Source organism: Magnolia sinica, chromosome 1 (genome assembly GCF_029962835.1).
Source record: "Magnolia sinica isolate HGM2019 chromosome 1, MsV1, whole genome shotgun sequence".
NCBI lineage: Eukaryota > Viridiplantae > Streptophyta > Magnoliopsida > Magnoliales > Magnoliaceae > Magnolia > Magnolia sinica.
Window position 1 is genome coordinate 2,444,363 of NC_080573.1, and position 72,089 is coordinate 2,516,451.

General features: G+C 42.1%; 5 protein-coding genes and 1 long non-coding RNA gene across 7 annotated transcripts; all 6 read left to right on the forward strand.

Moving 5' to 3' along the window:
- The first annotated feature begins 5,671 nt into the window (after positions 1-5,671).
- LOC131236512 (probable LRR receptor-like serine/threonine-protein kinase At3g47570) lies at positions 5,672-10,873 on the forward strand. The gene is made up of 2 exons (XM_058233757.1): positions 5,672-8,491; positions 9,927-10,873. The coding sequence occupies exons 1-2, from the start codon at positions 5,812-5,814 to the stop codon at positions 10,319-10,321; spliced, it is 3,075 nt and encodes a 1,024-aa protein (XP_058089740.1). The 5' UTR covers positions 5,672-5,811; the 3' UTR covers positions 10,322-10,873.
- Positions 10,874-35,866: 24,993 nt separating this feature from the next.
- On the forward strand, positions 35,867-37,388 carry LOC131255556 (F-box/LRR-repeat protein 25-like). Its single transcript, XM_058256332.1, has 2 exons — positions 35,867-37,111; positions 37,295-37,388. The coding sequence occupies exons 1-2, from the start codon at positions 36,174-36,176 to the stop codon at positions 37,386-37,388; spliced, it is 1,032 nt and encodes a 343-aa protein (XP_058112315.1). The 5' UTR covers positions 35,867-36,173.
- A 3,951-nt stretch (positions 37,389-41,339) lies between these two features.
- LOC131256097 (uncharacterized) lies at positions 41,340-43,652 on the forward strand. Its single transcript, XM_058257179.1, has 3 exons — positions 41,340-41,345; positions 42,627-42,800; positions 42,924-43,652. The coding sequence occupies exons 1-3, from the start codon at positions 41,340-41,342 to the stop codon at positions 43,308-43,310; spliced, it is 567 nt and encodes a 188-aa protein (XP_058113162.1). The 3' UTR covers positions 43,311-43,652.
- Positions 43,653-52,490: 8,838 nt separating this feature from the next.
- LOC131256759 (F-box/LRR-repeat protein 25-like) lies at positions 52,491-53,318 on the forward strand. Its single transcript, XM_058257827.1, has one exon. The coding sequence runs from the start codon at positions 52,515-52,517 to the stop codon at positions 53,316-53,318; it is 804 nt and encodes a 267-aa protein (XP_058113810.1). The 5' UTR covers positions 52,491-52,514.
- A 138-nt stretch (positions 53,319-53,456) lies between these two features.
- LOC131236563 (uncharacterized) lies at positions 53,457-57,785 on the forward strand. Of its 2 annotated transcripts, XR_009166791.1 has the most exons (3): positions 53,457-53,543; positions 54,189-54,362; positions 57,750-57,785. It is a non-coding gene; the product is annotated as an uncharacterized LOC131236563 (long non-coding RNA). The 2 variants fall into 2 exon arrangements; XR_009166790.1 differs by lacking the exon at positions 57,750-57,785 and having other exon boundaries at positions 54,189-54,414.
- Positions 57,786-63,194: 5,409 nt separating this feature from the next.
- On the forward strand, positions 63,195-67,774 carry LOC131236544 (probable LRR receptor-like serine/threonine-protein kinase At3g47570). Its single transcript, XM_058233798.1, has 2 exons — positions 63,195-65,874; positions 67,238-67,774. Exons 1-2 carry the CDS (start codon positions 63,195-63,197, stop codon positions 67,675-67,677), a joined length of 3,120 nt encoding a protein of 1,039 aa, XP_058089781.1. The 3' UTR covers positions 67,678-67,774.
- The last annotated feature ends 4,315 nt before the right edge of the window (positions 67,775-72,089 follow it).

Consider the following 72,089-nt stretch of genomic DNA (forward strand, 5'->3'; position numbering starts at 1 on the left):
GAGGCGAAGAATAAACGTTTCTGATTCCGAGGTTGTCGCACATCCCGCGAAAGCTTCTGTTATCAAATTGCCTTCCATTGTCTGTAACAATGGTACGGGGTACCCCGAATCGGCAGATAATGTTTTTCCATACAAATTCGGTGATCTTCTGCTCGGTTATTTTAGCTAATGGTTCTGCCTCGGCCCACTTCGTGAAATAGTCAACCGCCACCACAGCAAACTTGGTCTGACCTTTTCCCATAGGGAGCGGTCCTATGATGTCGATGCCCCACTGTGCGAAAGGCCAGGGACCGGTCATCGGCGTTAGTGCTTCGGGCGCTTGCCTCGGAATTGCCGCGAACCGTTGGCATCTGTCGCATTTTTGAACGAGCTCGCGAGCGTCGTGTTGGATAGTGGGCCAGTAGTATCCCTGTCGTAGGACCTTGTAGGCGAGGGATCGCCCTCCAGAGTGGTTTCCGTAGATTCCTTCATGAATTTCCCGTAACACATAGTTTGCCTCGCTGGGTTTGAGGCACCGCAGCAACGGGGCGTAGTAACCTTTCTTGTAGAGGGTTCCGTTGAATATGGTATAACGGGAGACTCGAATCTTAATTCGTCGAGCCTCGGCCCGATCCTTCGCAACTTTCCTTCGTTAAGGTATTGGCGGATTGGATCAATCCAGAAGGTTCCAGTCGATTGTATTGATGGCCTCGCTAATTGGTTCGTCTTATGCTTGGCTTGTCAACGTATTCGACAGGGACGGACCAGATCTCATCTTCATCGGCTGAGGCGAGCTTTACTAACAAATCGGCTTTGCTGTTTTCCGCACGAGATCCGAATGACACGACAGAATTGAAATCCGTTGATAAGTTCCTTTGCTTTCTGCATGTATGCCCTTAACTGGTCTTTTTGTGTCTGGTATACACCGGAACTTGGTTAACAACCAACTGAGAGTCGCTGAAAACACTTAGGTGCGTGACCTCCATGCTAGCGGCGAGTCGGAGGCCGAGTAACAACGCTTCATATTCCGCCGTATTGTTCGACGCTTGGAACCCAAGTCGTAAGGCATATTGTATATAGGTATGATCGGGGTCTCCAGCACACCCAGCCCCACCTGCCTTCGAGTTGGAAGAACCGTCGACATACAGGATTCCACGGAATAGGGCAAGGGGGAGCGGTTGAGGTCGGAGCTGCCGTCCTTCGGTGTATCATTTACCGAAAGTTCGGTTGAAGACGTTCCTCGGCGATAAAATCAGCTACGGCTTGCCCTTTGATTCTTGCCTTTGGTCGGTATTGAATATCAAACTCACTCACTCGATAGCCCATTTGGTGAGTCGCAGGAAGCTTCTGGTTTCTGCAGTACCTGGCGAAGCGGAAGGTCGGTCATTACTATGATGGTGTGGGCATGGAAATACGGCCTAATTCGCCGAGAGGAAGTTATTAAAGCCAAGGCCACTTTTTCCAAGCTTGGGTATCTCGTTTCTGCTGGCAATAACGCTTTGCTGACGTAGTAAACCGGCAGTTGCTTCCCTTCGGATTCTCGTATCAAAGCCGAGCTCACCGCTGCCTCGGATACCGCTAGGTAGAGGAGCAACGACTCCCCCGGTTCGGGTTTTGATAAGAGAGGTGCAGAACCGAGATATGATTTTAATTGCTGGAATGCTGCTTCACACTCTTCCGTCCAACCCATCGCTTGTCTTCCTTTCAATTGTTTGAAGAAAGGGAGACACTTATCCGTTGCTCTGGACAGGAACCGATTAAGTGCTGCGACTCGTCCAGCCAACCTTTGGACGTCTTTAATGGTTTTGGGGGATTCCATATCAATCAGAGCCTTTATCTTCTCAGGGTTTGCCTCTATTCCTCGCTGACTGACCAAGAAACCGAGGAATTTACCGGAGCCTACTCCAAAAGCACATTTACTTGGATTTAGCTTCATCCGGAACTTCCGTAGGATTAGAAACATTTCTTCCAAATTATTCACATGATCAGCCGCGTGTATGCTTTTAACGAGCATGTCGTCGATGTATACTTCCATGGTTCGGCCTATAAGCCGAGCAAAGATTTTGTTAACTAACCTTTGATAAGTTGCGCCGGCATTCTTCAGACCAAATGGCATCACTCGGTAACAATAAAGGCCTTTGTCGGTGACAAAGGTCGTTTTTGATTTATCTGTTTGATGCATTACAATTTGATTATATCCTGAATATGCATCCATGAAACTAAGGAGCTCATGTCCGGCTGTACTGTCTACTAGCTGATCTATCCTCGGAAGCGGAAAGCTATCCTTGGGGCAGGCTTTATTTAAGTCGGTATAGTCAATACAGACTCGCCACTTCCCGTTGAATTTCTTTACAAGCACGACATTCGCGACCCACTCCGGATAGTGTATTTCTTCTATGAAATTAGCCTGGAGGAGTTTGTTGACTTCTTCTTCGATGATAGCGTATCGTTCAGGGCCAAGCGGTCACCGCTTCTGTCGGATCGGTCGATACGATGGATCGATGTTGAGTCGGTGGGTCACCACAGAGGGGTCGATCCCGGGCATATCTTCATGACCCCAGGCAAAGACGTCGGCGTACCTACGGAGCAGGGCTATCAGCTTTTCTTTCAAAGGGGACTGCAGAGACGAGCCAATTCGTACCGTCTTGGATCCATCTGTCTCGACCAAGGGGACCGAGACAAGATCTTCGAGCCGTCCTCGTTCATAATTCTCGCCCCGAGGATCCAACGATTCGATCGTTAATATGTTGGTCGGACTTTTGTCGGCGGCTCCTTTTACGGCTATCATGTAACATCGCCTCGCATCCTGCTGGTCTCCTTTGACAATCCCGACTCCCGACTCGGTCGGAAATTTCATTGAAAGATGGTACGTAGATACCACGGCCTGGAGGAGACTCAATGAAGGTCGGCCGAGTATTGCGTTGTATATTGAGGGTTGATCGACGACTAGGAAGTCAACCATCATCGTCGTCTGACATGGGGCGCTGGCAGCAGTGAGTGGTAACGAGACAATCCCTTCAGGCAGGACCTGTCCTCCTGAAAAACCGATCAACGGGGTCCGAACTGGGCGCAGTGTGGATCGTTCGATCCCCATTTTGTCGAACGCCTGGGTAAATAACACGTCTGCAGATGACCCCGTATCGACGAGTATCCGAAACACTTTTCGGTTAGCGATCGCCAAGGAGACGATCAACGCATCATCGTGGGGGTGATGGATACCTCGGGCGTCTTCCTCAGTGAACGATATGCAATATCTTTCTCTTTTCTTTTCCTTTGATGGTCGATATATAATCATGAGCTCGGACTGAGGCTGACTAAGTTTTCGTGCGTGATTCCTTCGCGCGTTGTTTGAGTCGCCCCCACATTGTGGACCGCCGATAATCGTCCGGATTTCTTCCATAGGCTGACTCTCGGTCGGGCGCGCCTCAGATGCCCCAGCTTTGACCATATGTTCTCTGAGTCGGCCGTCTTTTATGAGTCGTTCGATCTCTTCTTTTAAGTGACGGCAATCACTTGTGTTATGCCCGTGATCGCGGTGATAATGGCAGTACCTATCCTTGTCCCGCCGATTAGGATTACTCCTGAGCTTTTGGGCCAGCTAACAAAGCCTTCATTTTTTATTTCATCAACACCTCTTCCCGAGTCTTATTCGGGGAGTATATGTGGAAAATTTTCGATCCGGCCGTTTTCGACCTTCGCTCGTCACGCGCTTGATCCTCTTTGCGTTTCCTTCCTCGGCCGAGTCGGCTTCTTTTGGCCGACTCTTTGGCCGAGGTTTTAGTTTCACGCAAGATTCGCGCTTCCTCGGCATTGGCATATTTATCGGATCGTGCCATAAACTCTGCCCGAGTATCGGGCGGAGTCTTGTCTAGAGATGCCAGAATGGCTTATCCCTAACTCCTTGCATGAGTGCATTGAGGGCCGTTTCTTCCGAATGTTTTCGAACTTGAAGGGATTCGAAATTAAAACGCTTGATGTAATCTTTTAGTAGCTCTCCCTGCTTCTGAACTACGTTATTCAGATGTGCAGGGGGCTTTAATTTCTTCTTTCCGCCGATGAAGTTGGTGAGGAAGGCGTCGCTCAGCTCAACGAATGAACTGATGGACTTTGGTTTCAACTGTTTGAACCACAGTCGAGCTACATCAGTCAATGTAAGAGAAAAGGCCCGACACATTACTGCATCCGAGGCATCGTGGAGTTCCATATAGGTTCTGAAGCACTCAATATGCTCGGTCGGGTCGGTTTTGCCGGTGAAAGGAGTGATTTGAGGTAATCGAAACCTCTCGGGCAACCGGGCCTTCAGTACCGAGTCTACAAAGGGGGACACTTTCGCTTCGGACCCGGTTGAGTATATATTCCGGCCGTGCTTTATGTCCGCCATCTCTTTTGCCATCTCTTCCCGCACTTCTTTTTTGAAATTTTGAATGTCGGCTTTCCATGGTTCGCTGCTTTCTGCCGTGCCTTCCATGGAAGGGCGATTGCGCCTTCTTCGCTCTATTTCGTGCCGAAGATCAGTCGGGGGGAGGGAGGCGTTGGCTGACTGCGCTGGAGATGGTTCTGATCCGCCTTGGGGTTGGCTCGGCCGGAAAGACTGCGGCGCGGAAGGTTGAGGATCAACCGCCGCCGTCGGTACATGCGCTGTCTCCCCTTGAGGATGCGGGAGTGGCTGCATTTGCTGCTGATACATTCGTTCCAGCATCTGCTTCATCATATTCATATCGGAGCGGATTTCTTGAACCTCCTTGTCCAACCGCCCATCGTCGCGACCCCGCTGATTGTTGCTTGTTCCAGTCGCCCCTCGTCGGCGGTTGTTAGGTGGGTTCTGGGCTGGGGGAACGGCGATTGGACCCGGTGGCCCTGTAATCGCGTTCTCATTCAAATCTTCTTCTGGGACCGTCCTTCTAGTCATCACCATTGGACTCAGTATAGAGATACGAGATGGCTTTTTGCACGTTCCCACAGACGGCGCCAAACTGTTGATGCAAATGTCTGGTTCGTCCTCCTTTGACCCTTGTATGCCTGCACAGAAAGAGGACAAAGGAGACCCTGGCTCGATCAGGGGACCCTCCGATGCCAAAGTCAGGCCTGGACTCGGGGTCTCAAAGTATTGAAAGGTTTTTTAGAGGGAATTTGTTTCGTACCTCTCAAGGTGACAGGGGTCCTCCTTTTATAGCTGCTGGGGTCCTCCTGATATTGAGCGCGGGATCTTCTCCTGGTATCACGGAGATAGGATCGTGCCCATCTTGAGCCGTCATCCGATCCCGTGAGCTTCGGGGTCGGAGATCTTATCCCAAGATATTCGGGATGAGATCTGACCTAGCGACGGTCGGTCTTGTAAGGTGGTCCGCCCGACACATGCCCGGAACGCTGATAAGTCGTCCGAACCGACTCAACCGTTGTCTCGGTTTAGCGAACCATGCCTCGGATTTGACACATCCTTCGGTGACCCGAGGTATTAAGTCCGAGTTCCGAGGCATTAAGTCCGAGTCTTCGGACTTGTATTTTTGTCCCCAACATATCCTTAAAGTAAACGGTTGTTTGACATGGTAACGAAGCTACGAATTCCTCCCAAATGGAGGTGCCAAAGAAAAATCCCTCCCAAAGAAAAAAAAAAGTAGAAAATAGGAGCCGTAGGTCTGTCAACGTGCTGGGCCTCGGGTAGGTCTCTATACGGATTTTGAAATCATTCGGTCCGGGCCTTCGGGCCGACCCATTCAAAATTCCATTGACACCCCTAGTTGGCTGGGCAAGTCATCAATGAGGCCTGGTCTGTAGATAAAAGGACAATCGATCCACTCTCTATTTGTCATTCCTACATTCACGAACTCGATCATGGAGCTACCGCCAATGAGCGTAAGAGCGTTTTGGTCTTTCCTTTTCCACACGATCCTTCTCTCTTCCGTGGAAGTACCATGGTTGTTGGGATCTGCTGCTAACTTCTCCAACGAAACCGATCGGCTTGCGTTGCTCGACTTCAAACATCTGATAACCGACGACCCTCACCGTTCCATGAGATCTTGGAACCATACTCTCCACTTCTGTCAGTGGCAAGGAGTCACATGCGGTCGCCAGCATCCTCAAAGGGTCACTGCCTTGAACCTAACTGGCCAGAACTTGGTGGGCACCATATCTCCTTTCATAGCAAACCTCACCTTCCTCAGGGGAATCCTTCTTAGCAACAACAACTTTCATGGCGCGATTCCTCAGGAGATAGGTCAGTTGTTCCGCTTGCGGTATATTAATCTGGTCAATAACTCATTCACTGGGGAAATTCCAGCAAATCTGACCCACTGTACACAACTCCAAGTCCTTCATCTTTCCGAAAATCGACTCACAGGGAAGATTCCAACTGAGCTTGGCTCTCTATTGAAGCTCATGGACTTAAGACTTCGTAAGAATAATATTATAGGAAGCATCCCACCTTCACTTGGAAACCTTTCGTCTCTCTTTGTTTTTTATCTCTCAGAAAATAGTCTGGAGGGCAGTATACCAGATGAACTTCATCGATTGGTTAACTTAAACATTCTTTTCATAAGTCAAAATGAACTGTCAGGTACGATTCCACCAAGCCTATACAATCTCTCATCTCTTTATGGTTTGGACGTGGGAGTGAACAGATTGCATGGAAACCTCCCACCTAACTTAGGCCTCACTCTTCCTAATCTCCAAAACCTTTATGCCGGAGTAAACCATTTCACAGGACCCATACCAGTGTCATTACCCAATGCTTCTGGACTCGTAGTTATCGACCTTGGTGGCAATAGTTTTAGCGGATCTGTGCCTCTTAATTTTGGAAGCCTCAAGGGTCTCTCCTTCTTAACTTTGTGGGGAAGTGAGCTTGGAATTGGGAAAGCACGTGACTTGGGTTTTCTCGATTCTTTGACCAATTGCAGTAGCTTAGGACTGCTGGATATAAGCAAAAATCATCTCAGTGGTGAGTTGCCAGACTCCATTGCTAATCTTTCAACTCAACTGACGATACTATCTTTTGGAAGAAACAGGATATTTGGAAGCATCCCATCTGGAATTCAGAATCTTGTCAACTTAACAGTGTTGGCTATGGAAGATAACTTGTTAACAGGTACGATTCCTGTTGGTGTTGTGAAGCTTAAAAAGGTGGGAGTACTTTTCTTTAGTAGAAATGAATTATCAGGGCAAATTCCGTCTTCCTTAGATAACATCACCAGATTATACTTACTCAGTTTATCTGGAAACAATCTATCGGGGAGCATACCTTCAACTCTTGGTAATTGCAAAAACTTGCAATTCATGTACCTCGGCAATAATAACTTTAACGGTAGCTTACCCAAACAAGTTTTCAGCATTATATCTCTGATTGAAGTCGAAGCTCAAAACAATTTTTTAACTGATATGCCATATGAAGCCGGTGACTTGAAAGCTCTTGGAAGATTGGATGTTTCTAATAATAAATTTTCGGGAAAAATTCCAAGCTGGCTAGGCAATTGTCTCAGCCTAGAGTATCTCCGGTTGGATGAGAACTTCTTTCAAGGATCAATTCCTCCAGCTTTTAGTACTCTAAAAGGCCTTCAATCCCTGGATCTTTCACGCAACAACTTGTCTGGAAAGATTCCACAGTACCTGGAGAACCTTTCAGCTTTGAATTATCTAAATCTATCTTTCAATAATTTTGAGGGTGAATTACCAAAACAAGGGGTCTTCAGAAATGCCAGTGAAGTTTCAGTGCTCGGAAATAGTAAGCTTTGTGGGGGCGTTCCAGAATTACAATTGCCTCCATGCCCTAGCCAAGCTTTCAAGAAACGTGGGATGTCACTTGCTTCAAAAGTGAAAATCTCAATAATTGTCGCTGTCCTGTGTCTTATTTCATTATCATGTTTCCTTACCAGTCTTTATTGGGTAAGAAAGTCGAGAAGAAAATCTTCTGCTGTGCCTTCTGTGGAGGATCCTTTCATGAACGTGTCTTATGCAGAGCTCTTTAAAGCAACAGATGGGTTCTCTTCTTCAAATCTGATTGGCATGGGAAGTTTTGGTTCTGTGTATAAAGGAATGCTAGATTGTGATGGAACTCTTATCGCCGTCAAAGTCCTCAACCTTCTGCAACAAGGAGCTCTGGGGAGCTTCATGGCTGAATGCGAAGCCTTGAGAAACATTAAGCATCGGAATCTTATTAAAGTCTTGACTTGTTGCTCAAGCACTGATTTTAAGGGAAACGACTTCAAGGCTTTGGTTTTTGAGTACATGGTCAATGGAAGTCTAGAGAAGTGGTTGCACAAAGATGAGCACGACCAATTGAGAAGGAATTTAAATTTTATTGAAAGGCTAAATATAGCTATTGATGTAGCTTTTGTATTGGATTATCTACATCACCATTGCCAAACACCAATCGTTCATCATGATTTAAAACCGAGTAACATTCTTCTCGATAATGACATGATTGCTCATGTGAGTGACTTCGGGTTAGCGAGGTTCATATCTGAAGATGCTCAATCCAGCTCGGTTGGCATAAAGGGATCTATTGGCTACATCGCTCCAGGTAAGAATTTCATCTATTTCCTTTTATTATTATTTCACAAAGAAAGTGGAGATCAAAAAAATCAAGTGGATCTAATTAATTACTAAGTGGATCATGCCATAGAAAACAATGATATATGTGTGTGTGTGTGTGTGTGTGTATATATATATATATATATATATATATATATATATATATATATATATATATATCGACATTTATGTGAGGTGCACTTAATGGTTGGATCAACCTAATTTTCGGAGTTCCCTTTTTTTTTTGGGGTGGATGGCCATGCTAGACAGGGGAGCTGTCATGTTAAAGCTTTTGAGGATGGGAAGTTGTCAACCATTTCCAAATGGTTTTCTAGCCCCACACATGCTTACTTTGGCATGTGGAACAGGTAGCTCTTAGCATGAACCATATGCAAAAGTAGGCCCATCAAATCATTAGAGCAGTTTTAAGAGGCATGCTAGATATACTCATTCAAATGACATATTTGGCCTCCCAGATGAGTGGACTGCCTGCACATCTTATACCTGGGGAGCATCCCACATTCACATCTCCCACAAAGTTACCTTGTTAGCACTATTTTGCCTGTGGGGTAAACTTCTTATTTCTAATATATAGTTATAAGGCTTCAACTAGAATGGATATCAATTAACATAGTGAATATATATTTATTTAGATAAGCAATGTTCACATAGGATGTTGCATGTCAACTTTCACATGCCATGCTTTCTTTTCTATTTAAAAAGTTTCATGCATTCTCATACCTGTATCATTTGTGTGGAAAGAGCCATGATCCTCTGTTCCTGTGAAACAGAAATTTCTAATTCCCTGCATTTTGATTGGACCAAGTCATCGCTAATGAAATCATCACTGCTACATTAAAGAGCCGTGAGCCCATATCAAAATGAAGGTCCAATGACCTGATGCCTAACTGAACCCAATTTATCCAAATCCAGGTCATAAAAAAAGTCCTTAAAGGACCCACACCCAGCAAGATTCAAAACTTGATGGCATCAAAATCTCATTGATTTTAAAGATCTAGATATACAAAGTGGTACTCACTGGCACCCCACATGAATAACACCATAATAAGGTATAGGAATGAAGAATTCTTTTCTGATAATGCCTTTAGTTAAGATGTGAAATCATAACAATAACTTGTGTGTGTGTGTGTGTGTGTGTGTGTGTGTATATGTAAAACTGGGGTATTGAGTTCTTTCATTTGAGTAGTAGAGCCTTGTTCAATGTAGAACATCTTTGCAAGGACTTACAAGTTCACAAAATAGCAATTGATTTTAGCAACTTAGATATTAAAAAAAAATGCCAATTACTTGGTTGAATAGTATATTTCTTATCACTCTCATTTGTCTCTCTCAAAATTCAACCTTTGATATTATTCATATATGAATGATCACTTACATTCCAATATGAGATGTATGAATTACAGAGTATGCGATGGGCGGTAAAGCATCTACACAAGGAGATGTTTACAGCTATGGAATCCTTATATTGGAGATGATCACTGGGAAGGGACCAACTGATGATATGTTTACGGACAATCTAAGCCTTCATCATTTTGCTAAGTTGGCTTTGCCTGAACAGCTACTGGAGATTGTAGATCCATTTCTCTTAGAAGAAACCAAAGTTACTCAAGACAGCAGAAATGATATCAATACAAAAGATAAAATGCAGGACTGCTTGATTTCAATGGCCAAAATCGGTGTGTTGTGTTCTGCAGAATCTCCAAGAGAACGAATGGGGATGAAAGATGTTGTCAATAAAATGCACGCAATCAAGGACTCATATCTCGGGGGCCAAGATTCACCGAGACATACAAGTTAGGTCGGGGTTGTCAGGTGAAGGTCCTTCTTATCTCAGTCATTACTGAGATGTTATTGGTAGTTATATTAAGAAAAACTTCAAAATAAAAAGTGTTCGTTTGATACTTTTTTTAACAAGCTCGAGATCTTTCTTTTTCTTTTTTTTAGACTCTTGGCCTAGGAGTGCGCTTGTATTGATGGTGAATATATGACTATGCTTTTCTTTTTCTTTGTTTTATTTCTTGTTCAGCTAACATGAATGTACCAAGTCAAAGACATCATCTTATTACAATAAAAATACTATTGGGTCATTGAGATGTTTAATAGCTAAAGCATTTTATTCAACCCTTCGCAAAATGCCATCACATTCCAATGGAAGTGCTTCAGCAATTGGAGTAGCAACTGGAGAGTAACCTGAAGAAGTATTCATGAGTCCCATTAAAAAATTATGTTGTTTTGCCTGATGAATTGAAACATTGCTCTACTTCAAATATCCATATATAGATAGACCACCAACAAGATGGTTTGAATCTGTTTTTGGAGTGTAGCAGTGTTGCCTAGCTTCTTTGGTGTGGTGCAATAGACAGTCTAGTCCTGGTTTTTTAAAAAAAGGAGCTAGTGTGCTGTGGTTTGTTTGGATGGGTGCATTTTGGTTTGTTGAACGGCAAGCTAGAGCTGGTGATATGTTCCAATGAGGCTGCAGAAGCTTTGCATTTGCTGAGAATGTATAAGCTTCGGTTGCGGTTTCTTGGCAGCCATCTCAGGCCATCCATTTTGGGTTTTTCTGCTATGTAGCTCTCAGGGTGTTCTGAGGGTAACTCAGTACGGTCTTATCGTACCGAGTAAAGTCAGTTGGGCCCACCTTGAATGTATGTGGTCTATTCACGCAATCCATCTGTTTTTCCATCTAAATTAAGGGGTTGATTTCAAAATTGAAGCATATTCAAAGATCAAGTGGATCATACCACTGTAAACAGTGGGGATAATGATTTCCACCGTGGAAAGCTTTCTAGGCCCCACAGTGATGTTTATTTGTCATCAAACCTGTTCATAAGATCATACATACATGGATGAAGGGAAAACACAAATATAAGCTTGATCCAAAACTTCTGTAGCCCCCAAGAATTTTTCAACGGTATACGTTGAATTGAATTGTTTCCTGTGGTGTGGTCCATTTGAAAATTAGATATTTCTCATTTTTTAGCTCGAGACCTAATTTTATCTGTTAAAATGGATGGACGGAGTGGATAAATTACATAAATATGGTGTACCTCACAGAGTTTACTCAGTTGGCTAACCATGGTGAGTTACTCGCTACGGAATCCGCTTCCCATCACACCAGTCTCCGCGGACACGGATCTACTGTGAAGGCCGTACGTAGTAAGTTCCTGCCAAAGGATTTTGGGTGGGGTCACCGAGATGTTTGTGAGAAATCCACCTATCCATCCATTTTTTTGAGCTCAGTTTAGAACATACAATGAAAATCAAGTTGTATCCAATACTCAAATGGACCAGACGAGAGGAAATAGTGGAAATTTAGTGAGCACAATTGAAGCATTCTTGTGGCCATAAAAGTTTTGTATCATTCTATCTTTTCAGTGTTTTCACTCAATCCCATTGGGAATGACCTTATAAAGGGTTTGGATATCATATAAGCATAAAGGTGGAGCTCAGGAGGGTTTCAACAGTAAGAATTTCTTTCCCTGGTGTGTGTGCGTGTGTTGCGACTTGGGTTTTGGCGGTGGACGTGGGATCGAGTGAAGGGACGAGGTGAAGGTGGAATGGATTTAGGTGTCTTCTTTGGCCGACCAATGGTGAGATCATAGGGCTTCTAGGATTGTCACGCCCCAAACTCGGAAACCGGGCTCACAAAATTCCCGATCGCCGAATCCGGCGCCGACAGCCTCCGTAGAACCCCATTCTCGGCTCCCAGCGCCCATTCGCCAGGTTTCGATCCTGGGATGCTACAAGGAGGATTTTCAACATCAGTTTGATTCGTAATAAGCATAACCAAAGGCATAACCCACAAACAACAACCAAAAACTCCATCACATTTTCACTATAATCAAAACTTTACAAGTACAATGAGCATTAAGGAAATACAATGATGATAGACCAAAAGCTCCAAAAGAAGATCAGCTACACGCCCAAGCCTCAGCGCTGCTGCGATCCAACGTCACCTGCACGCAACGGTCGTGCATAAGCTTATAGAAAGCTTAGAGGGTGGTGAAAGTGTATGCTCAAGGTGGTAATGTAGCTATGCAGTATCAGAGTAATGCGGAACATGCTGATGAATGCCAAGAATACCATTAGCCGTACCAAGGCCATGCGGTGCAAAGAATGATGTCGGTCATACCAAGGCCATGCAATGCGAAATGCAACTCAAGCATACAAATCCTCATCTAAGTCCACATATCAATACGGCTCAAATCTGACACTCCAAGCCAGATTGCCGCCCCATCGCGCGCAATAAGGTGAGTGAAAAAGACCTCACTATCTGCCTGCCAATATCGGGCTCAGCTCGTCAATAGCGGACCCATTCCTCGAGCTGGTCAGACTCAGCCTAGCATTGCCCCCTACTCTCGGGCGGGTAAGGCCGCACCCCCTTCCAACCGACCACGACACAGTGGAAAGCACAACCGTCTGGTAATCGGCACTCAGCGCTCATGCATCCACTCGGTCTAGACGTTGGAGCAACCTCCTGGTACCATAAGGGTTTAGGGACTTTCACCCAGGGATATCTATCGCACCCCATGTAGAACAGTATTTCTGGTATCCAATCCTGCCAACCACGATACGTCTGTGGAGGCTACGGCCCTGATGTCGCTAGGGCGTATAGTAACCATATCACACAATGCGAATGCATGAATCACACTATCCAGTCATACAGCAATCCTGCGCGTATCATGCGCTCATGTAGGGCAACACCCCCTGTACGGGAGCCCCTAAACAATCTGCCCAAAGGCATATGCTATGATCAGTCATTTCTCATATCAAGCATACGTATGATGCATATGATCATGAATCATGGAATTAAACATGCTATATAGGATGGATGACGTGCATAACGAAGGTGGGCCTAGACGACCTACACATAACACGCATGGGCCCAACAATGGGCCCTAGGGAAAGGCATAATGCGGACATTTAACCAACATTATACTTGCAATGTGGACGTCAAACCAACATTGCTCCCAAGGCACGACCGTCATAAATCATGTTGGGATTGCACATTGCAATGGACCTTTGGTATATCCCATTGGGCCTTCAATGCATCAAATGGGCCGTATCATATGGGCCTATATTCATTAAGTGGGCCACATCAATGGGCCGCACCAATGGGCCTTATGTACATTGCAATGGGCTATAACCCGTGGGCCTAAGAGTGCATCAAATGGGCCTAATCTTATGGGCCTTATGTGTATCAAATGGGCCACACCAATGGGGCCCCAAATGCACATCAAATGGGCCTCAACCCATAGGCCCCAATACGTCTTAATGGGCCTTAAACCATGGGCCCTTAATACCTCAAATGGGCCTCGACCCATTGGCCTTACATATCAAAGTGGGCCTCAACCATCAATAATTTATATATAATATAATATATATATATATAATATAATATATAGATAATATATATATATATATATACAATACATACAATATTAAATAATATTATATATATGTACATATATATATATAAATATATATATATATATACACACGCACGCATCACACACGCGCTGGAGCGCAGGCAGCGCTGCTGCCTTTCTGACACAGCAGCAGCAGCTGCTGTGTTGCAATTTTTTTTTTAAATTTATTTCTGTTTTCTTATGGTTTTCAGCGGTGGGGTCCATATTTGGACAATCCACTCCATCCAATGTTCTTCCATGGCTCACCACGAGCAAAACAAGTCCAATATTGGACATATTTTGGAGTATAGGAAATCAGGGGAGGTTTCAATGGTGAAAACCACCATTTGGTATGGTATGGCCCGCCCAAAGGTCTGATTGATCCCATCTTTCAAGTCAGCGCCTAAAAAGGGCTTGAGATAGGAATGGATGGTGTGGATTTAATACATACATCAAGGTGGGGCCTACACAGGTGGACCACCCCAAAGCTTTGGAAAAAAGCTGATATTTGTGTCTTTCCAGCAACGTCCAGCGTCCCTGGACGCTGGACTTTCTATATTGGTTGGAGGTGGGCCCTGCTTAGGTGGGCCACCAAGTGATGGATGGTGTGGGTGCTACACATATAAGGTGGGCCCCACTTATAAATGGGCCGGATAGAATACCTACTTCATGGTGGGGTCCATTCAAGTGGGCCACATAACCTCATTATCATCACAAGAAAATAAAATAAAATAAAATAAAAGAGAGAGGGATAGAGAGTGAGACCCGCGTGATGGAGGGACCCCGACACTATGGGCCCTCCCTTGCACTAAATCATACATCAAGTGGGTCCCATTACATGTGGGTCCATGGAATTGAAATCCAACGGTGGAGATCCCTTCTCCACTAAAATAGACGGTCTAGATGACCCTAAGCATGCAAGGAAATAAACATCATGATGGGGTCCATGGAGAATGGCCCCCATCATGGAATGATCATGATGATCCAAGTGGGCCATCGGCCACATCTTAGGGTCCAAAGTGAGATCCAAACCATTGATCAGTTACCCTATCAAAGCACCCACCACTTGATCTTCTTACTCCCTTGGCTTCCTTAGCTCCTGAGCTTCGATTCCAACGGAGGAGATGAGGTTTGGATGGTTGAGATGGGAGATCTAAGGATGGAAAGGTGGGCCACACATGTAGCTTGGGAGGAATGGGAGAGGCTCATACGTATGGCATTTTTGTTGCTTTGAAAAGTTGAAAATGAGAGAGAGACTTGTAAGGGAGAGAGAGAGAGGGAGTGATGGGTGATGGAGTGATGGATGGGAGAGAGGGATGGGGGTGTAAGAGACTTTATGACTTTTTTGGCTAAAGGTGTAAGAAAAGCATGGGTTGTGTAAGAGCTTTTTGACTTTGGAGGTTGCTTGGGAAAGGGTGAAAGTTGATGTGTACTTGACATGATGGGATTGATTGATTGATGTGACACCTCGTAGAGATTTTCTCAGGATTCGCATGCGCGGCGTTTTCTCGCACCGAACGCTGGCCCATAACTCCCGACTAGAGCATCGCATCGGGGCGCGAGTCGCGGCATCGGAACGCAGCGGCGACCCATGCATTAAGATGCCCTGTGTTGCGACCTGTGTTTTGGCGGTGGACGTGGGATCGAGTGAAGGGATGAGGTGAAGGTGGAATGGATTTAGGTGTCTTCTTTGGTCGACCAATGGTGAGAGAAAAAAGACTATAGGATTGTTAAAGGGATCCAATCCCTGCTGCAGACAGCTGTTTGGAGATAAACTTCATGTCCTTCCTCCATTCATTTTCCATTTTTGTAGACTTTATTTACAACTTTTCCCACTACACACCCAACTTTTCCCACTACACGGATGTGGGGATGTCTTCCCTAAAACTAGGACTAAAACAAGGAAACTACCTAAGACTCATGCATGAAATAAAGAACTAATACAACCAACTACTGACCTCACTTGCAAACATGCCTAAAACCATGCCTAAATACATGCAAACAGAATGACACGTACAACTGACCACTTCCAATTACTGGTTTGTAACATCCCCTCCTCCTTAAAAAGAGCCCTTGCCCTCAAGGGCTATCTTTGGAAACCTCATCTTCAATTCTTCAAGATTTTCCCACGTGGCATCTGCAGGAGATAGACCCACCCAATGCACCAATGCTTCAGCTTTCCCTCTTTTTATGCGCTTGTCTAGTATTGCTTGAGGATTTGGAACCATTCGAGACTCTTCATCTACTTCGGGAAGTTGTTCGATCACTCGCTTAGCATCCCCAATCTTGGGTTTGAGCAATGAAACATGAAACACCGGATGTATCCTTGAATCTTTTGGCAAGTCAAGCTTGTAAGCAACACAACCAATCTTCTCTATTATCTTGAATGACCCGTAATACTTGGGAGCGAGTTTCATATTTCGCCTGAGAGCAAGGGAAGCTTGCCTGTAGGGTTGGAGTCTAAGATAGACCCAATCTCCTACAGAGTAATCTTTTTCTCTGTGGGACCCATCATAAACCTGTTTCATACGAGACTGAGCTTTCTTCAAGGTCTCACGCAACTCCTTCAGTACCTTGTCCCTATGAAGCAGCTCATCTTCCACAGCTTGTACCTTTGCAGTGCCGGAAATATAAGATAATAAAGTTGGAGGGGTGCGGCCATACACTGCCTCGAATGGAGTCTTCTTGATCGCTGAATGCCAACTTGTATTATAGCAATACTCCGCCCATGTCAGCCATTGCATCCATTCTTTTGGTCTGGTTCCACTGAAACAACGGAGATACATCTCCATGGTGCGATTGGTTATCTCTGTCTGCCCGTCGGTTTGTGGGTGGTACGAGGAGCTAAAATTGAATTGGGTCCCATGCAGTTGGAAAAGCTCCTTCCAAAACACACTTGTGAAAGTTGGGTCTCGGTCACAAACTATGGATTCAGGCATACCATGAAGCTTAAATATTTGATCAAAGAAAACACGAGCAACCCCTACAGCCGTATATGGATGCTTCAATGGAACAAAATGACTGTATTTAGATAGGCGATCTATTACCACAAAAATTGTTGACTTGCCTTGAGAGGGTGGAAGTCCCTCCACGAAGTCCATGCTAATGTGCGACCAAATTTGTGTAGGGATTGGAAGAGGTTGGAGAAGTCCAGCCGGTTGTCTGTGCTCAGCCTTGTTCCGCTGACAGACATCACACTTCTTGATAAATTCTTTGAGTTGTTGCTTAAGCCCGGTCCAGTAAAACACCGCCTTCAAGCGCTGGAGTGTTTTGACTAATCCTTCATGTGTGCTATTATGGAACTGAGATAGTATATCCTGCAAGAGCGGGGAGTCATCTGCAAGGTAAATGCGATCTTTAAAAAAAAGCACACCTTCATGAAACCTCCATGGGCCAATGGCATTATCTGCCAAGCATAGCTGGACTAGTCGTTGGAGCTTGGGGTTAGATGCAACTTCTTCTCTGATGGCTGAGATCCACCGTGGAACGGGAGAAGAAACAGTTGCAACCTCTCCTTCGTAGTTGCTTCGGGATAGCGCATCCGCCACTACATTTTCTCCCCCTTGTTTGTACTCTATGGTGAAGTCGAACCCCATCAGTTTGTAGAGCCATTTTTGTTGTGCAAGGGTGGTGATCTTTTGCTCCCACAAGTACTTAAGGCTTCGCTGATCCGAGCGGACAATAAAAGTTCTTCCAAGCAAGTATGGCCTCCATTTTTGGACCGCAGAGACTAGTGCAAGCATCTCCTTGTCATAGGTTGACATGAGGAGATTCTTCCCACTAAGAGATCGGCTGAAGAATGCTATCGGTCTCTTGTCCTGCAGTAAGACAGCGCCAATTCCCGACCCAGATGCGTCACATTCTACCACAAAGTTTTTAGAAAAATCAGGCAAGGCTAGAACCGGCGCCCTTGTCATTGCTTGTTTCAGGTTTTTGAAAGCTTCCTCAGCAGCTTGGGACCAGGCGAACCCATCTTTTTTTAGCATTTTTGTAAGAGGCCCAGCTATTTTTCCGTAGTCCTGAATGAACTTACGGTAATAACCAGTGAGGCCAAGGAAACCTCGAAGCGCTTTGGGTGTAATCGGCTTGGGCCAATTAGTCATAGCCGCAACCTTCTCAGGATCTACCGCCACTCCTTGGCGAGTAATGATGTGGCCCAAATAGGCTACCTGTGTGTCACCAAAATGACACTTTTGCTTTTTCACAAATAGCTTGTTAGTTCGTAAGATATCAAAGATCACCTTCAAATGTTGTAAATGGTCATCCCATGTCTTGCTATAGATCAGTATATCGTCAAAGAAAACAAGGACGAACTTACGGAGATGATCGCGGAAGATGTCATTCATGAGGGCTTGAAAAGAGGAGGGCGCATTTGTCAGGCCAAATGGCATGACTAGAAATTCATAATGCCCACTATGTGTTCGAAAGGCTGTTTTGTGGATGTCTTGGGGGTGGACTCGAATTTGATAATAGCCAGAGCGTAAGTCTAGCTTGGAGAAGAAGAGAGCACCATGTAATTCATCCAGCAGCTCGTCGATCACAGGAATTGGAAACTTGTCTTTTATGGTGACCTTGTTGAGAGCCCTATAGTCGATGCACATCCTCCATGACCCGTCATGTTTCTTGACCAGTAACACAGGCGAAGAATAAGGACTCGTGCTAGGCCGTATGACTCCTGATTTCAGCAGATCGCTCACTAATTTTTCAATCTCTGTCTTCTGAAAATGAGGGTACCGATACGGGCGTACGTTGACAGGTTCGGCCCCAGCAAGGAGTGGGATGTGATGATCATGCTGGCGTGGTGGTGGGAGACCGACTGGTTCAGAGAAGACATCTGCATAATCATCCAATATTGCAAGGAGGGTGCTGTCGATTGCCTTGGCTTGTGGAGTAGCTATTGCATTAAGCAGTAAGACCACTCCTGGGCGCCCCTGCTTTAATACTCGTTCCAGGCAAAAGTTTTCTACGAGCTTGTCTTGTGGAGATGCTAAACCCTGCAATGAGATTTCTTTTCCCAAAACTGTGAAACGCATTTGAAGGTTGGCAAAATCCCAGATTATGGGACCCAAAGTCCTGAGCCATTGGGTACCCAAGACAATCTCATATCCATCCAAGGGTAACAAGTAGAAGTCTAATAAAAGTGGGGTACCTTGGATATGGAGTGGGACCTGGTTGCACCGGCCTGGGCTGATCAACCGTTCCCCACTTGCTACGGCCACCTCAAATGGCCTCCCTTCCAACGCTTGGAGCCCAACTTTAGCAGCTAGAGTGCTACTAATAAAATTGTGTGTGCTCCCTGAATCCACCAAAATCTTCACTGGTGTTGAAAACAATGTACCTTTCAATCTCATAGTTTGGGGAGTATGAGCTCCAGAAATTGCATTGAAAGAGATCTCGGGCGTGCTCTCACTGGCTCCTTCGACCTCTTGTGACCCTTCTCCTCCATCGTCTTCATCCTCCTCGGGCCAGCAAGCTTCAATGACGAATAAGCGTTTGCATTGATGGCCAGGGGAGTATTTTTCATTGCAGCGGAAGCAAAGGCCCTTATCTCTCCTTTCTTTGACTTCTTCCGGTGTCATGCGCTTAACTGGAGAAGCCTGTGGGGTGCGTGTTGGAGCTAGGGCCTGTTTGAATTTGGAGTTTTTCAGCACCGGTGGTCGGCGAATGGCTTGGTTTCGGGCTTCAAACAAGCGAGCAAGGCCAATCGTTGCTTCCAGTGTGGCGGGATTTTCCGCCCTCACATCGGCTTGCAAGTTGTCACGGAGCCCACTGATGAAGCAACTAACCTGCTGTATTGGGGTGACTTGACCCGCCCGTGAGAGGAGGCGTTCAAACTGTGTCTGGTACTCTTTGACACTCCCAAACTGCTTCAATTTAATCAAGTCAGCAAAGAAATCTTGAAATTTTGTAGGACCGTACCTTGCATGTACTCCTTGTTTGAACTCCTCCCAATTCATGGCCCCATGAGTCTGCTTGTGAAGTTGCAGCCACATTTGTGCATCCCCTTCCATGTGGAAGGAAGCAAGTGCCACCTTCTCTTCCTCTAAGGTGCGCTGGAATTCAAAAAACTGCTCCACCTGACAGAGCCAACTTGTGGGATCTTCACTGCCGTTGAATCGCGGGAAGTCGAGCTTGACTAGCTTCGGAGCACCAGAATTAATGGAGGTTCTCGTACTGGTTGAGCTATTGTAGGCCCCCCCATTGTTGCGAGGTTGAGAAGCTTCTCCCCATTCTCGCGGATTGGCTTGGGGTTCCCACCTCGACGACCAAGTTGCGAAGAGCTCGAGTTCTTTTCTATGCTATTGCCTATTGGGAAGTAAGGTAGGCCGCTGGCGAGTTCTGGTTCCATGCATTAAGATGCCCTGTGTTGCGACCTGGGTTTTGGCGGTGGACGTGGGATCGAGTGAAGGGACGAGGTGAAGGTGGAATGGATTTAGGTGTCTTCTTTGGGCGACCAATGGTGAGAGAAAAAAAGGACTATAGGATTGTTAAAGGGATCCAATCCCTGCTGCAGACAGCTGTTTGGAGATAAACTTTATGTCCTTCCCCATTCCTTTCCCGTTTTTGTAGACTTTATTTACAACTTTTCCCACTACACACCCAACTTTTCCCACTACACGGATGTGGGGATGTCTTCCCTAAAACTAGGACTAAAACAAGGAAACTACCTAAGACTCATGCATGAAATAAGGAACTAATACAACCAACTACTATACCTGACCTCACGTACAAACATACCTAAAACCATGCCTAGATACATGCAAACAGGATGACACGTACAACTGACCACTTCTGATGACTAGTTTGTAACAAATAGTAATTTTGTAATTTCTACTCATGGTGCATATTGCTTGCTTTGTGACGTGGTTTTTTTGTTTTTGTTTTTTTCACAAAGATTTTTCTATATAAAAATTGGATTGTAGTTGTTTAGGTTTAGTTGTATGATTGTGAGTATTTTGCTTGATTCAACTCTGTGTTCAAGGAGTCTGAAAATGATATGGAGTTAGTGGAATTTTTGCTCAAGAATACTATGCACATGGAGAAAATGACTATTTCTGCTGTTGAGTGGAGAAGGGGGTGGGTGGGGTGGGGGGGTCTATTGGATCTTTGTCAGAAAATGCTAGCTTTAATTCCCAAGAGCTTGCGCACAGATATTATTCACGTTTGAATTGGTCAAGTAGAGATGTGTTGAGGCCATTTGGAAGTGGAGATTGAAGAGTTGATTCACATGTTCCAATGTGACATGAGCCACATCTGAAGTTGGTCTGCCATGATCATGAGATTGACATGGCCCAAGTACAACATCTAAACTTGTTATTGTAACTTGTATGAAATTAGTTTTGGTTGTGTTTGGATGCACTATTATATCGGATTGTAAAATTGACGCAGGGATGAACGTGATAAGGTCGATCACCATCTTCCTCAAGGATAACTACTTTGAATCTACAGAGCTTCTCTGGACTCCTCACAGAGACTTCTCAAATCTAGAAGAAAAAGAAATAGAAATAATTTTAAAATATATGAAAGAAACTTGTTGATTGACTAATAGATTGAAATAAATGAGTTCACAATCCTTTAAATAGGAATACCAAGCAATAATAGAGAAATCAGAAGCAAACTATAAATAAAACTCCTAAAATTCGCAACTGACTATAAATAGTAAATTTACTTTTTATAGTAAGTTTCGTATGTGGCTTAACGACGTTATTCTCCTAATTATTTTAAGCACTTTTCATGTTGGACACAACTCCAAAAGCCCAACAGATGAAGAGTTATAATAAAACTAAAACTTACTATTTATAGTAAAAACGAAATTAAACATAGAATTTGATCGTCGATCTGATGGAATCTTACAAATTCAGTATGGGCAACCCGGCATATGGCTAAATTAGCTCGTCCTACCCTAAAATCATACATAGTACGTCGAGTAACTCATTCCGGTTTGCGAGATATGCCTATTTTAGGATTCTAACAATCTTAATGATTTTTGTCGTCAACTGGGCCTTTTCTAATCCATCTTAGCCATGAAAATGTCCACGACTCGCTCTATATCAGTCTCCTCCACTTCAAAAGAACTCATCCTCGAGTTCTCGTGCTTCTTCAGTTCTTGATACTCGATCTAATGCGCCATAACAATACCCGGATCAAAAGTTATGATCAATTTACGGTCCACCTTCTTTTAGTTCAACTATGCTAGGAATGTATTTGTGACACGTTATACATCAGACCTCTCCACTTGAAAAATAAAATATAAAAAAATTTGTCCTCGAGTTACTCAAGGTACTTAGATCATGATTCTGAGATAACTTCTGATGTTGATGTTTATTAGTCATTTTCTTCTACTTGGCGTTAAGCCCTTGAGCTGACACAATACATTTACACATATCTTCCTTGACTTGACTAATATCTATTAGCTCCTTCACTTCTATCTTCAAGATCTCACATTCTTTCTAATAATGTGGGCAATTAGGCAGACTTATCACTGTGACAAGATCAATGTGATTTTGTATATCTCGTATGAGGGGCAATTTATTGAGGAGTTTACCGAGCACAATTGCCTTGAACTCCTGCAACATTGGTTTCAAATCCCCTGAAATGTTCACAGGCTCCATATATTCTTTCTTTTCAACTAATGGATATATATCTCTTGTTTCCTCGGATTGTTTAATAAAAGTCTGTTCAGTTGTGAGAGATTGTCCTTCCACTTTAGAAATCTTGGGTTTGTTCTCCCTTCCCATAGGGAGAAGGCCAATCTTTCTACTGTCTTTAGTAAATATAAATACATTATCCTGACCTCTATGTGTAATGCCCTGGAAATTGGGGGTCATACATAGGCTCGACTCCCGAGTTCCAGGACATCACTTATATCCGATTTTTATTAATTTGCGTTTAATTGGATTTAATTGCGTAGCTTGGAATTTCCTGGAACATGAAGCACAACTACACAAGTTTACTGAAATGAAAGAGATCTAGTATATATAAAGGTCTAAAAATATAAATGGGTCGTACAAAGCGTTGCCCAACAAAACTCACAAAAAGAATGATATATCCAAAAAGAATAGAGTTGAGCCCACTGCTCGGCGATCCAAGTCCTGCCTATCAAGCCGATGGAGAGCCTCCCATCAGCTGGAAGTAAGATAACTCATTCTCCTCGTCGAGGCTCGCGCCGTCGAGCTCCTCGCAATCTATATCATCTACATTTACGAGCAAGTCTGGTTGGTGTTTTAAAACACCATCCCAGAGTGGGAGTGAGTGATCAACTCAGTGGGTGCTATTAATCTTAAGTTGTAACAAGCATCAGTTATATTATGAATTTAATGAAAAATAATCATTCATAAACACCTAACTAATCTTATTAATGCGCATGCATAATGGATGATATGATGCATGCCCTCGCCACAACACTCCATCGAGCGACTCCATCTAACGATCGCATATGACCAACACTCCCTCAGAGCGACCTCGATTGTCGAGTCGCCATCCTAACTAGTGCGATGCAATGTGATCGTGTTAGTCAAGTTCTTAGTTAAGTCCATTCATCCAGCAAATTGGGGAATCTGATACACCCCACGTATCAATGTCCTCAACTGGTTGCGATGCCAAGGCCCCTCAATGTGCAAGGCTAGAGCACTGCGATCCTTGATCCCGTCGGGTTCCCCATCCTTGACTTCAAGCACATGGGGAGTGCTAAGAAAGGGATCACTCGCGGTCACTACGGGGAGGCGTGTCACCCCAGCGTAGGCCGACAGCTCCGCCACAGTGTCCCATTCCACCATGTCCAGCTCACAAGTCGGTAGATCGACTTCAGGTGGTTATCGGTGGGCTGCAACAGTGGTAGGGTGTTTCAGGTTCCATACATATGTGAGCAAATAGGGTTAACAATCAAGATTTGGTCAGTAACATACATTCATATTGGATTGGTCAGTAACATACATTCATATTGGATGTAGTAAGGCAATCATACATACAAGCATTCACCAGGCAACAAGAAAATTCTAAGGCAATCCATACATTCATATTGGATTCAAAGTGTCATCATTATGGCCAGTTACATCCTATAGTATGGATTTACATGTATTGCTAGATACTCTAAACATAAAGAAAAAAAACAGACTAATCGAGCAAATGTTCTAACTATCTTCAATACATGGAAGTAGTCTTAATTGACTCAAAATAACTACTAAATTTCGGTAAAGTTACGCTACTATTCTTCTGGGTCGGTCGAGGACGGGGGTGCCTCCTCCCCCATGTTGCAGCAAATTAAGGCTCAAGAAGTGATGAGGGTGATTTGGAGAGAGCTAATAGAGTCAATCAAGACTCAACTTCTGCTACAGCTCTAACAGGACAACAAAGGCAACTTATCGATTGGAATACCTAGCCAAAGCTATTGAAGGGTCAGATCGCACCATCCAGGTCGATGTTTTGGATCCTAGAGGCAACTTAAATCTCATTGGTTATGTGTACTACATAGCATCCTTAGCAATTTTCTTTATCTGGAAAGCTTTGGAGAATGGAAAGAAATTAAGGTCTGTGGCCACAAAACTCAAAGGGTATGCTCAATTGATGGCAACAACACCAATTGGCCTATGAAAGGAAGGGAACGGAAAAGATTAATATTTGGGTTAAAATAAAGTTGAAAATGGACAGTAAAATATTGTCTCTTGATTATTATCAAACCTCATATAAAAATTTTAATTGCAACAATCTAATGATCAATCTGGACCCAAGTATATAAGATCAAATTTACAAATTGTTGACCCGTATTGATTTGCATGGGGATGAAGACAAATTGGTGGCTCATGTTACTACTGATGAAATGTGTTAAACATGAGTTGTTGAGGTTGCACTCACTCCATTCACTTGAGTAAACCAATACCCAGAACCAGATCCACTGGACATTAGTAGGTATTACTTTCTTGCAGTTACTCTTGTCAAATCTTCTTCAATATATATCAGGAAGAAGTATATGACACCCTAGTGCACTTATTCTATTTATAATCTTTAGGTGGATAAATCTCCAAGCATCGACATACTCTTATACTCAGTTAGCTTTACTCCTTAGACTGTGTGCTTTTGGTATGTAATCACAATCACATTCTCTATTTAAGAGATATATGTAGTCACTTGCAACACCTTTCCACCAATTCAAACAGCCCCTCTAGTGTTTTGGAAATAATCATTTCTCATTTCATAGGCAGTTTTGGTTGTGCTCACATTTCTCCAATGATTAATTTACATGAGCTCACTGTTGTCATGTGTATTTCCAGAATTTATACAAGGGAAAAGACTAATGCCTCCTTTTTACTTACCTTCTCCCAGGATCCTTCAACAGCACTGAGCTGGTAGTCTCTTCTAAGCTACCAAGGTTCTCTGACATGTATATACCCTCCGTTGTCGGTGCTGATCCGAAACCAATTTATTCCAGAAGGCTAGTCCAGTTCACAAAGAGTGTCACCAAGTGGTTTACTCGTGATGGCGTTCTTGTGAAAGATCTATTCTAGAAAGATATTATAAACTGATTGATAATTTTGCTGAAGATTCTCGAAAAACCAAATGAATCCAAACAGACTATAGGTACTAATATACAAGGCATGATTGGCCAATCTGGTGAAGTGAGGCAGTGACACCATTGCCTTGAAATTTTTGACAGTTTGAATCCTACCTATTTTACCGCAGCTCTTTGGAGGTTGCGTGATTTACAGTAAGCTATTCTCCAAACATGGTTGAAAAGAAAATTGAATCCATAATACATTTCTTCCCAAAAAAATAATAATTATATATATATATATATAATGATATTAATAAACAAACACTTCGACACATAAGCAAACAGGGCATTATGATTCTCATCTAGTAAAAGAATATTGATAAAATAGTTGGTACACAAATAGTATCAAGCACAATGCACATCTTCAGTTAAAATTGTATGACAAGACTCATTGAAGATCATATTACATAGAGGTGCCATGGTTGGAGATGGGTTTTGGAAAATGAAATTTGGAAATGGGTTGGAGGTGATGTTGAGTAAGATGAATTTGGGTTGGATGTGAGAAAGAAGAGATGGGTGTTTGTTGGAGGAAAGGGATTTGAGAGTGGGTTTGAAGAAAGGGGATTTGGGAATGGAGTTTGGAGTGATTGAGTGAATGGGTTTTGAATGTGTTTGAGAGTAAATGAATGAATGAAGTGGGATTTTGGTGAGTGGGTTTTGGGAGTGAAAGAGAGTGTGGGTGAATGGTGTTGGATTTTGTGAATGGGTGTTGAGAGGGGATGGGTCTTGTGAAGGAGAAAAAGATGGGTTTGAGGATGGGAGAGTGAGAGTGAGGGAGTGGGAGTAGAGGGAATGGCTCTAAGTATCCCCAAATAGCAAGAAAAATGGGCCCCACACGTGTGTACATAGAGAAGAGAGAGGTGGCCACCCATTTTTTATCCCGGGCGGGGGCCACGCCAGCTGGGCGGGGTCTCGCGGAGGCCCTGGACATCTGGGCAAGGTCCAGCGCGTGGCTGGGGGCTGGGCGGGGTCAGCGGGCGGGGTCATGTGGCCGGGCGGGTCGTGTGGGCGGGGTCCCGCCAGGCCTCTGCACTGCGGGCATGACCCACTTTATTTGATGTTTCCCAGGCGCCGGTAAGGCCCCCCGGAATGTGCCATATATGATTTTGGGGTAGGAGAAGCTAGTCCACGCAATGGGCCTATCCATTTCATGAAATTCCTCCTGATTAGTGGCCAAAACTTATTTTTTTCTCCAGTTTCACTATTTTTGGTAAATTTTCGTTCTCCCCATCTCTTTATCCCCAAATGGGTTGAAACCATCAAATTTGACTCGATATTCACTCGTTTGGTCTAGGCCAATGGTTTCGACCATCAAATCATTCAATCTCCAGCTCGTGTCTATCAATGTCCTGGAAAAACTAAAGGATAAAGTGTTGGTAGGTGAAGATTTTAAGGGGATAGGTTGGGGAGAGGAATTTGGACTTAGGCCAGTTTGGCCAGTGATATTAAATTGTACTAAATGAGATTACAATGTCAATCCCAGCTCCTGCTTGGCCAATGATATTAAGCTATACTAAATGGGATTACAATACTAATCTCACCTCAAGATTGGGAATGACATGTCTAGAACGAGTGTGAGATGGGATTTCCAAATCCCATGATGATGAAATTCCAAGTGTAATTTGAAAGGAAATTACGGGATTTACCTTTAATTGCATGCATCCCAAACATGGTATTGGAAAAACATGGGGTACAGACAATCCAGGGACAATACCTTACACATGCATTTATTGTTGCTCTTATAATTCCATTCACCCTAATCTCACCTATTTCAGTTGGTCCAATGGGCCCTTAGGAATTAGGTGGACTGGACTAGCTAAACTTCCTAATTAGGTGGACTCTCGGATCTCATTCGCTAACGTTACTACTCCCTCTCGCTACCGAACCCTAACGCCTTAGAAGTCCTACCCTCCGTCTACAATTGTCGGCTCAAAGCTTGTGATGGTTCCTAGCATTCAAAGTCTTTGTCGCGTTTCCTCTCGAGTCAGCGGACGAGTTAGTGAGTTCATAGTCCATGGCCCAATTAATTCCAAACCATTGCTCTGATACCATCTTGTAATGCCCTGAAAATCGAGGGTCGTGCATATACTCGACTCTCAAGTTCCCGAGTGTCACTTCTAATCAATTTTATTATTTTATGATTAATCAGACTTAAATGCGCAGTATGGAATTTCTTGGAATATGAAACACAACCACAACCAGTCTATTAAAATGAAATAGGCTAAATATATATACACGCCTAAAAGAATGCAAAAGGGTCGCACAAGGCATTGCCCAACAAAATTACAAAATATGTCCAAAATGAATAATAGGCTGAGTTCAACACCCAGCGATCCAAATCTATCTACTAGGCCGGTGGAGAACCGTTCATCAGTTGGAAGTAAGAGAAATCGTCCTCCTCCTCGAGGCTCGCATCGCTAGGCTCCACGTAATCTATATCACCTACATCTACGAGCGAGTCTGGTTGGTGTTTTAAAACACCATCCCAAAGTGGGAGTGAGTGATCAACTCAGTGGGTGCTATTAGTTTTAAGTTGGAACAACCATCAGTTATAATAAGAATTTAATAAAAAATAATCATTCATAAACACCTAACTAATCTTATTAATGCACATGCATGACAGATGATATGATGCATGTCCTCGCCACAACACTCCCTCGAGCGACTCTGTCTAACGATCGCGTATGACCAACACTCCCTCAGAGTGACCTCGACTGCCGAGTCGCCAACCTAGCTAGTGCGATGCAATGATCATGTTAGTCAAGTTCTTAGTTAATTCCATTCATCCAGCAGGTTGGGAAATCTGATACACCCCACGTATCAATGCCCTAAACTGGTTGCGAGGCCAAGGCCTCCCAACGTGTGAGGCCGAGACCTCCCGATCCTTGATTCCGTCAGGTTTTTTCCATCCCCGACTTCAAACACATGGGGGGTGCTGAAATATGGGATCGCTCACGGTCACTATGGGGAGGCACGTCACCCCAGCGTAGGTCGACAGCTCAGACACAGTGTCCCATTCCACCATGCCCGACTCATGAGACTGTGGATCAATATTTCATTCATTACCGATGGAGTGCAACGGTGGTAGGGTGTTCCAGATTCCATACATAAGTGAGCAAACATGGTTAACAAATAGGGTTGGACAGTAAATAGGTTAGACCGCACGGGTCAAGCGAGCACGTGACGGACGACATCGAGCGCAAGAGGCCCATGTAGTCAAACTACCGCCGCCATGCGCACCCGCCCAAACCCATGAGTTTAGCCCGGGATAGCCCTACCAATGGGGTTGCCGTCTCTCCTCATGTTTCCTAACCACCCAAGGGTTTAAGAACGAATCATAACATGCCCACCATCAAAGTTATCAACTAGCATAACAGTATCATGTTCTCAGACATCTCAACATATGATTCAAACACTCCTAACAAGAAAGATACAACATCATGAACAAGGTGCATGTGGGTGGTGTGGATTAGGGAGGAAGTTAAGCACTTCCTACACCTCAACGGATCAAATACACAAGAGTAATGAATCATGCACACTATGAAGCAACACATATGAGAAGAAACTAAACAAACATAAGCATGTAATTATCCATATACTAAATCAAGTGAGGGGCAAGATCAACATCAAATGATAACTAAACATGCAATCCATACAATTCCAACAAACATACCATTCTTAGGTTTGTTCTAGATTCTTTATTTCAACATCCCACACAAACAAAATCATTAAGCTCCTACTATAATTGGTGTTAGGCCACTTAAGGATAATAGTCTGCACCTATGGATCATTGAAGACTTGGAAATCGACCTAGGAGTGTGGATTTGGGGTCAATCGGCCGGAATCCCTAATGTAAGTACTTGCATGTTAGAATCTCATGCAAAACCTCCCTCAACATGAGGGGTTCCAAAAAAATGAGAGATTTACTTACCCAATCGGCAGAGAGGGGTTCTCCCGGTTGTGGATGATGGATTTTCTTGAGGGAGAGGTAAGGTTTTGCAAGATGGGACTCCCTTGGGCCTCACTTTGATCTATGGCCCACCTTCACTCTCCTTCACTCTCCCTTTCTCTCCTTGCTCTCTCTCTTCTCTCTTTACTCTCTCCTCTTTCTCTCTGTCTCCCCTTTGAAGATGAAAAATCGTATGAGAAGAGGGGTGCCTCAAATGAGGCCCTTTTATAATGCTAGATTTGGTGCCAATGGCCCCAAGTATTGGATTTTTACTATACTAACCCTATGGGAGGGTTTTTCTAGCCTTTAGGGCCCACTATGGGGTGTACAAGCCAATATACACCATTGGATAGTTGGCCCTAATGATGATCTACGTATGTATATGATCGGCCCGCCATTTGGATGCGCCGATCAACAGATATGATTATAAGTTTGTTCAACGGTCACCGATAGTCGATCGGGGTCGCGGCTATACGGATATGAGCAGAAAAATATTCTCACTCCACGTGTGAAGTTTGGTCGTAAACCGACGGTCCAAAATCCCCAACTTTGCATAAGAGTGGATGATCCAATTCACTTAAGTTCTAACTCCTTTCTTTGGGGTATTTGCGCTTCTCATGCACTCGTTCTTCAGCTCAAGTTGAGCGGTTCTGGGCAGTACCTAGGTCTGACTCCTGCGATGGACGTCAAGCCCAGTAAGACAGACATTATTCTATAGTTTTGGAACCAGTGGCCCACTAACGAGCGGTATAGAGTTTGTTCGGAGAATCGAGGCATTTCTCGAATGAATTTGGTAGTGAGATTTCTCGTAGGCAATGATTAGGGTTTGGATTAACTATGTTCATAGTGTGGCCTATATTTATAACTAGTGAAAGTGGAGATTTGGTCATGATTACTCTAAACCGTCAGTTTTTTGCTAAAAGAGTAACGGGGTTGATTTGGTCTATTAGCCAAGATCCGGGCCTTATCTGACTCAGCTTCGGTTAGATCTTTAATTTGGTTATGATTGTCTTGATTAGTTAGCGATTGGCCGGTTAGATTTGAGCCTTATGTGAGTAAATCATGGGGCTACACCTAATATTCAAGTAATCCAGCAGATTCATTGGCTTCCTACGGTTGATTAATAGGACTTATGCAGTTCTTTACTGGTACCAACCCTGTATAAACTAACATTGAGTGCTCATGATCATTAAGTGGTATTATAAGTTAATTAATATAAAAAAAATCAAGGATTTTTGAAAATCCAAAACAGTGAAAATCCAGGATGTTACACGCACCCTCACTTTACTCTACACCACTTAGACCCTGTTTCCCTCATTTTCCTGACCAACCCAAGGGTTGATAATCATCCATAATATGCTAAAAATCAACGTTATCAACTAACATAGGCGATATCGTGCATCCATATTCCTCACATACAATTTAGATTTTTCTACAAGCAAGCTAACAATCATAATGAATAAGGTGCATGTGTGGTGTGTGGGTTAGTGAGGATGCTAAACATCTCATATACCGCATGGAATCAACGCACAATGGTAATGAATCATATATACTATAAAGCAACCCCATATGGGAAAATCAAACAAGGCATGAGCATGTAATCATCCATACACAAAATTATGTGAGAGGCAAGAACAACATCATATGAGAACCAAACATACAATTCCAACAAACACACAATTCCTAGGGTTTTTCTAGATTCTCTAAATACATCATCCAAACAATCACAATCATTAGACTCGTACTATAATTGGTGCTAGGCCACCTAAGGATAATAGTCCGCACCTTAAGAGGAAATTTCTATTCTTTGAGATCTAAAGGTTTGGGGATTTGGGTAAAACCGTCAATTCCTAAACCAAATCAAGAAAGACAACATTAATGCCTAGAAATCTATAATAGGTTGCTCTATTGAAGGAAAAATATACTATTCTTACCTCCGCTTCTTAGCATGGGTGGGTTTGGTAGAGGTTTTGTAGTAGCCACCAGTTTGGTTAAGGAAATACTAACCCTATAAGCATCAAGATTTCCCTCACCCATACAAATACTCTCTCCCTTCTTCACTCTCCCTTCCTCTCTTCTTCCTTTCTTCTTTCTCCCTATTCTCTCTTCTCTCTTCTTCTCTTTCTCTCTTTCTCTTTCTTTTCTCTAGGGCAAAATCGTATGGGGAGAGGGGGTGTCCAAATGAGGCTCTTTTATAATGCCAGATTTTGTGTAAATGGCCCCAAGGGCTAGGTTTTTACTATACTAGACCTATGGGAGGGTCTTTCTAAGCTTTATGGCCTACTATGAGGCATACATGTCAATATACACCGTAGGATAGTTAGCCCTAATGATGATCTACGTATGGACATGATCGACCCGCCATTTGGATGCACCGATTGACGGATATGATTAGAAATCTATTCAACGGTTATCAATGGTCGATCGGGGCCGCGACTATACGGATATGAGTAGAAAAATATCCTTATTTTGCATGTGAAGTTTGGTCATAAACCGATATGGCCCAAAATCCTCAACATTGCGTAAGAGTGGACAACCCAATTCATTTAAGTTTTGGCTTCTTCCTTTAGGATATTTGCACTTCTCATGCACTCGTCCTTTGGCTTAAGTTGAACGGTTCTAGACACCCAGGTTTGACTCCCGCGATGGACATCAAGCCCAGTAAGACGAACATTATTCTATAGTTTTGAAACTAGTAGCCCACTAATGAGAGGTCTAGAGCTTGTTCGGAAAATCGGGGCATTTCTGGAATAAATTAGTTATTGAGATTTCTCGTGGGCAATGATTAGGGTTCGGATTAACTATGTTCATAGTGTGGCCTATTTAAATCTAGTGAAAATGGAGATTTGGTCATGATTACTCTAAACCGTCGGTTTTAAGCTAAAAGAGTAACAGGGTTGATTTGGTCTATTATTCAAAATCCGAGCCTTATCTGACTCAGCTTCGAGTAGATCTGAGAGTGAATGAGGGTTTATGGGGAATGAAAATGAGTTGAAAATTGGTAAAATGGGGTTTAAATCATGGGGCTGAATTTGATGTTCAAATGATCGGGTGGATTTGTTGGTTTCTTACGGTTGATTAATCAAGTTTGTGCGGTTCTTTACTGGTTCCACTCGTGTATAAATTAACATTGAGTGTTAATGGTCATTAAGTGATATTATAAGTTAATTAATACAAAAAATTTCACGAATTTTTGAAAATCCAAAACAGTGAAAATCCAGGATGTTACACTATGCGTAGCAATAGCATCAATATTATTTTCTCATAGTTGACCAAGTAACAAATGACAAGCTTTCATGTCGACTACGTCATAAAGTACTTAATCCTTATAATTTTTACCAATTAAAAACGAGACAGTACATTGTTCGGTTACCTCTATTTTATTGACCTCATTAATCCATCCAATCATGTACGGAGATGGATGCTTTTCTGTTTTCAGTTGCAGCTTTTCCACCATTATTTTCGACACGAGATTTTCACTACTCCTAAAATCAATAATCACATTATAGACTTTTTGACTTATAGTGCACCTCGTTCGAAAGATGTTGGCTCGCTGTAATTCTATTTCTATCTTCGGCATGTATAACGACTTCATCATGATCAAAGTGGTGGCGTACGATTTACCATAATCTGATGATGCTTTGTATAAATCGGGGTTGTATCGTATAGCGACCATGGGCAGTTGAGCATCACTTTGAGCTCAGGGCGGAATTAGCACATCCGCAATACGATTGAGAGTTACCTGCAGCCTTTCCATGGTCAACTCACTCTCCCAGTGAAAAGCTTTCATTCTTTTCGAAAGATAACGAATCCCTGAATCACCGTCTATAGGATTAATGGGTACCGGCTACATGGGGAGAGAGAGAGGGTCCACCCAACAAGCTTGATGCGAGGAAGGACGTGAGGTCGAGCACCGTCTTTCTCAAGGGATAACTACTCCGAATCCGAATCCACGGAGTTTCTCTGGACTCCTCACAAAGACTTTTCGAATCCACAAGGAAAAGATATAAAAATAATTTTAAAATATATAAAAGAAACTTGTTGATTGATTGATAGATTGAAATAAATGAGTTCACAACCCTTTAAATAGGGATACTAAGCGATAATATAAAAATCAGAAGCAAACTATAACTAAAGCTCTTAGAATTTGCAACTTACATTCTTCTAATTATTCTAAACACTTTTCATGTTAGACACAACTCTTACTTATTCTAAGCACTTTTCATGTTAGACCAAATTGCAGTTTCCTTGCATAGTAATTATACTGACGGAGGAATTGGCTGCTGCTATTTTCTATTTTTCTAACTGCTACTAGATTGTGGTTTTAGGACATGATCTGGTACAAATTCTTTATACCTTGTTTCCGTGTAGATTCCTACGTGGGGCCCACCTATGATCAACTAAGATGTCGATTGCGGATGACCCACGAGTAACCTCGATTGGATCATCATAGCCATACAGTCAACTGCATGCAATGTAAAAATGGCTGGTAACAGTAAAGTTTAGACTTACTGCCTATTTGGCATGCCCTTGTTTGGATGAATTTGATCTTCTCTTGGGGCCCACGGGCAATCCAAGGTGGAGTGGACCCTCCGATCCAATGGACGGACGTGATTGTAGGTCCACCCACTTGGGCCACACATAGAGCGATTGAAAGATGAGTAGTGATCTGCCTTGCCTAGAAATGATCAGGGCCGTCAATGGACCCTCTCTATGCCTGATCCGAAGGCCTGAGCCCAATCCGGATCGGTGACGGGCAAATGAGACAGGCCCATGATAATTATACAGGCTCTAATTTACTTTATGGGCCCACCGTGATACATATGTCTTATCCACGCCATCCATCCGTTTTTTCAGCTCGTTTTACAGAAGTAGCCGAAAACTGAATTATATCTGAGGCTCGAGTGGACCACACCACAAGAAACAGTAGGCATTGAACGCCTACCGTTGAAAAGCTCTTGGGATATGTTCTACAACACCAAGCAGTCGGAGTCTCTTGTTTAGCAACGTCTTTTTATAAGCGTGGGAGATCCTGACCGTTAATCAGGCTTATTCCACCGTGATCACACCCTAGCGTAAAAATTAAGCCTGTCCACTCATCAGGAAGGTATACCGTAAGTCATATTTTTGTGACCGTTGAAATTTGGACCCCCACAGATGAATGAGCCAGCCTGATTTTGACTGTTCTTACACCAGAACCGGCATAATGAGTGGCCCGGATCTCTCACACATCTGACACGTTCCGATGCGTGCTTCCAATCCCCTCTTCTCTCCTCTCTTCTTTCTCTTGGTGTATTTTTTTTATATCCACGCCGTCCATCCGTTTTGCGAGCGCATTCAATAAAGTATTTTCGAAGCTCAAGTGGACCCAGGGAGGTTTCAACGGTATGCATTTCCCTAACCACCTTTTCTTGTCGCGTGGCCCACTTGAGTTTTTTCTATACCTCATTTTTAGTTCTACCAACTAAAGTGATCTGGAAAAACGAATGGATGGAGTGGATTTCTCACTAAAATCATAGTGGGCCTCATCTATATTGCCGTCTCAGAAAATCCGCGTCCAACCCGGAAGCGGATTGCCTAGTGAGTAACTCACTACGCTTACCATACTGAGTAAACTCTGTGGGGTCCACCATTATTTATGTATTTTATCCTCTCCGTCCATCCATTTTAACAGATAAATTTATGGATTGAAACAAAAATCTAGTTACATCCAATGTTCAAATGGACCACACCACTCGAAACAGTTGAATTGAACCTATACGGTTGAAGATTCTTGGGGGTCACAGAAGTTTTGGATCAAGATTATATTTGTTTTTTACCTTCATCCATATCTGTATGATCTTATAAATAGGTTGGATGACAAATAAACATCACTGTTGGCCTAGAAATGTTTCAACGGTGGAAATCATTATCCCCACTGTTTCAGTGGTATTATCCACTTGATCTTTGGATGTTCTTCAATTTTGGGATCAACCACTTAAATTAGATGGAAAAATGGATGGACGGTGTGGATAGACAACATAAATTCAAGATAGTCCCAACTGAGTTTACTTAGTACGCAATCCGATTTCGGCCAACCTACATCAGACCAGTCTGGCAGTCTCCATGGACGCGGATTTCCTGCCTTTGGCAGAAAGTTCCTGTGCAAGGATGCTGGGTGGGGCCCACCGAAATTTTTTTGAGAAATCCACCCCGTCCATCTGTTTTTCGAGCTCACTTTAGGACGTAAGACGAAAAATTATTTGTATCCAACACTCAAGTAGGCCACACAAGAGGAAAAAGTGTTCATTCAGTGAGCGTCGTTGTGTCATTCTTATGGCCATAAAAGTTTTGTATCAGGCTATATTTTTGGTGTTTTCACTTCATCCCATTGGCAATGACCTTTTAAACGGTTTGGATAGCATATAAAAATCAAGGTGGAGCCCATGAAGGTTTCAACGGTAGTAATTCTTTCCCCAATTTTCCCTCTCGTGTGACCCATTTAGTTTTGTATCCACCTCATTTTTAGTCGCACGTCCTAAAATGATCTCTCAAAACGGATGGACGGAATGAATTTCTCACATATATTGCAGTGGGCCCCACCCAGCATCTTTGCGTAGGAACTTCCATCCAGTCTCCGTCCTTCTCTACATTCTCTTTCCCGCGAGTTTCAACCGCAGTCATATAAGCATTGGAACTCTCTCTCTCTCTCTCTCGCCTCAAACACATTCCAAAATCTCCACTCAAATTTCTCCAATCATCGACCATGCTTCAACAACAACACATCATCACCGTTCAAAACCCTGACCACATCAGCAATCTACCAGATTCCATCCTTCATTGCATCCTCTCCTTCTTGCATGCCACCGATGCAGTGAAGACGGTCCTTCTATCAAAAAGGTGGGCCCATTTGTATCCTTCCACCCCAAATCTACACTTCCAAAAATCCCGTCTCTGCAAACGAAACGACAACAATTTCGTATCCTTCGTCAACCAAGCTTTGATTCTCTACGAAAGCCCTACCATTCAGGAATTCCATCTCGTCTTCTATTATAAAGGTAAGTTTTATACCCCCATCATTGATGACTGGATCCGCTTCGCATTGTGGAAAAAGGCCCGAGTACTCCATCTCGACCTCTCCGGTGATAGTTTTTCAAATTGGGGCTATTGGAAGTTTGTTGGGATTGATCCATACTCATTGCCCCTTGATTCGTTCAATAACGATTCGTTGACAGAGCTGAGGCTCAATTCCGTCAACATCAATCCGCCCAGGATTGTTTCTTGGAAAAACATGAAGAGGTTGTCTTTGGAACAGACCAGTATGGCGGATTATGAGATGGAACGGATTTTGAATGGGTGCCCAGTGCTCGAAGAATTGTTTCTTTACAAATGCAATGGTATTAGTCAACTCGATTTCAGGGGTCGGAATGTTAGGAAGTTGACCGTGAATGATTATGATTCGGAGTTTGGGTTGGAAATTTGGGGTCCCAATGTCATGTCCTTGAATATTTCTGGTGATATAGGCACCGCGAGACATCGTTTTAAGAGCCTTCCGCTTTGGTTAATGCAACTCTCAATTTGCAAATGTCGTTTTACACCGGTTGGGATGATTATGAAGAGAGCGAGTATCATGATATTTTTTAGGCACTTCTTGACGCTCTTCGGCATGCTAGAGTTCTTAAAGTCTGCACTTGGTGTGTTCAGGTATGCTTTGTTTGCCATGTCAAATGTGTGTGTTATACTCAGTAGCCACAATGATTTCTTCTTCTTTTCTCTATGTTTCTCATTTATAATGTTAAGTTATGTAAGTGGGTGTTACACTCAATTCAATCAAACTGGACCATTGGTGTGATTTAGAGTCTAGATTTGGTACACATGTGTGAGTAGGATGCATGGGCGTGCCAGAGCGTGCCTGATTGAAAGGTTGATTGAATTGTTGGTGTCCCTTTACCAAGACAGACAGATTGGAGACTGGGATTGAAGATCCAGAGTCCTCTTTTTTTTTTTTTAGTTAAAGAAGATTTCATTCAAATCGGGAAGATGTACAAGTATAACAGGAGGGTCACACAAAAGCCGAAGGCCACCCTTGAACTGAAGGGATCCTAAGTATCCACAAAAAATCTACAAGCAAAAAATGCCCAACCAGCATGCAGATGAGGAAGAGCTCAACTGGATGGAGCCGCAACAAAACAAGAACGGAAAAGTCTAAGGCTCCCTCAGGTAGCCTAAACCCACCCTGTATAAGAATAGAAAACCTCTGGTGGTGGGGGGAAGCGAGGCTACAGAGGGGCAGGACACGCTGTCCTGAGCTGCGCTGGCCCGCCTGGCTAGGTCGTCTGCTACTGCGTTGGCCTCTCTAGGGGTGTGGGTGAAGGATATGTCCAAATGGCCCCTCAATGCCCTCACTCGCGCAAATCAATAGTATAAGGACCAAGAATGGCACGCATTTTTGGAGAGGATCTACACAATCGAGTTAGAGTCGCACATCACTTCCACCTTAGAGAATCCCATCTCGGCACATTTGGCCAAGCCCTCATAGATTGCTCGGAACTCAGCACGGGAGCTGAAGCCCGAGCCATAGCTAGAAGAGAAACCAAAGAGGAAACGGCCCTCGGAGTCTCGCCCGACACCCCCACCCCCTAAAGGGCCTGGGTTCCCCAAGGCCGAGCCATCGACGTTTAATTTGATCCACCCCCTCTGGGGCCTCACCCATTTCACCACCAAGGGGTGTTTTGGTCTAGAGGTCGGACTGGTGATACGAAGTTCAGCCAGCGTGGAAGCTAGATGGCGAGACATCACCCTCGACAAGGGAAGAGACGGTCCAACCCTCTCAATCCAGCGGTGGACCTGGAGGATGACCCTAGAAGAGCTAAAGATCGCATTGTCGAAGCGGGCTCTGTTTCTCTCAGCCCAGATTTCCCAGAAAATGAATGGGGGCATGAGGGCACGCAGGGTATGCAGACACTCCCAGAGTGTTGCATGGCCCACCAACGAGTGGCCCTGGCCACAGCGGAGGACTAGGTCGAAGAGTGCACTGCAAAAAATAGCTGGAAATGCTCCCAAATATGAGCCGCGAAGGGGCCTGTCGAGAATAGATGGTCAATAGATTCCGAATCTGGCCAAAGAGGATTGGGTCAGCACCAACACTCGGACGCCATCTGGACACCCTTCGCTTGGGTTCTCTCATCTATCGGAACCGCTTTCTGGATAATCTTCCAAGAGAAGAGTGTTAACTTCTCTAGAATCGCTGGATGCCACACCCATTTAGCCCACTGCACCTTTGGGCCCGCTAGACACAATAAATTCCAAGCTGAGCTAACCTGGAACCCTCCAGAAGAGGAGGGAATGCAGACACGTCTGTCCACATAGGAGGAGGTGCAGAAGCCCTCGTCAGCCACGTGGTCCACGACCACTTGGGGAAGTAAGGCGCGGGCAGCGTCCTGATCAATCCGGCTAAGCAGGCCAATGAAGTCGCGGACCCTAGAGGGATGAGGAGGAGGCAAGGCTTGGGCCCATTCAGAGAGCGGACCAAGCCCTGACCAAAGGTTGGTCCAAAAATTAAGTTCACCCAGGCCCATGATCAAACGCAAGTTGGATAGCACTTTCGGAAGGTAACTGCAGATCCGTTTCCAAGCAGGGGACGCATGGGGGGATCGGCTGGTCCTGTTGGGCTCAATGAGATTGTCATGGTATTTAGCTCTGATGAAGTTTGCCCAGGCGCTGTGATCTCCCCTGCAACCAACAATCCAGACGAGCTTAATTTTAAAGGCACCCATGACATGGGCCAGATTCTTCATGCCAAGGCCACCTTCATCCTTGGGGCGAGACACGCGATCCCAACACAACCAGTGGCATCGTCTACGATCTCCTTCCCAGCCCCAAAAGAAGTTGGCGCAGGCCCTATCCAGGTCCTCTAGCAGCGACAGGGGAATGTCAGCAGCCGCCATGATGTGGGTCGAGATGCTCTGCAGCACGTAATTGATGAGGGTAGATCAGCCAGCCTGGGAGAGAATCTTGGCCTTCCAGCCAGAGATACGCTGCTGAAATTTTTCTACTAGTGACCTAAAGTACCTCTTCAAGGATCGCCCTTTGAAGATCGGGATGCCTAGGTAGGTGAGAGGGGCAGCACCCCGAGAGAAGCCCAACATTGCTTGGGCAGCTCTGGCCTTGGCTGCTGATTGGGATGAAGAGAGAATAAAGAAGTTTTTCATTGAGTTGATCTTCTGCCCATAAACAGACTGAAAACACTGGAGGAAAGCGGCGATTTTCGATAGCGTGGCCCTCCCACCATTAGCCAGCAGGAGCGTGTCGTCAGCAAACAACTGATGGGACACCAGCGGGTAGGATCAGTGCACTGTGAACGGGATGCAGCCGCCACTGATAAAGAGTTGATGGTATCCTCTGCTTAGAACCTCTAATGCTAAAATAAACAACTCTGGAAAGATCGGGACTCCCTGGCGCAGACCCCTATAAGAATGGAAGAAACCTCCGGGTTCACCATTAATGAGAATTGAGAACCAAGAGTTGGCCCAGCACTTTTCAAGCAAACAGATCCAGTCAGGCTCAAAACCGAACCGCTAAAGGACTGATTTGAGGAAGCTTCAATATAATCTGTCGTAGGCTTTTTCCATATCGAGCTTGATAAAAATGTTGCCCCCTCTGACCTTTCTATCGATATCCCTGAAAGTCTCTTGCACTAGAACACAACTTTCCGCGATGGACCTCCCTTGAACAAACGCTTTTTGCTCAGGAGAAATGATCTTAGGAAGGAATTTACTTAGCCTATCTGCAAGCAACTTGGAGAAAATTTTGTAAACATAGTTACATAAGCTAATGGGGCAATAATCAAAAAACTTTTTCGGGTTAACGGACTTAGGGATGAGGCAAATCAGAGTGGCGGAAAAAGCCCTGGGAAGGGGGATCCCTCTGAAAAACGAAAGGGCCGCCTGGACAATATCTTGCCCAATGATATCCCAACAACCTTAGAAAAAAACACCGGTGAAACCGTCAGGGCCCGAATTACCATCGGGCGGAAGGCTTTTGACAGCCGAGAGGACCTCATCAATGGATGGCTCACAGAGAAGCTCCCTATTATCATCAGTAGAGATAAGCGATGGGATGCAGTTGAGCAGATCCTCATGCGTAACAGGGAGTTCAGCCCTCAAGAGAGAGGAGTAAAAATCAGCAGCAGCCCTCTTGATCGAATCATTGTCATTACTTCCGAGTCCTCTAGGCTACTAATATTGCACTCCATTCCGGCGACTAGTGAAAGGAAAGGAGGTTAATCCTTCCAAATGAGTTCTTTTTACCTTGTGACAGTAGACATGAGTCTACAGACTTAAGGACAAGCCCTTTCACCAATACTTAATTTCAAAACAATTTCAAATGAACTAAGATACACATTCAAATTAAATAAGGCAAAACGTTGCCGATTTCCTTAATATTCAGAATTGATGTTTATTACTATTGATAAATTGCGAGACAATCAAATGAATAAACAAAAGAAAAATGATAAATACCTGATACACCTGTCAAAACAGACAAATCGAGGTGGGCGTGATCAACCAAAATGGAGATGATCATAGTCTACAACTTAAGGTCGCAGAAAGACTATCTCTACTCCTAAAGTATTGTAGCGGGAGCCACTAGTCAGTAGTTGTAAACTAAGCTAAGCTATGCTAAGAAAATAAGGAAAAGATGGAGATAAAACATTGAAAAATGCATCCTTTCAAGGATAGCAAGCTTGCTGAAGACTTAGTATGGTAATGCTCCAAAGTTGAATAGAATATTTTGAATAAAGTTGGATGGTTCACAAGAATTGCAGCCCTTTTGACCCATTCCACAACATGGAAGGATTTATTGGCTTTGAAAGAAATCTGGATGCGAGTTCATAAATGCTCTCAATTTTAGATTTGTTTCTTCCAAGAGACCAATGACTGTAAGCTCAAAGCAAGTGATGGATGAACCAGTGTCAAGTTAAAAGAGTGTTGGGACCCACATATGGAGTTTCGTAGAGCCATTAGGAAAACCTTTGTTAACACCTCTGTGAATGTTCCTTTTGGTGCTTCCATAGTTTTCACAAGTTTGAGATACATTTAGTTTGCTCTTATGAATTTGTATTGGCCAATAACCAACATCTCTTCGGATTTTCTATACTTCTTGTTCTGAATGTGCAAGCTTCTTATGCATGATTGATAGAATGTGTGGTTTGAGTCCTGATCAAACTAAATTTGTTGAAAGTACATACGTCTAGGCCTTAGAGCCTGTTTGGTTTTCCAATTACAACAGTAAATGGTTGTAAATGGGTAATTATTATTTACTCTTGTAATTGTGCGTTCACATCATTTGCATTTGTCTACAATGATGATTTTGCTACAATGTTTATTTCACCTAGAAATCACTATAAAAATGGTAGTTTTATAATGTGAAAATGCAATGATTCAATTTACTTTACCTCTTTCCTTTACAACTGTATTTGACTCTCGATTTATAAGTCATAATTCCTGTTTAAACAAACACCTAGAAATGATATGATGGCTCATTTACTTTACATTACATAGGAAATTGGAAAATCAAACCGGCCTTTGGGGAACTTGAATTTATAAACCCAAAAGCAGAGAACTCCTCTATTATGTCATTTGGTGGCCTCTCTAAGAATAGGCTGTCATAAGTAGACTTGAGGAACATAATCCTGGTCCACCCATCAACAGAAATTCCTCTGAGAGTTCCCCCATGATAACATACTAGATGTAATGGAAGAAAATTGTTTCAAGGACTGTACCTTGGAAGATTTGTTTAATCCGAACCGGATCTAGCAAGTCCAAGGATGGAAACCACAATCGACATAAAAAGAGTAGTTAAAGGCCATGAAAGAAAAAAATGATCCTGACCATCCATGCTCTGTCATGTCTTTCTCAAGAAGAAGGGACCTCTCAGATTTTGCGAAAGATGATTCTAATCTTCTTCTTTGAGAGAAATCTTGCATAGCCAACATGAGATTGCTGAATTGAATCCAATAAACAGTAACATATCATATTTAGACCATAGAAAATTTACATATTTCATTTTATCATTTCACAAGCATATTGCTAAATCGCACATACTTATTACTTATATGTCGCTTTCTCTTTTTTATTATTTTATCTAGAGAGGACAATCAGATTTATAACATTTATATTATGTCCTTTTTCTAGTTCTAACTTAGCTTTATTTTGAGAAGGTGTTGTCAATATGGGAGTTGATAAGGTTTCCTGCTCCCATCTTTAGCTGCAATTGTCTGATACTAGAGACAGGATTGAGAAAATGGGATCTTCCTGGGATTGTAGGTTTGTTGAGGAGTTCCCCTTATCTTGAGACTCTCATTATAAAGATAATTCCCACTTTCTATCTCAATGTGAGTACCACATAACTTCATTCTACTTTTATCCCTCATATCTTTATGATATTCATTTATATTCAACTTTCAAGCTCCTTTTTAATATCACATGATCTTAACGGTAATTCTCTGATTTTTCAGTGGGATGAAACTTTTGAATATTTTATGGCGAAATATTATTTTCATGGAGTAGAGTACTTGGCATCACAAGAGTCCAATCTTCCTTGTCTTGAACATTGCCTCAAGACAATCAAGATATTTGGCTTCATCGGCGGGGGAGATAAATACAAGAAGCAGAAAGCTTGGTCAGTGAATCGTATTCTTAGAAGGTCAATGAGACAAGGCATGCTAGTGAAATTTTTGTTGAAGAATGCTATGGTTTTAGACAAAATGACCATCTATGCCAGCAACGAACACGAGTTTAAGATGATTAAGAAATGGTCTGGAGTATTTTCAGAGGTTTCGAAGGATATCCTAGCTTTCCCAAGAGCGTCTTCTCATGCGGAAGTATCATTTTCATATGCATAGACTGGCGGAGTTATTTGCTATAATACTCAAATATGGCATGGACGCAGTGATCACACCTAAAATTGAACTACCGTAGAAAACATGATGGGGTACGTTGCCAATTTTGAATCATTTGGGTATCATGGGTCATTCGACAGATTGGGTTTGTATCTCCTCTTTTCAATCTACAGATAGTCCATGCTTCCTGTCTCGACAACTGGTTGTGGTGGATAATGCAGGAGTATGTTTTCATCTTAGCAATTCACTAATGTAGGTTCTTGTAGTTAGTGAGTAGGAGAGTTGAAAGACATGTAGTCTCTGGAATATCAATTTATCTATTCACATCCAAACAATTTATTGCCATTCAAGTATGCAATTCAGATTTGATTCTTATTGCAATATCCATTATCGATGCATAGATCAATCATTTTATCCTGCAATACAATCTAACATCACCCAAAAAAAAAAAAAAATTTGTTATCCAAGTCAGTTCAATTTTTTGGAATAGTGCAAAACTACATATGCATAGATGCAAGATTGCGTGGTGACCACCTCTGTGTTGGTAGGACTATGTGCGACCCACCGTGATGTATTTGTTTTATCCATGCTGTTGCCAGCTCATTTTAGGCCATTAGCCCAATAGTGAAGCATATCCAAAGCTTTAGTTTTTATTATTTATTTATTTATTTTGTTTCATTAGTTTCCACAACAGCAGCGGCATTTTAGGAGAAGATGGCATTTTCAAGCAGATATCTAAATGGACTCCAAGCTTCATCTGTGATTAAAATACATCAAGTACACAAAACTGGAATCCTATATAAACAGCAAATCACAATAGCTGCATGAAACCATTGGCCATTTCCTCTTGTTGGGAAAATCTCAGCTTTTCGTTTAAGCAAGAGAAACGATCTGGTGCGATCTGTGTATGGAAACTTTCCTATGCACCTAGTTGCATATGAACTTGTTGGATTTTGCATCACCCATCTAGAACCTCCACCATAAATCTCAATCCAAAGGAGCTGCATGCTACATGAGCAACTTGCACCCTTTCAAGGACCAAACATAAGACAAGGAACCAAACATAAGACAAGGAGCTTGGAGTAATTAAGCTTCATCTGTGATTAAAATACATCAAGTACACAAAACTGGAATCCTATATAAACAGCAAATCACAATATCTGCATGAAACCATTGGCCATTTCCTCTTTTTGGGAAAATCTCAGCTTTTCATTTAAGCAAGAGAAACGATCTGGTGCGATCTGTGTATGGAAACTTTCCTATGCACCTAGTTGCATATGAACTTGTTGGATTTTGCATCACCCATCTAGAACCTCCACCATAAATCTCAATCCAAAGGAGCTGCATGCTACATGAGCAACTTGCACCCTTTCAAGGACCAAACATAAGACAAGGGGCTTGGAGTAGTTTAAATCATCACAACTTCTTCCTCCGGAGTCTTCACATATTCCACCCCATATGCATTTGCACCAATCACAACTGCTGTGGGGCCCACTGGTATGCTCAATCTAAATATCCAACAGTCAGATAATCCAAACCATTGATCACATTGGTCCACCATGATCTTGTTCATGATACTGATATAGACCATCATGAGATTGATGTGACCCAAGTACAACATATAAACTTGTTATTACACATGGATATATGAGTAGGGTATGAAATTAGTTTAGGTTGTGTTTGGATGCACTATCATATAGGATTGTGACAATTAGTAGATTAGACCAAATTGCAGTTTCCTTGCATAGTATTTATATTGATGGAATACAGGAATAGGCTGCTGCTATTTTCTATTTTTCAAGCTACTGCTTCTAGATTGTGGTTTTAGGAATAATGATGTGGTACGAATTCTTTATACCTTGTGTTCGTGGAAATTCCTACGTGGGGCCCAAGTAGGCCCACCTATGATTAAATAGGCTGTCGGTTGGAAATGACCCAAGAGAAACCTTGATTGGATGATCATAGCCATACAATCAACGGCATGCAATACAAAAATGGCTGGTAACAGTAAAGCTTAATCTTACTGCCTATTTGGCAGCTACTTGTTTGGAGGATTTTGAACTTCTATTGGGGCCATGGGCAATCAACGGTGGAGTGGACCCCTCCTATCTGATGGTCGGACGTGATTGTATACCTTCCCACTCAGGCCACACATAGAGTGATTGAAAGATGATCAGTGGTCTGCGTTGCCTAGAAATCATTGGGGCAGTTGTTAATGGACGCTGTCCAAGCTAGCCCAAAAGTAAAGTGGGCCCTAGCCCGGCCCAGATCTGTGATGTGTAAAAAGAAACAGGCCTGAGCCTGGCCCATAATAATTATAGAGGCCCCGAGCTTGAACTGGGGTCAACCACTTTTGTACAACATCTGGGCTGTTCCAACACCAGCCAGCTAGTGGTGTCAAAGCTCTGTGGGCCCCACTGTGATGTATCTGTTTTATCCACACCGTCCAGCCATTTTTTCCAGCCATTTTAGTCATGAGCCCAAAAATTAGGCAGATTCAAGTCTCAGGTGGACCACACCTCAGGAAAACAGTGTTGACTGAATGTCCACCATTGAAAACTTCCTAGGGCCTGCTGTAATGTTTATTTGCCGTCCAACCTGTTGATAAGGTCACACAAACCTGGATGATGGGAAAGCACAAATATCAGCTTGATACAAAACTTCTGTGGGCCCTAAAAAATTTCAACGGTAAGCTTACCGTCCAATCCCCACTGTTTCCCTGCGTGTAGTCCACCTGAGATTTCGGTCTACCTCCTTCTTGGCATCATTCTTTAACATGAAAAGGAAAAACGGATGAACGGGGTGGATAAATCAGATACATCTAGGTGGGGCCCATAGAGCTTTGACATCAGCTAGCTAGCTGGCTGGTGTTGGGGTCACTAGCCAAACCGCGTCCTGAAACCCTCAATGGGCTGGGCCAGGCGTGTCTAATGGCTACTGAAGTGACATCACCAAGTTATGTGGACCCCACCATGATGCATGTGTTGTATCCATACCGTTCATTAATTTGGAGAGATCATTTTATGGCATGAGAAAAAGAACGAGATAGATCTAAAGTTCAACTGGACCCCACCATAGAAAACAGTGGGGATAGTGACATCCACCGTTCAAAACTTCTTAGGGGCCACAGAAGTTTCCGATCAAGCTTATATTTTTGTTTTCACTTCATCTATCTCTATGTTAACTTATGAATAGGTTGGATCTAAAAAATACATCATGGTGGGCCCTATAAATGTTTCAACGGTGGGTGTGACTGATCCCACGGTTTTTTGTAGTGGGTCCACTTGAATTTAGACCTATCTCATTCTTTTTCTCATGGCATAAAGTCATCTCTACAAATGGTGTCATGGTGGGGCCCACAGAGCTTTGACATCAGCTAGCTAGCTGGCTGGTGTTGGGGTCACTAGCCAAACCGCGTCCTGAAACCCTCAATGGGCTGGGCCAGGCGTGTCTAATGGTGCTGACCTAACACAGGGTTCTAGGCGACTGCGGTTTGCAAGGAATTCATGACTCCCACGTGCCAATTACGCACACGTGTAGCAGATCAAAGCCTCTTATCAGATAGTCTGCACCACGTGGATGGCGTAAGCCAAAAATAGGTCAGCTCTCTGATCTGACGGCTACAAAAAGTGAAACGTCTGTCCAGTCTGTTTTCGACCGTCCATTTTTAGTACGTATAAGGCCCAATTGATGTACTAACCTGATTTCTACGCCAACACATGTAAAAGGTGGGCCTCTCCTTACATGTAGCATTGATACTTCGTACGTGTGCCAGTTTGGCACGGAGACCACCTGCGTATGTAATTTGAACTCGGGTGAGTGTAATTACAATGCTTACGCATATGTGCGTATCATCCCCGCTTTCGTATACCAAACGGACTCGGCTTCAGTAGTGACCCATCCACTACCTAGCCCGGTACTGGTCAGTGCTGGAAAAGCTTTACGGCTCCACCGTGAATGTCTCTTATCCATGCCGTCCATCCGTTTTTTTTTACAGCTCATTTAGGGCATGATCCCAAAATGAGGCAGGCTCAACTCTCACTGTTTCCTGTGGTGTGGTTCACCTGGGATCTGTATCTGTATCTGCCTAGTTCTTGATCTCATGCCTAAAATGAGAAGGAAAAATAGATGAACGGCGTGGATAAAACGCATACATCTTGGGGTGGCCACGGAGCTTTGACATCAGCTGGCTGGCTGGTGCTAGGGTCACTAGCCAAACTGCGCCCATTTATAGGAACGTCTTTTTATTCTTTTCTCGGCGCGGATTAGTTACGGAAATGGATTGCGTACTGAGTAAACCCTGTGGGGTCCACTGTAATTTATATATTTTATTTACTCCTTCAATTCATTTACCAGATAATTTTAGAGCTTTATCCCAAAAAGAAGCATATACAAATCTTAAATGGACCACACGACGGGAAACGGTGTGAATTGGAAATTTACTGTTGAAAATTTCTTGAAGACCACCAAAGTTTTTGATCAAGCTTATATTTGTGTTTCCCCTTCATCCATATTTTTTTAATCTTATTAACAGGTTGGATGACAAATAAACATCACTGTGGGGGCCTAAAAATATTTCAATGGTGCAAATCATTATTCACACTGTTTCCTGTGATATGGTTTACTTGAGTTTTTTTATATATTTTAATTTTGGTCTCAACCCCTTAAATGAGCTGAAAAAACGGATGAACGGTGTGGATTAACCATATACATTCACTGTGGGCACAACAGAGTTCACTCAGTACAATAAGAGCGTACAGCGATTTCATTAGGTACTGCCCCCGCCTAGTCGGAGTTCGGGATGGGCGGAGGCTCCGATGGTCACTGATGGGCCACCGTGATGTATGGAATTTATCCACACTGTCCATCTATTTTTTTTATATCATTCTAAGTTATTATAAATTTTTTGTAGAAAATATCCAATGCTTAAATAGACCACACAGTGGGGATTAAATTCCTACCGTTGAAAATTTCTTAAAGATCACATAAGTTTTGGATCAAGATGATACTTGTTTTTATACTTGATCCAGGTGTATATGAATATATCAACAGATTGTACGGAAAATAAACGACACGGTGATCCCTAAGAAGGTTTCAATGGTGAGCGTCCTTAGCACCGGTTGTTCCTATGGAGTGGTACACTCGACCCTTGCATCTGTCTTATTTTTGGTACAGTAATCTAAAATGATACGAATATAATGTACGGACTGTACATCACTGTGTCAGGCCTAGCTCCGCCTGTACCTAATCCCCGCCCTTCGTATCTTAGACGGACGCGGAATCCGTCCTACCCCCGCCCGTACCGTAATCCGTGGCAGGGCTCTGTGGGGCATACCGCGATGTAATTATTTTATCCGCGCCGTCCATCACTTTTCTCGGATTATTTTAAGATATTTTCCTAAAAATGAGTCATGTCAAAGTGTACCACATCAAAGTAAGATGCAGCGATAATGACACCCACCGTTGAAACCTTTCTAAAGGCCACCGTGATGTTTGTTTACGATCAGACCTATTCGAATAAGGTCATGTGGACGTGGATGAAGTGAAAACACAGATATAAGCTTTGATCCGAAACTTCTCCAGCTCCTAAGAAGTTTTGAATGATGGAAGTTCAATCCCTACTTTGTGGTCCACTTAAGCCTTGTATCTCCTCTTTTTTGGATTTTACTTCAAAATGATCTGAAAATATCTATCAATGGCATGGATAAAACATTTACATCACTGTGGGCCCCACAGAGCCCTGTCCGGGCGGAGGTAGGACGCAATCAGCGTCCATCCTGGACGATCTCGCGAAACATTGACGCGATTAGAGCAGGAGACGGTAGAGGCGGTTCGCATAACACGTGCTAACATCGTAAAAGCGTGTGAGATCCTGACCACTAATCAGGCTTGTTCCCTCCGTGGTCACGTCCTTTCCTGAAAATCAAGCATGTCAAAGGTTTACCGTTAGTTATATATGATCGTTGAAATTTGGACGCCCACCGATGAGTTAGCGAGCCTGATTTTGAACCAGAACCTGCATGATGAGTGGCCCAGATCTCTCACACATGTAACACGTGGTCACGTGTGCTTCCATGGCCGTCTTCGCTTCTCGCTTCTCTCTCCCTCCCTTTCTCAGAGGAAAATAGAAGGAAGAAAAAAGAAAAAAAAAAAAAAAAAAAAAGGTTAGTCTCTGTCTCTATGTTGACTTTTTTTAATTAAAAAAACCCTCTTTGATCAAATGATCCAGACCGTTCATCCGATGGCCCCCACTATCGATGGACCTTGCCTGAAAAAGACGTTCATCTGGCATGGTCCATCCACTATCATGCCCGCCAGGTCAGCAGTCTTGATCACTGGATCATGGGGCCCACTGCTGCAAAGTGCACGATGACCACCATCCACAAAAAAAAAAAAAAAAAGATTTAAAAAAAGCCCTAATTCAGTAGGATCCTCTAGTTGGACTTTCCCGATCTACCATCACTCCGATCATCCCAACCCTATCTTCTCTTCTTTTTTTAAAAAATTATTTAATTTATTTAATGTCAAATGGATTCAAGTTCTTTCCCTTGGAGAATGGCTTCATCCAATCTTCTAGTTTTCCACTCATAGATGTTTGATATTTATATATTAGTTGGTAGGTGATGATTGTTGTAGCTATTTGATGAATGGCTTAGGGCCTGTTTGGTTTTCCAATTACAACGGTAATTGGTTGGAAATTGGTAATGCTTATTTACTCTTGTAATTGTGTGGTGACATTACTCACATTTGAATGCAATGATTACGTTATGGTTCACCCAGAAAATGGGCCTTTTGGTATGTAAAAATGTAATGATTACAATTTCTTTTACCCGCCTACTTACTTTATATGTGTATTGGACTCTCGTTTTTTGTGTTGTTATTCTCTCTTAACCAAACGCACTTGAAAAGATATGATGACTTAATTTACTTTGTAATCCGGAAATTGGAAAACCAAATACGATTAACATAGTAAATCCGGAAATTGGAAAACCAAATACAATTATTTTGTTACACTTTTTCTTTTCATGGAGAACCAATGCTGGAGTGGTTAGAAATGCTTTATATTATGGCATTAAAATCAGGTTTCGATTTGATCATCATCGCAAAAGAAGTCATTTAGCACAAAAAGCCCCAATAAAGGTAAGAAGAGGCCAAGGGCCTGTTTGGCCGGGCAGATTGGAAGGGATTGGAAGATAGATCCCAGGATTGGCTAGGCGTGCCAAACAGACACGGGATCCTGATCCCGGGATATAGCAATCCCATAAATCCCAAGACAATCCACTGACATCACCATCATTACCAGGATCCTGGTCCCGGGATATAGCAATCCCATAGATCTCAAGACAATCCACTGACATCACCATCATTACCTTTAAATCCCATCCAATCCACCCTAATCCCTTCAAAATTGCCTGGGACATGTTTGGTTCGAGGGATTAAAAGGGATTGGAAGGTTTAATCCCGAGATTGGCCGGGTGTGCCAAACAGACTGGATATAGCAATCCCATAGATCTTGCACCAATCCATTGATGCGGCTATCATTACCTTGAAATCCGTGCAATCCACTCTAATACCATCCAATCCCATCCAATCTGCCCGGCCAAACAGGCCCTAAGGAAATGCCTCAAGCCAATGTCCAAGTACCAGGCTCTATGGCACAAAGTGACCCATGCAACACTCTTAGGAAAAGCTCAAATGGCCTTTCAACAAAAGGGTACCTATGCCCTAAAACCAACACATGTGGGTAGTTGGAGAATATCTAGGGGTATGGGGTAATTCTCTCTAAGGAACTCAACAAAATAGCCCTACAACTTTAGGAAAATGTGTGCCTCTAGAAGAATGTAAATTTCTTTTTTTCCTTTCCTCATGGGACCAGGAGATTGTATCTGGCCATAAGAAGAATGTTTAGTATAAATAACTCACTTCTTGGTCTTTGACCTCCTCCAGTCACCGAACACCCCTCAAAAGGGGGTCACAGGGACCACGCCTAGCGGATTATTTACCAAAAACACGTCTCCACAAAATTTTAAGGCCTTGTATGGAGGTTGACTATTGCCCAATGTGGAAAATTGAGGAAGTTGGTGACCTGATGATGGGGATACCATGATACCTCCCCTGAACTCAAACTCCATAACCAAATTGCTACGGGAATATTGTTTAGTTGACTTTATGCCTGTTTGAACAGCCTTAGTTAAGGCATCTATTTCTTTGATATGAATTGATACAATCATCATCATCATCATCATCATCATCATCTAAGCCCTATCCTAACTACTTGGGTTCGTCATATGATCAATACAATAAATAACCAAAAGGACTTGTACACAAAGAGAATCTACATGAATAGGCAAAGAAGAAGAAAAAAATGCATATATAAGTACTGGAAAATGGAATCCTTGTTAGCTTCTGTAGTTGCATGACAGAACTAAACGTTTGTCCTTTTCATTTAATTCTAGGCGTACTAATAAGCTATTAGTGTGCATGTTTGCTTCTCAAAGCACTACTTATATTACTTCCTCGCATTCATCTTAAATTCGTTGTTTTATAAGCATGAGGGTGCATGTGGTGGTTAGTTGTACTGAATTGAAGTTCGTTCAATTCATAACGAAGGAATGACAAACATGGGGTGGTGCCGTTTCAGTTTGTAATGAGAACAAGACCCCTAATTGCAATTCTGCACAACTGAAAACAACAATACTTGCAGTTTGGGGGTTAGTCCATCATGAAGAGTGTGGAGTTCACCCCATTTTGGTAACTGACTCTTCGGTCGAAATCGAATCTTGCAATTCAATTTAATCAAACATCCAAAAGCAGCCTTTACTAATGCATATCCAGTTGTGTACTTTTTGCTATTTACGTTGGCATTTTTGTTGCAAGGAACTTACAGGCATGGTTAGAGTTGGACACAAACTGTTTTCTCATTAGATGAAGTAACGTTGAGTGGTGGAGCATGGCTTGTACCTCATTGAGTTCATTGTGTGGACCTTGTTGATCTGTCATTGAGCCAATTTAACAGGTGGTATTTTCTGTTGGAGAGGAAAAGCTTGAAACTGATGGCAGAGGACGTAGAACAAACAGTATGGGAAGGTTGAAGAGAAGGTGGTACGAAATGTATTGGCCAGAGGCGGAGACCAACGACAGATGTAGCGATTTACCTGAAGGTGGTACGAAAATTTAGATGAATTGGAAAGCTGTAGATGCGAGTCAATGGAGAATAACATCAACATCCTAGAAAAGAATTTTGAAGAACATGGTTGTGATTGGATCAGTGAATTACCTGATTCGTTGCTTCTTCACATCCTATCTTTCCTTCACATGGAGGATGTGCTTAGGACAAGCTTCTTGTCGAGAAGATGGAGATATGTATGGACATCCATCATTACGATGGATTTCAACTTCGGACCCTCTCATGAGAGGATCTTGAGAACTATCGAATACAGTACCACCTTTATCAATAAATCAATATCTCTTCATACTGGCTCGAAGGTTCGGTATTTTCGTGTCCATTTCGATTCTCTAGAACTAGACCACTATCCTCTGCAAGTTAGTCCATGGATCCATTTTGCAGTTGACCATAATGTGGAGGAACTTGATTTGGCCTTTGCTGGCGAAGGTAATACATTTGTAGAGGTTGAGGATTATGATGAACGTAAGTTGACTCCGTTTATGTTTAACTGTAGATTGTTAAGGACGCTATCATTGACATATGTTGCTCTCGACCCACCTGCTTCCACGAGTTTTAGCTCTCTCAAAACTCTCCATCTCGCACGGATTATATTGTCTGCTAACAAGATAAAAAATTTGACTTCCAATTGTCCACTCTTGGAAGACATTGTTGTCAAAGACTGCAGCTCTGCACAGAATCTCGACATCTTTGTTGAAAATCGGCAGCTTCATAGCTTAACTGTTATAGACTCTGACGTTTATCATTTTTATGATGATCATGATTATGATGACCTTTACATTGCTTTTGGAAATGGTTTGGATGATATGGGATATATGACTACTTAGATTGAGATTTATGCCCCAAATCTGTTGTCCTTGAAATTAATTGGGAACAAGCCACCTAGAGAGTATCGTATAAAGAACTTACAGTCTCTCGTCGAGGCCAGCATTGATTATGAGGAAGAACTTTATAATGGTTGCCACTATGAACGCAACATCAATTCATTGAAGGGACTTCTTGAAGATCTTCGACATGTTAAAGACCTTAAATTATGTAGTTGGTGTATTCAGGTATGTGTTTTTGGACATTTTATTATTATGATCCCTGAGAGTTCTTTTGGAGCATGGGTTCTTGTTTCATGCCAAACTAAGTGCTGCCACCATCATATACCTTTTTCCTTATATTGATGAACATTACTGCTCAATGGGCTTGGCCTGGGTTGAGTTGAGCAAGGATTTTGAACTGGTCCTGCCCAGACCTTTCAAAATACTGATTTTGGTTGGCCCAAGCTGCAGCCTGCTGACAGTACTGATTATGTTAAGTCCTGGTGTGTAGGATGTCTCATCTCTTTCTAAAAGTCAGTTGTTTCATTGTTCATAAGTATATTAAACTAAACAGGTTATAAACACTTCGAATGAGTGAACTGCATGATGCCTTATGGGAAGTGGGCAACTAGACATAGAACTTTTTTTTGTTTTTTTTGGGTTAGCACGTTAGTATACCCCCATGTCAGTACACACGCTCCATTGTTAGCCACCCCACTAGGGATCGATACCAACTCCTCAAAGTGTTGAAACGAGGTATCTTCACTCAGTCTACCAGTTGAGATATGGATCAGGGTGTAACTAGACGTAGACCTTGCATTAAGGTTTGTATTTTTTGTTTGTTGTTGTCATTTTTCTTTTCTTCTACTCTTTTTTTTTTTTTTTCTGCAGCTTCTATCTTCAAGGGAGTTACAAGGTCTTGATGCTTTATCCATGAATTCCACACACTTGGATCTGAAGACAGGATTGAGTAAATGGGAGCTCCCGGGCATTGCCCACTTGCTAAAGAGTTGTTGTTCCCTTGAGACTCTTATTCTACATTTGGACAAGAAACCTCTATTGGAGGTACATACTACAAAACAATAACAATAATCTAATTCAGAGGAATTATTAACTACATGTGAACTTCACTTGCAATCTGACTCCTATCCCAATGTGTCATGTGTTGGACATTTAAGTGGTGCAAAAGGTGGACTGCACCTTGAAGTTGAACTAATGCAGAATCAGTCCCTTCTAGTTATGAGGTGGCTCATCCTTTATTTTGAATTCCATTACCGTCATTATAATTTCTCTCCTGGCAATTTGAGGTTGGCTTCAAAATAGTAGATTGGCAAAAGTTTTATGTCAACTACCAACTAGACACCAAGCCTACTCTTTTACTTGGGCTCTTGGAACTGGCCATGGTAGGGGCCCAAGTGGCACCACTCACTTCCAACGCAGTCTGACCAAGTGTTGACCTATAGCCTAGTTATTGTATGCACACCCCAATGGGTGAGCAGGCAAATTAAGGTCATGGAGGGGCAGTTGCTAGGAAAATCGCTAAGCACAGCTACACTCATGAAAGGTCATGCTTGAGAAGCTGACTACACAAACTTGTAGGTAACCCACTGGTACATAATTACCCAAACAATTACATGTGGTCAATGGTGCTGTTTATGGGTCTGGTTCAGGTCGAGTCTTGGTGTACCCATAGCTGGCTGAATTGCCTTGAGGAGTCAGGTTTTGGTCCTATCAGGTTCAATTCTGGGTACCAAGTTTGAAGTCTTGGACTTGAATCTGCTTTGGGAACCCCATGGGTCTTCTGAACATGGGTTCAGGCTTAATAAGGACATCTACATAGTTGGACCCATCCATTTGATGGATTGGGTCTCACACGTGTGCCATGTTGGCATGGATGGCGTGTAGATGGGCTCTCTTATGTATGAATGTCCTCATTAAATTGTTGAAATTATTTCAATGCAGACCTTTTCGCCGAAATTATGGCAAAAATGTTGTGTGGGGCCCACCATGATATGTTGATGACATCCGACCCATCAATCAGATGTGTGCTAGTTCAATAGGTCAGGGTCCCTAAAATCAGTCCGATCCAAAATTGAGGTGGGCCACATGGTATGAACCAATTCAAGGGACACCCACCATTGATCTTTGGGGCCCACAAGAGTGTCAAAATGACTTGGTGGCTGCAGGATCCCTTCATCTAGGGCACATGCTTAAGGTGAATGGATTGCATAGGATATACACAACATGGTGGGCGCCCCATGAAATCAAGGGTGGGTGTTCCCCACTACCATTTCCTTGTCGTCTAGCCCACCTAACTCATGGATTGGTATGATTTTTGGTCCCATGTCCAAATGGAAGGTGACACGTCTGATCGCCAGAGTGCATGTCATCAACATATTGTAGTGGGACCCACAAATGATTCAATGAAAGAAGTTTCATGGTACTTGAATCATTTCCATCACACATGCACATGTATGTATGTAAATAGCTTGGATCCAATACAAAGCTTTGTATGTCAAGCTTGATAAAATGCATCTTAACTGTGTCTAAGTTCATTTAAGTGCATTTAAGTGCCTCTAAGTGATTTGGATGAACTTAGTCACACTTATATGCATTTTGTAGGTCAACTTTAAACGGACAAAGCTTTATGTTAGATTGGGCATCATTGTAAGTGACGAGGCCCAGATTGAATATGAAGCTTTGTACTTGTGGAAAATGGATCTCAGTATGTCTAAGTTCATCCAAGTGCATTTAGATGTGTCCAAATGCATCTAAGTTTGCAACATGTTCCTTTTTTATTATTTATTTATGAATTATTAAAAGTATATACTCGAAACACAATTTACTAATTGATCTATTTCAGATACCCTACTATATCATGGGCTCATCTAGTGTATTTAAGTCCATCTAAGTGCAATGCACTTAGTGTACTTAGACCAAGCAAACAGCCACACATGAAGCTCCCACACATGAAATGTCATGCTCAAGTAGTTGACCACAAAATAGTGGGGACCCATGAAATTTGGTAGGCTGTCAAGGGAACCCATCTTGATCTAAATGGCTTCGAGTCCGATATTTGGACCCCATTTAGAACAGCCACGGGGTTTGTGTCCAATGTATCGGCCTTCAAAGTTGGGTCATGTTGGCAGGTTTGGGTCCACCCACTTGGACCCGGTTAAAATTCTAGGCAGGCCATTACCGATTAATTTTAATAGTAACATTATATGTTAATGTATAAATTAATTATTTTGATAAATACTGTATATATATATTAATTAGTGTAGTAGTTGATTAAGGTCTATGTAGGCCACACCCACGTTAGCGAGCCCATGTACACCACGCATGTGTCATCCTGGCGCATGTTCGTGAGATCCAATTCATCCATCAGGTTTTGTCTGAATATGCAGATGCCTCCAAGCAACCTAGGCAGCTAGTCCAAACTAGAAACCAAGGTCCAAAGACAATGGGTACCCAAACCTGATCGGATCCGGGACCTCTTATAGTGTTCCTAGACCCAGTGTTCGAAATATCGGTATCACATTACGTATCACATTCTTGAGTTACGGATACATATCAGTTATCACATGGGATATATCGATTGTATCGTGGAATGTATTGCTATTGTTGGAAACATGGGGAAACATTGGGAAATTGGTTGAATTTTTCAATGAAACTTTGGTAATTGTTAAAAAAGACATCAATACACATTTATAAATTAAAACATTACAAAAAATAAGTATACATAATAGGTTTTCTTTGTATTGGGGTCCTACTCTATGCGTTGTCTAACTGAATTGATGCAAGTATATTCAATGTCTATTCATATAATTTATAAATGTAAGAAGACGTGTGGAAACACAAGCAATACACTCAAAAGCAAAAGAAGAATCACTAGATTAGGTTACATACATGTTTGATTTGATGTTTGGACACAAAGATTGCAAACGATTTGCAAGAAATTAGGAAATTTTGATTTTTTTTTCAATTTTTCACAACTTGGCCCATCTCCTCCAAATCTCGAAATTAAAGCTCCCAATTCATGATTTTTCATGCAAAACGTGAAAAATCATGGATTTGTAACAATTTGACACTAATTTAACATGATTTACAGAAAATAAAAGAACTGAAATTCGAAAATGCTCACCAGATCGAACATGTGGGAATTTGGCCTTCAAAATATTGAATTTTTATGTTCTTATGATGTGGCTCTCTCTCTCTCTCTGTCTCTCTCTGTCTCCAAATTTCGCCTTCAAAATATTGAATTTTTATGTTCTTATGATGTGGCTCTCTCTCTCTCTCTCTCTCTCTCTCTCTCTCTCTCTCTCTCTCTCTCGACTTGAGTTCCGATCCCACTCCTGTGAATGGTTACGAGCCCAATCCTACTGATGTTGAAGTTAAATCTGTGATTGATGAGCCTGAGAATGAAATTAACTTTGTGAAATTTTTGCTCAGCAACTCAACTGTGATGGAAAAAATGGATATTAGCATGGCCAGCCGGAGTTCCTGCTCAATCTTACCGAGAGGTTGCTGTCTTTCCCAAGAGCATCCCCAAAAGCTGAAATCCATGTCTCTTATTAGGGCTCATCTGTCTTCATATTAGTCTTGAGAACTCCAAAACTATTAACCATTAAGGTTCCTTCTGTAACTAAAACTACCAACCATTAAGGTTCCTTTTGTAACCATGATTGTCATATCTAACCTTTGTCCCCTGCACTAGTTGCATGGTGGACAATTGCACAATGATGTATATGCTAATTTGGGATGCCTCATCTTCAAGCGAAATGCACCACATGTACAAATGTGGAGAATGTGTGCAGGATATAGGACGGCCCCCATGTGAATATTCCTTAGCGCGAACACAGCGTGTGATATTTATCACATGGTCCCAACTTGCAAAGAAACTGTTGGTTAGAAAAATGATTTTCAATGGTCTACATTCAAGCTGCATGCATTGCTTACCTAATCAGTGGGTGGTTCTGATCTTTTGGGAGCAGCATGTTTGTTGGGGGAACATATTATGAAGTCCCAAATCCCGTACACGTGCTCTACCTAAGCATAGTATGAAGATGAGATATTTGGAATTACCATCTCTTCAACAAATTGATTATATTATTGTTGCCTTTATATGTGAATTTGTATTGGAGATGGTATCAAAATTGCAGGGATAATTTTGCTGAGTCTGCATGCCAATAATGCTTTACATTGGCTGAGCCATGCGTCAGGTGGGCTCCAATGTAACTCTGCCCAGAGATCAGGCCTTGATTCTTGTCGAACATGCCCTTGTGTATGAGAACAACAGTCAGCCAACCTTCTTCTGTATGTAATTCCTTTTAATCCATTAATCTCTTACAGCCCCATGAATCATCTATCGATGGGACATGGAAGCTTCAACATTAATTTTGAGGGCTTGGCCTGTTGTCTAACAGCAACAAGGGCAACAGGTCTTTTTATTGAAGACTGGGTTGATGCATTGCCTCCTCATATGGGTCTATTTTGGTTTTCTTCTAACACTGCAGAAGGTTGATGTGGTGGGGATTCATACGCTTGAAAGCATGTGAGGGTTTCCTAAAATGACATGCCTCTCCACCCCTTTCTGTGTGCATGTGAATCCTATTTTTGTAGGCCGGAAGCTAGGGCTCTCTCTCCAGGTGTGTTGTCAATAGAGGGGGAATATATGTGGGGAGAGTGACATTCTTTTATCTGCTGAAATTCTTTAGTGAGAGATTCGTTATACACTGAAAGAATAGGAGGTAAGCTTGATGCCCTTGGTCTCTTGTTTTAGTGGAAGAAATCTCTATATTGTGGTTCCGTGGATGTAGCTGAAAGGCCAAATCATGTAAATGTTTGTAATTATCTTGTTTTTCTCTTTTAACTTTTAGATTTTGATATGGCTTTTTTTTCTTTTTTTTTCTTTTTTTTTTGGTAATTTTGCTTTGCTTGCATCAATCTTCTACAGGTTGTTTTTTCTACAAAACAATGCACAACGCTCTTCAATGGCTTTGTTTTTAGTTCATTTTGCACAATGCTCCTTACAAGGAATCAATCTGCCAAGCAAGCTCAAGGGCCAACCTCTTGAGATATGTGGCGATTCAAACCCAACAATTAAACCAATCTTATTCGATATCGGTCACATACAATCCATTCCGACACATCTACCTATCTTGGTCATTGGGTCATAATCGTTTGGTTTGAATTGAACTGCGCATTTAATTTTGGCACACCCGTATCAACCACGTGACCGAATTGTGAAATCGAGAAACAATAGGTTGCTCACTAACACATGGTGGGCCCCACTGCTGAAAAGTTCATGGGGTCGTCAGCAATCGCGGGCAATCCACCTGCCTTCAAATCCACATGATGGTTGGATCAACCTGATTTTGAGCATCCTTTCATGGTGGGATGACCTTCATCGGCAGGTTGCAGGTCATACATGCTCCATGGTGAGGTCGCCAGCCTCGGGTTTACATTGGGAATGTAATCTCGAAATCATGAAACGTTTTTTGAGCAGGCGCCAACTCCATGAGTGACACTAGAAGGAGAGGTCTACAATAATAGCACATGGTAAAATCATGGTCAACTTCTCTAACCGTTTGTTTGTATCATACGAGTGGGACACGGATTAGCCACTGACACTGTGAGTAGTCAAATTCCCTACGCGTTTCAATAGTTGATGGTTTGGGAGCTAGTGAAATGATATCACGATTAAGGGCACGTGCTACAGCATCCATACATACCATGATAACCCTCCACCAGAAACCACGAGTGACAGCTCCTATACATAAAAATGCACATAATCAAGAACACCATTACATCTTTTCCAGATTTAGACCATAATAACATTCCATTTAGTCCAATACATAAAATGACCACTATATCGAGGGTCCATTGTAATCGCAATCAATCAAGTTACATCCTAACGAAACATGGAAATAGAAACATCCACAAGTAAAACCTTCTTGGAGTTGACTATGATGTTTTTATGCTATTCAAACCATTCATAAGGCTTTTACCACTCAGATCAACTCTAGGCACAAATATCATCCCGATTCAACACTTCTACCACCCCTCGGCATTCAATCCCCATTGTTTCCTATGGTATAGCCTATATGAGTTTTTGATCTGTTTTAATTTTAGAAGCTTGATCTATTGTGATCTTGAACAATAGATGGATGGAGTGGATTTGTCATGAACATCTTTGTGAGTCCCATATAGCTTCAGGCATTGGAATATGCATGCCTAGGTAACGGGCAATCCGCTTGAGAACAAGGTGGGCCCACTGTGATGTTTGTTAGAAATTCACCCCGTCCATCTGTTTTTTAAGACTATGTTAAGACATGAGACAAAAAATGAGATAGATTCAAAATTCAAATGGGCTGCAGCTACATGAATCAATAAGGATTGAAAGTTCTCATTGGTAGGGCCACGGAAGTTTACAATTATACTAACATTTTTATGCTTTCAGTTCATCCGAGTAGGGATGATCTCATGAACAGTATGGATGGCATAAAAACATCATGGTGGAGCCCAAGAAGGTTTCAACGTAACATTTCCTCGCCCACTATTTCCTGTCATGCAGGGCGCCCTGCTTAAAGTTTTGGATATGCTTCATTTTTTGGCTCATATCCTAACCTGATGTATAAAAACTTAACAGATGGATAGAATGAATTTCTAACATATCTTCTTTTTAGAAAACATGCACAAGGTCAAATTTGCCCAATGGATGGATTATATTTTGCAATATGTTGTCACATGTGTGGCACATTAATTGTACATGCATGTGTGCCTATGAAGTGATATCACTGAGGTCTGTGAGCCTCACCATGATGGTCCTTGTGGTGGAAAGGTGGCCATGGAGTTGCTCCTCAAGGTTGATTGTAATTATTTTCTTTTTTGTCTGGTGTTTGAACATATTAAACAATTTGCGAGTGGTCGTAATTCTCAATCTTCTACGGTTGAGATGGATGTATTTGCCTATTTAGATACTTTGGGGTCAAAAGTTGTTCAGTTGGAGTATTTGGATATATGTATTTCTCTTTTTTAAAATTTACCTGGATCTCTCGTCCCTCAAACATAAGGGTGTACATTGAGCCGAACCGAGTCGAGCTTGCCTCAGCTTGAGTCAACTCGGCCACTAGCTGACCTCAGTTCAAACTTGGCTCAGCTTGGTCCTCGAGCTTGACTAGCTAGCTCGGCTCGGTTCAGTCAGCAGCTCGGGCCAATTCAAGCCGAGTTCGAGCCAAGTTTGCCTGTGTGGCATTTCCGCAAACATTTAGACTGCACCTTCAAAATCTAACTGTTTGTAAAACAACAACAAATTTTTTTCAGGTATTTTATTAAATACCTTCCAAGCAACATAAAAATCTAGAAAAAAGGGTATTTGTTTTGTAACATTTAAAATATAACACGTAAGTTTGGAAATAAGGAGAAACAACCGCCTCTTACCCCTTAACCAAGACCAAATGATGGAATTGTGCCCTTAATGTTCCAAAATGACAAATTTGCTTCTAAATTCTTTCTTTTTTTATGCTTATAACCCATTGCAATGCCAGGCATATGGAAAATCACGGAAGGATCACTTAAAGTCCATTAATATATATATATATATATATATATATATATATATATATACACACACACACACACACCACGCTACCAGGGGTTAAGCTTTCCGGCGTTTGGTTAGATGGAATTGCATTGGGTCCCATGCCAATTCCACTCAATGTTAGCAAGTTGTGTAGGTCTCACCATGATGTGAGTGCTATATCCACACTGTCCACCCATTTTTCGAGATCAATTTAGAGCATGGGCCAAAAAATCAAGTAGATCTAAAGCTCAAGTGGACCGCACCATAAAAAGCAGTGGGGATTGAATACCCACCATTGAAAACTTCTTTGGGGCCACATAAGTTTTGGATCCGCCTCATTTTTAGGCTTATTGCATAAAACGAGTTTACAAAATAGATGAACGGTTTGGATACAACACATACGTGTTATTCTCAATGATTTCAAATGATGGTTGAATATAGCATGAAATTAAGCTTATCCAACGGTGACAGGAAAAATCTTTGCCATATATAATAATTATGTTTTTTTAATCCCATTTGCAAGTCAATGGTAAACACAGTATTAATGCTAAATAATTATTTCCTCACGCATTCTTTTTGACCGCTTACTTTTTTGACGCGGAAATCTGCTAAAAAATTATTTCCTCAAGCAATCTTTTTGATAGCTTACTTTTTGGACGCAGAAATCAAAAAGTTTGTAAAATGTTTGTGCGTCCTACTATGATGTATGTTGCTTATCCACGCCGTTCATCCATTATGCCATATGAATTTATGGTACGAGCCAAAAAATAAGGAATAGTAAAAGCTTAAGTGGACCACGCCACAGAAAAAAATGAATCAAACGCTTATCGTTAAAAACTTTTCAGGGTCACTGCTTCTTTTGGTATGGGCCACTCAAGTGTTGAATTTACCTCATTTTTTAGCTCATATCTCAAAATGTTATGTTAAAACAGATGTACGGAACAGATATATCACATCCATCACCGTGATTTCCAAACGGGTGAAACGGGAATAATTACCCATTTACACCAGCATTCAAAAATCAAACGGGTCATTTACGTTTGACACAGTATAAGAGTTGCGAATCCCCCCGAATGGACGGTGCCGAATTAAAAAGTAGAAGATAGGTGCCCTAGGTCTGTCTACGGGCTGGACCTGGGGTAGGTCTCTGTACGGATTTTGAAATCATTCGGTCCGGGCCTTCGGGCCGGCCCATTCAAAATTTCATTGAGGACCCTAGTTGGCTGGGCAAGTCATCAATGAAGCCTGGTACGTAGATAAAAGGAGAATCGATCCACTCTATATTTGTCATTCCTGCATTTACGAATTCGATCATGGAGCTACCGCCAATGAGCGTAAGAGCGTTTTGGTCTTTCCTTTTCCACACGATCCTTCTCTCTTCCGTGGAAGCACCATGGTTGTTGGGATCTGCTGCTAACTTCTCCAACGAAACCGATCGGCTTGCGTTGCTCGACTTCAAACATCTGATAACCGACGACCCTCACCGTTCCATGAGATCTTGGAACCATACTCTCCACTTCTGTCAATGGCAAGGAGTCACATGCGGTCGCCAGCATCCTCAAAGGGTCACTGCTTTGAACCTAACTGGCCAGAACTTGGTGGGCACCATATCTCCCTTCATAGCAAACCTCACCTTCCTCAGGAGAATCCTTCTCGAAGACAACAACTTTCATGGCGCGATTCCTCAGGAGATAGGTCAGTTGTTCCGCTTGCAGTATATTAGTCTGGTCAATAACTCATTCACTGGAGAAATTCCAGCAAATCTGACCCACTGTACACAACTCCAAGTCCTTCGTCTTTCCGGAAATCGACTCACAGGGAAGATTCCAACTGAGCTTGGCTCTCTATTGAAGCTCACGGACTTAAGACTTGCAGAGAATAATATTATAGGAAGCATCCCACCTTCACTTGGAAACCTTTCGTCTCTCTATCTTTTTTATCTCTCAGAAAATAGTCTGGAGGGCAGTATACCAGATGAACTTCATCGATTGGTTAACTTAAACTTTCTTCTCATAAGTCAAAATGAACTGTCAGGTACGATTCCACCAAGCCTATACAATCTCTCATCTCTTTATGTTTTGGACGTGGGAGGGAACAGATTGCATGGAAACCTCCCACCTAACTTAGGCCTCACTCTTCCTAATCTCCAAAACCTTTATGCCGGAGCAAACCATTTCACAGGACCCATACCAGTGTCATTACCCAATGCTTCTGGACTCGTACTTATCGACCTTGATCGCAATAGTTTTAGCGGATCTGTGCCTCTGAATTTTGGAAGCCTCAAGGGTCTCTCCTTCTTAGGTTTGGGGGGAAATGAGCTTGGAATTGGGAAAGCACGTGACTTGGGTTTTCTCGATTCTTTGACCAATTGCAGTAGCTTAGGACTGCTGGATATAAGCAAAAATCATCTCAGTGGTGAGTTGCCAGACTCCATTGCTAATCTTTCAACTCAACTGACGATACTATCTTTTGGAAGAAACAGGATATTTGGAAGCATCCCATCTGGAATTCAGAATCTTGTCAACTTAACAGTGTTGGCTATGGAAGATAACTTGTTAACAGGTACGATTCCTGTTGGTGTTGTGAAGCTTAAAAAGGTGGGAGTACTTTTCTTTAGTAGAAATGAATTATCAGGGCAAATTCCGTCTTCCTTAGATAAAATCACCAGATTATACTTACTCAGTTTATCTGGAAACAATCTATCGGGGAGCATACCTTCAACTCTTGGTAATTGCAAAAACTTGCAATTCATATACCTAGGAAATAATAACTTTAACGGTAGCTTACCGAAACAAGTTTTCAGCATTATATCTCTGATTGAAGTCCAAGCTCAAAACAATTTTTTAACTGATATGCCATATGAAGCCGGTGACTTGAAAGCTCTTGGAAGATTGGATGTTTCTAATAATAAATTTTCGGGAAAAATTCCAAGCTGGCTAGGCAATTGTCTCAGCCTAGAGTATCTCCGGTTGGATGGGAACTTCTTTCAAGGATCAATTCCTCCAGCATTTAGTACTCTAAGAGGCCTTCAATACCTGGATCTTTCACGCAACAACTTGTCTGGAAAGATTCCACAGTACCTGGAGAACCTTTCAGCTTTGAAGTATCTAAATCTATCTTTCAATAATTTTGAGGGTGAATTACCAAAACAAGGGGTCTTCAGAAACGCCAGTGAAGTTTCGGTGCTCGGAAATAGTAAGCTTTGTGGGGGCGTTCGAGAATTACAATTGCCTCCATGCCCTAGCCAAGCTTTCAAGAAACGTGGGATGTCACTCGCTTCAAAAGTGAGAATCTCAATAATTGTTGCTGTCCTGTGTCTTATTTCATTATCATGTTTCCTTACCAGTCTTTATTGGGTAAGAAAGTCAAGAAGAAAATCTTCTGCTGTGCCTTCTGCGGAGGATCCTTTCATGAACCTGTCTTATGCAGAGCTCTTTAAAGCAACAGATGGGTTCTCTTCTTCAAATTTGATTGGCACGGGAAGTTTTGGTTCTGTGTATAAAGGAATGCTAGATCGAGATGGAACTCTTATCGCCGTCAAAGTGCTCAACCTTCTGCAACAAGGAGCTCTGGGGAGCTTCATGGCCGAATGCGAAGCCTTGAGAAACATCAAGCATCGGAATCTTATTAAAGTCTTAACTTGTTGCTCAAGCACTGATTTTAAGGGAAACGACTTCAAGGCTTTAGTTTTTGAGTACATGCTCAATGGAAGTCTAGAGAAGTGGTTGCACAAAGATGAGCATGACCAATTCAGAAGGAATTTAAATTTTATTGAAAGGCTAAATATAGCTATTGATGTAGCTTTTGTATTGGATTATCTACATCACCATTGCCAAACACCAGTCGTTCATCGTGATTTAAAACCGAGTAACATTCTTCTTGATAATGACATGATTGCTCATGTGAGTGACTTCGGGTTAGCGAGGTTCATATCTGAAGTCACTCAATCCAGCTCGGTTGGCATAAAGGGATCTATTGGCTACATCGCTCCAGGTAACAATTTCATCTATTTCCTTTTACTATTATTTCACAAAGAAAGTGGAGACCAAAAAAATCAAGTGGATCTAATTAATTATTAAGTGGATCATGCCATAGAAAACAAATATATATATATATATATATATATATATATATATATATATATATATATATATATATATATATGTGTGTGTGTGAGGTTCTCTTGATGGTTGGATCAACCTAATTTTTGGAGTATCCCTTCTTTTTTTTTGGGTGGATGGCCATGCTAGACAGGGGAGGTGTCATGTTAAAGCTTTTGAGGATGGGAAGTTGTCAACCATTTCCAAATGGTTTTCTAGCCCCACACATGCTTACTTTGGCATGTGGAACAGGTAGCTTTAGTATGAACCATATGCAAAAGTAGGCCCATCAAATCATTAGAGCAGTTTTAAGAGGCATGCTAAATATACTCATTCAAATGACATATTTGGCCTCCCGGATGAGTGAACTGTCTGCACATCTTATACCTGGGGAGCATCCCACATTCACATCTCCCACAAAGTTACCTTGTTAGCACTATTTTGCCTGTGGGGTAAACTTCTTATTTCTAACATATAGTTATAAGGCTTCAACTAGAATGGATATCACTTAACATAGTGAATATATATTTAGTTAGATAAGCAATGTTCACAAAGGATGTTGCATGTCAACTTTCACATGCAATGCTTTCTTTTCTATTTATAAAGTTTCATGCATTCTCATATCTGTATATCACTTGTGTGGAAAGAGCGGTGATCCTCTGTTCCTGTGAAACAGAAATTTCTAATTCCCTGCATTTTGATTTGACCAAGTCATCGCTAATGACATCATCACTGCTGCATTAAAGAGCCGTAAGCCTATATCAAAATGAACCTAATTTTATCTAAATCCAGTTCATAAAAAAAGTCCTTAAGAGGACCCACACCCAGCGAGATTCAAAACTTGATGGCATCAAAATCTCATTGATTTTAAAGATCTAGATATACAAAGTGGTACTCACTGGCACCCCACATGAATAACACCATAATAAGGTATAGGTATGAAGAATTCTTTTCTGATAATGCCTTTAGTTAAGATGTGAAATCATAACAATAACTTGTGTGTGTGTGTGTGTATAATTAGGGTGTTGAGTTCTTTTATTTGAGTTGTAGAGCCTTGTTCAATGTAGAACATCTTTGCAAGGACTTACAAGTTCACAAAATAGCAATTGATGTTAGCAATTTAGATATTAAAAAAATGCCAATTACTTGGTTGAATAGTATATTTCTTATCCTCAGTCTCTCTCAAAATTCAACCTTTGATATTATTCATATATGAATGATCACTTACATTCCAATATGAGATGTATGAATTACAGAGTACGCGATGGGCGGTGAAGCATCTACACAAGGAGATGTTTACAGCTATGGAATCCTTCTATTGGAGATGATCACTGGGAAGGGACCAACTGATGACATGTTTAAGGACAATCTAAGCCTTCATCATTTCGCTACGTTGGCTTTGCCTGAACGGGTACTGGAGATTGTAGATCCATTTCTCTTGGAAGAAACCAAAGTTACTCAAGACAGCAGAAATGATATCAATACAAAAGATAGAATGCAGGACTGCTTGATTTCAATGGTCAAAATCGGTGTGTTGTGTTCCACAGAATCTCCAAAAAAACGAATGGGGATGAAAGATGTTGTCAATAAAATGCACGCAATCAAGGACTTATATCTCGGGGCCAGGATTCACCGAGACATACAAGTTACGTCGGGGTTGTCAGGTGAAGGTCCATCTTATCTCAGTCATTACTGAGATGTTATTGGTAGTTATATTAAGAAAAACTTCAAAATAAAAAGTGTTCGTTTGATACTTTTTTTAACAAGCTCTAGATCTTTCTTTTTTTTTCTTTTTTTTTTCCTACTCTTGGCCTAGGAGTGCGCTTGTATTGATGGTGAATATATGACGATGCTTTTCTTTTTCTTTCTTTTATTTCATGTTCAGCTAACATGAATGTACCAAGTCAAAGACATCATCTTATTACAATAAAAATACTATTTGGTCATTGAGATGTTTAATAGCTAAAGCATTTTATTCAACCCTTTGCAAAATGCCATCACAGTCCAATGGAAGTGCTTCAGCAATTGGAGTAGCAACTGGAGAGTAACATGAGGACGTATTCATGAGTCCCATTAAAAAATTATGTTGTTTTGCCTGATGAATTGAAACATTGCTCTACTTCAAATATCCATATATGGATAGACCACCAACAAGATGGTTTGAATCTGTTTTTGGAGTGTAGCAGTGTTGCCTAGCTTCTTTGGTGTGGTGCAATAGACAGTCTAGTCCTGATTTTTTTTAAAAAGGAGCTAGTGTGCCGTGGTTTGTTTGGATGGGTGCTTTTTGGTTTGTTGAATGGCAAGCTAGAGCTGGTGATATGTTCCAATGAGGCTGCAGAAGCTTTGCATTTGCTGAGAATGTATAAGCTTCTGTTGTGGTTTCTTGGCGGCCATCTCAGGCCATCCATTTTGGGTTTTTCTGCTACGTAGCTCTCAGGGTGTTCTGACTTCTGAGGGTAACTCAGTTCGATCTTATCGTACCGAGTAAACTAAGTTGGGCCCACCTTGAATGTATGTGGTCTATCCACGCCATCCATACGTTTTTCCATCTAATTTAAGGGGTTGATCTCAAAATTGAAGCATATTCAAAGATCAAGTGGATCATACCACTGTAAACAGTGGGGATAATGATTTCCACCGTTGAAAGCTTTCTAGGCCCCACAGTGATGTTTATTTGTCATCAAACCTGTTCATAAGATCATACATACATGGATGAAGGGAAAACACAAATATAAGCTTGATCCAAAACTTCTGTAGCCCCCAAGAATTTTTCAACGGTATATGTTGAATTGAATTGTTTCCTGTGGTGTGGTCGATTTGAAAATTAGATATTTGTCATTATTTAGCTCGAGACCTACTTTTATCTGTTAAATTGGATGGACAGAGCGGATAAATTACATAAATTATGGTGTACCTCACAGAGTTTACTCAGTTGGCTAACCATGGTGAGTTACTCGCTACGGAATCCGCTTCCCATCACACCAGTCTCCGCGGACGCGGATTCACTGTGAAGGCCTTTCCTGGTAAGTTCCTGCCAAAGGATTTTGAGTGGGGTCACAGAGATGTTTGTGAGAAATCCACCTATCCATCCATTTTTTTGAGCTCATTTTAGAACATACAATGAAAATCAAGTTGCATCCAATACTTAAATGGACCACACGAGAGGAAATAGTGGAAATTTAGTGAGCACCGTTGAAACATTCTTATGGCCATAAAAGTTTTGTGTCATTCTATCTTTTCGGTGTTTTCACTCAATCCCATTGGGAATGACCTTATAAACGGTTTGGATATCATATAAGCATAAAGTTGGAGCTCAAGAGGGTTTCAAGAGTAAGAATTTCTTTCCCTGATTTTTCCTCTCGTGTTACCCTTTTAATTTTGTAATTTCTACTCATAGTGCATCTTGCTTGCTTTGTGACGTGTTATTTTTATTTTTATTTTTTTTTTCCACAGATTTTTCTATATAAAAATTGGATTGTACTTGTTTAGGTTTAGTTGTATGATTGTGAGTATTTTGCTTGATTCAACTCTGTGTTCAAGGAGTCTGAAAATGATATGGAGTTGGTGGAATTTTTGCACAAGAATACTATGCACTTGGAGAAAACGACTGTTTCCGCTGTTGAGTGGAGAAGCTACAGGGGGCGTCTATTGGATCTTTGTCAGAAAATGCTAGCTTTAATTCCCAAGAGCTCGTGCACAAATATTATTCACGTTTGAATTGGTCAGGTAGAGATGTACTGAGGCCATTTGGAAGTGGAGATTGAAGAGTTGAATCACACATTCCAATGTGGCATGAGCCACATCTGAAGTTGGTCTGCCATGATCATAAGATTGATGTGGCCTAAGTACAACATCTAAACTTGTTATTATAACTTGTATGAAATTAGTCTTGGTTGTGTTTGGATGCACTATCATATCGGATTGTAAAATTGATGTAGGGATGAATGTGATGAGGTCGATCACCATCTTCCTCAAGGATAACTATTTTGAATCCACAGAGCTTCTCTGGACTCGTCATAGAGACTTTTCAAATTCACAAGGAAAAAAAAATAGAAATAATTTTAAAATATATAAAAGAAACTTGTTGATTGACTGATAGATTGAAATAAATGAGTTCACAACCCTTTAAGAGTTCTGTACGAACTGGTGCATAGGTGAACATTCGGATACACACACACACACACACACTTCAAGATAGCTTGGACAATCTCCGGCCTGAATTAGACCCACCGCATCCATTAGGTACACAATCACATTTTTCCTATGGAAGCTATGAATCAGCCCAATTCAAGACGTGGGTAGACCAAATGATAAGAATAGTGTAAAATCGCTCCTAAAACTCTAAATTCACATGGTGTGACCCATGGATCTTGGAATGTCCTGATTTCTAGGAAATCAATTCATGATGGCATGCTGTGCCAAATGAATGGATTGGATGGCATAGGAATATAATTCTGAAACCCAACACACAATTTGAAAGATTTTTTAATGATGGTACTTCCCATCTCAACTGTTTCCAATGATGTATCCTGCCTGAGTGTTGAATCAGCCCCATCTGCCTTGGACCTATTAAATTTCCCTGTGATCCAGCCTTTGGCCATGGCATGCATGGCCTGATCAATTTTCAGGTCATGCTTAGGCTCAGGAAGACCAACCCCGGCCCAAACCATCTTACCCCGACCTAACTTTATATGCACATCTTTCGTCCTTAAAATATGGAATTCTAATCCATGATTGGACCATGCATCTTGAATGTTGATCATTGAAAATAGTTAATAAAAAAGCAATATTAATATTGAGAAATTAAAAAATAACTAATTTTTTAAGTATTTTTTAATTAAAACATTAGTTAGGGAGAAACTTCTCCACCCTTCATCTTTAAAAATGACTTCCTTTTTCCATCTTCCTTCCCTTTTTCTGGACGTGGATTGCGTCTTGCCTGCTGGCTCTAGTTGGGAATTGGGCAGGAGCTCTGAGTGGCCACCGTAATTTATGGGTCTTATCCACACCATCCATCCATTTGTTCCTATCATTTTAGGGTATGAGTCTAAAATTGAGGCAGATCCAAAGCTCAAGTGGACCATACCACGGTAAGCAATGGTGATAATGATTCTCACCGTTGAAACTTTTCTAGGGCCCATCATGATGTTTATTTACCATACAACATATTCATAAACTTACATGGACCTGGATGAAGAGAAAACACAAATATCAGCTCTATCCAAAACTTATGTGGCCCCCAAGAAGTTTTCAATGGTAATAGTTTAATCTCCATTGTATAGTCCACATCTGTCTAGGATCTACCTCAATTTTGGACTTATATCCTAAAACTATACGGAAAAAATGAATGGACATTGTTAATAAGACCATACATCAAGGTGCCCTTCAAAGTTCTTGCCCGTTCCCAGTTGGAGGCAAAGGTTAGGATGCAATCCATGTTCGATAACATGACTTGGATAGCAAATGTTGCCACAACTAGTCCCAACAGCTTGTCTCAATAACATTGATTGAATCCAAATGCCCATTAGTATTGTAGTCCAATAGTCGTGGTTTCTTGATGTAGAGCAGGTCGCGGACAGTTACATGGCTAAGATGGATCAGAAAAGGCCCGGTTGACGACAGAAGTGATCCAGACCATTGAACCTTAAACCGGGCGTATCTTGCAATCCGGAATGAGCTATCTGACGTAAAATATATGATTTTGGGGTAGAACGAGCTACTAAAGCCAACCAACCTTGCTATGCAAGGTTGCGCAGCCCGGAATTATAAAAAACCCTTGGATCGACGGTTGTTTTTCTATTTTAATTTCGTTTTTTTACTATAAATAGTAAGTTTTAGTTTGATTATAACTCTTCATCCGTCAGGCTTTAGGAGTTGCGCCCAATGTGAAAAGAGCTTAGAATAATTAGAAGAACGGTTTGGTGAAGCCAAATAGGACACTTATTATTTTTGGCCGAAAACCTTGCGCACTAGTAGACATCATGACCGTCTATAAATAGTAAGTTTACTATTTATAGTAAGTCGCGGATTGTAAGAGTTTGAGTTGTAGTTTGATTCTGATTTCTTTTCCATTGCTTGGTACCCCTATTTAAAGGGTTGTGAACTCGT

Coding starts and splice junctions, on each gene's coding strand:
- LOC131236512 (XM_058233757.1), top strand. CDS start 5,812: ATGGAGCTACCGCCAATGAGCGTAAGAGCGTTTTGGTCTTTCCTTTTC. Junction 8,492..9,926: donor TATTGGCTACATCGCTCCAG/GTAAGAATTTCA, acceptor TATGAATTACAG/AGTATGCGATGGGCGGTAAA.
- LOC131255556 (XM_058256332.1), top strand. CDS start 36,174: ATGCTTCAACAACAACACATCATCACCGTTCAAAACCCTGACCACATC. Junction 37,112..37,294: donor TCTGCACTTGGTGTGTTCAG/GTATGCTTTGTT, acceptor ATGTGTGAGTAG/GATGCATGGGCGTGCCAGAG.
- LOC131256097 (XM_058257179.1), top strand. Junction 42,801..42,923: donor TTCCCACTTTCTATCTCAAT/GTGAGTACCACA, acceptor CTGATTTTTCAG/TGGGATGAAACTTTTGAATA.
- LOC131256759 (XM_058257827.1), top strand. CDS start 52,515: ATGGAGAATAACATCAACATCCTAGAAAAGAATTTTGAAGAACATGGT.
- LOC131236544 (XM_058233798.1), top strand. CDS start 63,195: ATGGAGCTACCGCCAATGAGCGTAAGAGCGTTTTGGTCTTTCCTTTTC. Junction 65,875..67,237: donor TATTGGCTACATCGCTCCAG/GTAACAATTTCA, acceptor TATGAATTACAG/AGTACGCGATGGGCGGTGAA.